The sequence below is a fragment of the Triturus cristatus genome, chromosome 4_2, assembly GCF_964204655.1.
Source record: "Triturus cristatus chromosome 4_2, aTriCri1.1, whole genome shotgun sequence".
In the NCBI taxonomy this organism is placed as follows: domain Eukaryota; kingdom Metazoa; phylum Chordata; class Amphibia; order Caudata; family Salamandridae; genus Triturus; species Triturus cristatus.
Window position 1 is genome coordinate 844,294,145 of NC_140586.1, and position 72,089 is coordinate 844,366,233.

At 47.5% G+C, this 72,089-nt stretch overlaps 1 long non-coding RNA gene across 2 annotated transcripts; it reads right to left on the bottom strand.

Moving 5' to 3' along the window:
• Positions 1–11,258: 11,258 nt before the first annotated feature.
• LOC146835231 (uncharacterized) lies at positions 11,259–42,083 on the bottom strand. 2 transcript variants are annotated; one of them, XR_014960694.1, is made up of 6 exons: positions 41,962–42,083; positions 41,579–41,654; positions 41,427–41,486; positions 41,257–41,318; positions 41,076–41,165; positions 11,259–13,007 (listed from the first exon to the last, which is right to left on the bottom strand). It is a non-coding gene; the product is annotated as an uncharacterized LOC146835231 (long non-coding RNA). The 2 variants fall into 2 exon arrangements; XR_014960693.1 differs by lacking the exon at positions 11,259–13,007 and having other exon boundaries at positions 40,757–41,165.
• Positions 42,084–72,089: the final 30,006 nt, after the last annotated feature.

Here is a 72,089-nt window from a genome sequence, read left to right on the forward strand (position 1 = left end):
AGATACAGCATGGCCCCCATATTCAAGCCCTTCTGGAAGCGATACATTTACTAACAGCCATAGCTATCCTAAAATGTAAAGCACATACTAGAGCCACAGATCCCATTTCCCAAGGCAATGATCTGGCAGACCGAACTGCTAAACAGACAGCTCAGACCCCACTAGACATGACAAAGTTACAGATACTATCACTGTCCAAAGCCATGACAGTTAGGGATCCTTCCAGGGATGTACAAGACATTCAGACACATGCTACTATGGACGAATTAAAGAAATGGTCGGAACAAGGAGGGGTGCTGACTGATCAGGGTTGGATGAATAAGGGCAAATCCACATAGTTTCTTCCTGATTCGATGGTACAAGTGATTATAAATACCGCACATAGTCCTGCACACTTAGGAGAGAAAGCAATGATAGATAGCTTACAGAATATATGGTTCAACAAGCACCTGCGTGCAGCAGCGAAACAAAAGGTCAGAACATGTATGATCTGTTGCCAATTCAATCCAGGTAAAGGCATTCCGATGGAACAAGGTGGATTCCATCCACCTGACCACCCTTTTGAAGTGCTCCAAATGGATTATATCCAAATAAACAGATGTAGAGGTTACAAATTTGTCCTGGTACTAATGAAGCAGGTGTCCCTTGTGTTAGGTTATACCTGGAAATTCCATTGTGTGCGACATCCTGAAGCAGCAGGCCTTGTAGAAAGACATAATCGGACATTAAAAATTTGCGCAGACAAAGGTGTAGATTGGATGGTAGCCCTGCCGGTTGCCCTCTTTTACATGCGAATGGTAGCCCATTCTAGAACAGGCTTATCTCCCTATGAAGTGGTCTTTGGTAGACCACCAAATATGTGGGGCACTCCAATGCCTAAAAGATTACTGATGTTAATAGTAACATGCTGACAGATTACCTGGCTTCCTTGATGTCTGCACTACTCTCTTGTTGTTCGCAGGTTGCTGCCGCCTTCCCTGACAACACCCAGGTCAAAGAATACTCCATCGCTCCTGGATGGAAGGCGCCAAAGTCAGTGCTCTGGACCACGGGGACGGCCGTTAAAGTCAAAGGGCGGAAAAGATGGTTGCACCTTCACCACTCTTTTACAAAGGAAAGACTCTAAACACCATTTTCTAGAGGAGACTCCCCAGAAGTTTCCACAAAGCTAAACTTTGATCTAAAAAGTCAGAACCCGTTTGATCAATTAAGTCCACTAGGTGGTGAAGCGGTTGAACATGTATTCTGGCTCGCATAAGATCTTGGACAATAACATAAAGCAAAAATAAGAGAGTAAGATAAGAAGCAAATAGATGTATAGTGACTGTAATTTTTCTATCTCTTCTGTGCATCACGATAATATGTATCAGCTTAATACTACATGCTATTTTTTCTCCTATTGCCTCACTCTTATACTCCTCCACTAATGATACCATAAAGCACACATTTAGTGATCTGCCATCCCATGAGCTATCATATCGACTTGCCCTACGCAACAATACCTTTATTCAGATGCTGCACCATTCACATCAGACTAGCAATGCTACAGACTGCTGGGTCTGTGGCCGATTTCCCCCGTATCAGAAGGTAAAGGGAGTCTTGCCTCTTTTTCCTTTTCCGTTCTCCCATAATGGTTCTTGCGGAGCATGGTTTGCCTTAATGACATCCATCAACGGTGATGCCAAAGAATGTCAAGACAAGGAGTGTAGGGGCGAGTGGGTATGGGGTAACTTGAATAAAGTCATGAACAAAGCATGTTTCCCAGATGAAGAGGGACTTCCCCAAATGAAAGGTACAGATCTAGAAAATGAAGAGTATCTGCAAGGAAATGCGACCCTCGATTTCATAGTGTTGAACGTAAAGCCCCAACACATGTTAGGTCCGCCTTCAATTACTGTTCTGCCAGTAAAAGGGAACTTGTGTGTCAGAAAAGAAGGCTCAGTACATTTGGGGCACAGTGAGTGTGATACTATAATAGTATTCAAAGACAAAGGAAAGTCCTATTTCAGAGCATCACGACACACCTACTTTATTTATGGCCAGACAGCCTATGTGCAACTGCCCTTAGACTGGGGTGGGACGTGCTACATATCATTTCTTTCATTCCTAATAACGCACCGTCTGTATACAAAGCAATAACAAGGCTCCACAAGATTACCCAAAGCATACATCAAGACCCAGGCACGTGGACATGGTCCGGTTGGCTCTGGGGATTAATATCGGCTTGGGGATGGAAAGTGTTGACCGTCTGTGGGTTGATACTATTAATAATATTCAGTTGCTGCCTGTGTCTACAATGTGGGCCAGCGATTTGTGGTCTGTGTGCCACATCGTGTATTCCACATTCAAGTTTTCATTCAAAATCCCGGAAGAAGAAAGAAGAGCAAATGATGTTACATGAACAGATCAATGGATTAATGAAGATTGATATCTCCTAAGGGCCAAGTAGGGGACAAGGAGGGAATGTGGAAATGTGGATTTCTCTGATCAGTTATGTCCCCTATCTTAGACCCCAACGGTTCCATGTATATGTTACAAATACATGTATGTTCCTTCCAGTTCCAGTTATGAAGACGCAAATACATGTGCGCCCACCGTTAACATGTCCTCTTTCAGATCCGCCATGGATGGGTCGGATATTCCGTTCCTAAGTATGAAAGGCCACCGACTTTATGTGGTTCACTTTCCCCATTTTACAGTTCAGGCGAGTAGGCCCTGAATTCTGCCATCAAGCCTTTTCCTGCCTTCTACCTCTGACAGCTCCAGTCTGAGCTCACATCTGTATCCATGAACTTTGTCCTACTCCCTGCACGGCTAACGGTGCCTGACTCGGCCTGTCTGCTTGCCTGCCAAAAACTGTATTTCACCTTCAAGTTATCTGCTCCGCCCCTCGAGAAATACATTCTTGCCTGGTGAAGGAGGAATGAACGCGACCCATCTGCAAGGAGGGAGCCCAGCCTTACTGTCTCTCTTTGTGAGATTGCAAAGCTCACGTCAGTAAAAAGCCCATAGCCCCCATGTAAGGCCTCTGCAGTAAATGAAGTAAATGAAGAAATAGATGCCATATCGGCTCTTGGTGATAAGCAACCTATGTCACACATCAGTCCCTGCTCCAGACATCGGATATCAGATAATACAAGATGTGCTGGTCGTCCTGACACTGAAGGCCTCACTTCCAGACTTGTCAGGTTGCATAGCAACCCTCCCCACGTCAGTTACACGTCATGCTCGAGTTGAGCACAAGTAAGGCAAAGTTCCAGTACAATTCCAGCAGATCACGCAACCCCCTCCAGGTATCCACCCACACATGACAAATTACCTATTATCATCAAGTGGACGCCCACATGGACGCCCACCTTCACGCCTACTTACACGCCCACATGCTCTTATCTCATTCTCTCTTGCTCTTTTGCTTACGTACAATTGAGAAATGTATATATACTGTACTCTGTGAATAATGTTTTGAGAATATTGAGAATACTTTTCAGCCCCGTCCAGATCCTTTTTTGGTGATGGTAATATTCTCCCTTTGACTCGAGTTATTGGAATAAAGCCCTTTATGAACCTGATACCACAGACTCAGCCTCTTGCTTTATGCATGATCTTATTTATGTACTAAAAATTCTGAGAGCGTAATATTTTATTTACCACATACCACATACCACACAAGGGCTTTATTCCAATAACTCGAGTCAAAGGGAGAATATTGAGAATACTTTTCAGTCCCGTCCAGATCCTTTTTTGGTGATGGAAATATTCTCCCTTTGACTCGAGTTATTGGAATAAAGCCCTTTTAGAACCTGATACCACAGACTCAGCCTCTTGCTTTATGCATGATCCTATTGATATTCTGAAAAATTCTGAGAGCGTAATATTTTATTTACCACAGTCCGGCAATGTTTGACTCTTTCCGCCTCTGGCGTAAGGAAGCCAAACAGAAAGAAATTAAGCAGGCAAAACGAGATAAGAAAGCACAAGGTATGACGATTATACAGGCTGCCCAGCAGTTTAAAGATAGCGAGATTGATCATGCAATGGAAATTTCAGAAAGACAGCATCGTATGGCGATAGATAGATGCTATCTGGTGTTGCCTACTTCCCCTCCTGATAAAAGTAAGGATCTGGAGGAAGACCCTTTGATGTCTCACCTATTGAGATTGCCTCCGCCCTATGTACATGGTGCTAATGCACCCCCATTGTTATAACCTGCTCAGTTTCCTGTTGTGCCCCCACCTGTTCCGGTTCTTCCACATTTGCCCCTTCCGGTATTGCCACTCCCACCTCCTTTGCCACCGATTCCTTTGCCTCCATCTCCTGAACCACAATCTCCTTTGCCTTCGGCTCCCCTTATAACTGTTAGTTCTTCTCCTGTATCGCCTAATACCTTGTCCCCTGTCCTTATGTCCAATTCTCCTACTGTGCGCAAGCGACTCACAGATACTGTCTCTGGGTTTTTGTCCCCTTTCTTTGGGACTCTGAGCATGTCTCCAGCTTTTTGTCGAAGACAGCCTCGTAGTTTCTGATGAACGGGTAGTGTTGGACTCTCTCGCTCGCAAATGGATCGAGAAGGGTCCTCAGTATGGTGTGTATGATATCATGACCAACTTTCATCAGTGGGATGCGCCAACGCAGAGATTTGTTATTAATGTTATGTGTGACACTCTTGTTAAAGGATGGGAGGATATGGATTTGGGTTTAGTTCCCCAGGGTCTGTTGGATGTTCAGGCCAATTTCGATAAAGGATTCATTGTGGGTTCTAAGGTTGAGGACGCGATAAGGACACTTGTTACTTTTAGATCCTTATTTTCTTCACTGACTTTTCTTGATTCTGATCCTGCTGTTCGGCAGACATTGAAACATTACCCAATGAGAGGGAAGAGGAACTCTTCAACATCGTTAAAGAGCTCTCCAAACCCAACGCCGGAAACAACGACATCACCCCATCACAAGACCTCTGCAACTCACTCGCCTCGTAATTCCACAACAAGATCGCAGACATACACAACAGCTTCAGCACACAGCCGACGCACCCTACGTCCGCACCAGCGCCCCCCACCACCACCCTCCGCGCCTGGACCCCGATCAACACCGAAGAGACCATTCGCACGATGAACTCCATCCCCACCGGATCTCCCACCGACCCCTGCCCTCATCACGTCTTCAACAAGGCCGACTCCGTCATCGCACCCCATCTCCGGGACATCATCAACGCCTCCTTTGACACCGCAACCTTCCCGGAGAGCTGGAAGCATGCCGAACTCAGCGCCCTCCTGAAAAAACCTTCAGCCGACCCAACCGACCCTAAAAACTACAGCCCCATCTCGCTCCTCCCGTGTCCTGCCAAAAACATCGAGAAGACCGTCAACAGACAGCTGGCCGCCTTCCTCGAGACGAATGGGTCCCTCGACCGCTTGCAGTCCGGCTTCCGGGCCAACCACAGTACCGAGACCGCGCTCATCGCAGCCACTGACGACATCCGAGCCCTGCTCGACGACAGTGAAACAGCGGCCCTCATCCTCCTGGACCTCTCCGCAGCGTTCGACACTGTCTGCCACCGCACCCTAGTGCAGCGCCTCAGCAACGTCGGAATCCAAGAGAAGGCCCTGGAATGGATCATCTCCTTCCTCGCCGGAAGGACACAGAGAGTCCGCCTCCCCCGTTCAGATCAGAAGCCACCGTAGTCATCTGCGGAATACCACAAGGATCATCACTCAGCCCCACGCTGTTCAACATCTACATGAGCCCCCTTGCGGCCATCGCACGCCAACACAACCTCAACATCATCTCCTACGCCGACGACACCCAGCTGATCCTCTCTCTCACCAACGACCCCGCCACCGCCAGGACCAACCTACACGAAGGGATGAAGGACGTAGCCGAGTTGATGATGAACAGCCGCCTGAAACTGAACTCAGACACGACGGAAGTCCTCATCCTGGGATCGTCGCCATCTGCCTGGGACGACTCCTGGTGGCCCCCTGCCCTGGGCAGCGCACCCAAACCAACGGACCACGCACGCAACCTGGGCTTCATCCTGGACTCCTCCCTCTCCATGACCAGACAAGTCAACGCCGTCTCCTCGTCATGCTTCAACATCCTACGCATGCTACGGAAGATCTTCCGGTGGATCCCCACCGAAACCAGGAAGACGGTCACCCAGGCCCTCGTCACCAGCTGACTGGACTACGGCAACTCCCTCTACGCCGGAACCACTGCAAAACTCCAGAAAAGACTCCAGCGGATTCAGAACGCCTCAGCACAACTCATCCTGGACATCCCCCGACACAGCCACATCTCCGCACACCTAAGAAACCTGCACTGGCTCCCCGTCAACAAAAGAATCACGTTCCGACTCCTCACCCACGCACACAAAGCTCTCCACAACCAAGGCCCACGATACCTCAACGACCGCCTCAACTTCTACACTCCCACCCGCCAACTTCGATCGACCAGCCACGCCCTCGCCGCCGTCCCCCGCATCCGAAGAGCCACAACAGGAGGAAGATCCTTCTCCTACCTGACGGCCAAGACGTGGAACTCCCTCCCCACCCACCTCCGCCTGACCCAAGACCACCTCGCCTTCAGGAAGCAACTCAAGACCTGGCTGTTCGAACAGTAACGGACCCCCCCTCCCCAAGCGCCTTGAGACCCTCTGGGTGAGTAGCGCGCTATACAAATGCTTTGATTGATTGATTGAAGAGGTTGCACAAGCAGGTAATAATCCAGCTATTCCCGCTCACTTCCAGCGTATATGGGTACATGTCCCCTGGAAGACATCTGATGTTTTGGCTGTTAAACAGTCTCTACCGGATCCCCATAAAAACCCTGCTGGTTACTATAAAGAGTTGTCCCAGACTGTTGATGCCTGTATTATGAATTTAGCCGATATTGACATGTTGATGGGAAATGTAGTCCCACAAGCGTTATGGGCACGGATTCGAAAAGAGGACCACAACCAAGCATTGGGTGGTGAATGGGCTGCTATAACCACCGCGGATAGAGCCCAAGTGGGTGGTGCTAAGCCTGATTCTTTGATTTCAGAACTCCCTGGTAGGATTATTACTTTAATGAAAACGATGATGCTCGCCTTACGAGTTAATTGGGATAAACTAGCTGCGTGTAAACAGAAGAAAGATGAGTGTCTCCGATTTCTTCACTCGTTTTGAGGAGACGTTTATTGATCACAGTGGTCAGGATATGACTACGGAGGGTGGACAGCGATTATTTGTAGATAAATTCGTATTTAATTTGCTTCCCGAGTTGTCACATAAATTGAAAGACTCCGAAAGTTCATGGGCTGTTTCTTCTTCTGCTCAGATATTGGCTACTGCTCAATATTACGAGAACAAGGACAAAGAGGAAAAAGATAAGCAAGAGAAAAAGACTAAAGAATTGAAAACGAAGGTTCTTCTGCAACAGGCTTATCCTCCTTGCTCTGCTCAGCGCCAGTTTCAACAGCCTCCCCAGTTTCAGAGGTTGTTTCAAAAGCCTGAGCCCTTTATTCTGCGACCTTTGTTAGGTCCTAACCAATGTACCTATTGTAGGGAGGAAGGTCATTTTAAGAATAGTTGCCCGGTTTTATTACAGCGTAATGGAGGACTATCTGCTCCACGAGGTCGCGGTGGTTTCCAGTTGGTGCCCAGGGGTAAAGGTCGAGGTGTGTTGCCTCAAACACAGCGTTCCCTTCCACCTCCAAATTCTATGAACTACTTTGATCAGCAAAATACTCAGTCTACACAGTATTACAATGATGACTATCATGTTAAAGGTGAGAACGAAGGTTTTCACGCTAACTAGGACAGCCATAGACAAAGTGAGGGAGTTGTATCGATTCCAGTAGATCAGAATGGGCCTTATGTTAATGTCACTACAATGGGTGTTTCAGAGCCATTTCTTTTAGATACTGGTGCGATGAGAAGTTCTATCATTCACTCCAAACTCCCTGGGGCACCTTTGTCTGGCTTAACGAATGTATCCGTAGGATTTTCTGGCGTACCAGTTCGTAACCCGGTCTCTTGCCCTCTGCCTATTTCAATTGGTCCTTATGATTTGGAGGCTCCGCTTCTTTTAACGACTGGTTGCGGCGAGAATCTGTTGGGTTTGGATTTATTGAAAAGATTGCATGCAACGATATATTGTTCTCCTTCTGGTGTACATTTTGCTTTGGGACAGAAACTGACGTCTTCAATGTATTTGTCTAAAGATCAATTTCCACCTGAATTGCTCTCTCTCCCTGCAACACTTTGGGCCACGGGTCCAAACGATGTTGGTTGTCTTGAGATCCCACCCTATGTTGTTACCCTCAAGCCCAATGCTAAATTGCCACGCATTCCTCAATACAAAATTTCCAATAATGGTGAAAGAGCGCTTTTGGCTATTATTTATGATTTGGTTCAGAAGGGTGTGGTTGAGGAGACGAGAGGAAATGTCAGCTTGATGCTTTTCCTTTGCCGCCAGGTGCTACCCTTATTCAGTATGTGGATGATTTATTGTTTGCTGCTGATTCAGAGGACATTTCCAAGAATGTGACTGTTGCACTGTTGCGTCACTTGTCTGATCTTCATCATAAGGTTTCACCTTCTAAGCTACAATATGCCCGCCAAGAGGTTACCTATTTAGGTCATCTCTTGTCGAAGGAGGGAAGGCGATTGACCCCAGAACGTATCCAAGCAATTGCACAAATGTCTGTGCCATCCACACAAAGAGAGGTGCGTGCCTTTCTGGGCATTACCTCTTATTGTAGACAGATTCCAAATTTTTCTTTGTTTGCCAAACCTTTGTTGGCACTCACTTTGAAAGACACGCCCCAACCCCTTCCTTGTACTGACGAATGTCAGAAGAGTTTTACTGATTTACATGCTGCTCTGTGCTCTGCTCCTGTGTTGGGTACTCCGGATTACAGTAAGCCCTTCACGCTCTATGTGCATGTAAGAGAGGGTTGTGCGTTGTCAGTCTTAACACAACGATTTGGAGACAAACAGCGGCCATGTGCCTAGTTTTCGGCTACGTTAGACCCAGTAGCCAAGGCATTGCCTAGTTGTCTTAAAGCTACAGCAGCAGCAGCAATTTCTATTCATCAATCTGCTGGAGTGGTGTTAGATAACCCTCTTGTTGTTATGATACCACATGCAGTGGATACCTTGCTAAATAGGACAAAAACTCAGCATCTCACAAGTGCTCGCTTGTCTGGATATGAGCTGACGCTCTTGGCTAGTCATGTGCACATCAAACGATGTAACACTTTAAATCCAGCTACATTGTTACCTCTTCCAGAGGAGAAAGGTATTCAGGAACAACATGATTGCTTTCTCCGTACTGAGGAGGAGACAAAAGGTAGGATTGATTTGAAAGATACACCACTAGTGGACCCAGATGGGATCCTATGGGTGGATGGTTCTTCTTTTAAACTCCCTAATGGTGAGACAACTTCAGCTTATGCTGTTACCACCTTGCATACAATCGTGGAGACAGCACGCATCAGACATAATTCAGCTCAGGCAGCTGAACTGATAGCTTTGACCAGAGCGTGTGTGTTATCTAAGGGAAAGAGAGTGAATGTGTATACCGACAGCCAGTATGCGTTCGGTGTGGCACATAGTTTTGGTCGTTTGTGGAAGGAAAGAGGATTCTTTACCTCCCACGAAACTAAGATACAGCATGGTCAGTTGGTAACTGACCTTCTTGAGTCACTTGCTTTGCCTACCCAGATAGCAATTGTAAAGTGTAGTGCGCATAAGAGGATTACTGATGATGTTGGTCGCGGAAATGCTTTTGCGGATGAGGTAGCGAAAGCAACAGCCAGAGATGCTACAAGTCGCATGTATGTTGCGGGCCCTGCAAATTGGGTCAGGGAAAGAGGAATGTGTGAGGACACAATAGAAAGTGTGAGATCGATTCAAGGAGAGGCTACAGAGAAAGAGTTAAGTAAGTGGAAAGAGAGTACAGGAATGCTAGACGCGATGGGATGTTGGATAGAATTGTCAGAACATCAGCGTTGGCTGTTACTAGACGCCTATGTACTGCCTGTAGTTGCTATGGCGCATGGTCCAGCCCACATCAGTGCGAAAGGAATATGTAAGCTTCTGGCTCCAGTGTGGCTGAACGAAGGGATTCCAAAATGTGCAGATAATTTGGTGAAGCATTGTATCGTTTGCTTGATGCATAATCCAGGAAAGGGAACCCCAACTCCAGCAGGTCATTTTGCTCCCCCAACATATCCTTTTGAGGTGTTGCAAATTTACTATATTCACATGGAGCGATACAACAATCTCAAATATGTTCTGGTGGTGGTGTGTGCCTTTTCCAGATGGATAGAGGCCTACCCCCTAAAAGATAACACTGCTTTGTCCACTGCCAAAGTTCTTTTGAAAGAGTTCTTCCCTAGGTTTGGTTTGCCGCACATTGTCTGGAGTGACAATGGAAGTGAATTTGTGGGCCAAATCATGCAAAAGGTGTGTGCAGGTCTTAGTATTAGGCAGAAATTCCATGCGGCGAACCATCCTCAGTCAGCGGGTTTGGTAGAGTGCTATAATGGCACTCTCAAACTTAAGCTTGCAAAGGTACGGGCCAGCACGGGTCTTGCCTGGCCCGATGCTTTACCTTTGGCTCTCCTATCCACTAGAACAGCTAAAAAGTAGTCTGACATACAGTATCCAATGCTGATTGACTACTTACATGACCTCACCACTAAATTGCGTGTTCTCCACCAACAGGTTCAAAACGCTTTACCAGAGGCCTCCACAGACCCAGGTCATTCTATCCAACCTGGAGACTGGGTCTGTGTGAAAATTTTTCAGAGGACAAGGAATTTGGAACCTCGTTGGAAGGCGCCTCGACAAGTTCTTCTGGTGACACGTACAGCAGTGAAAGTCGAAGGGAAAAAGAACTTGCCCTTGCCCTTGCCTTTTGACCAGTGGATCCGTAAGGGTGTAGGTGATTTTGAAGGCGAAAGGGTCCCCCGGTTTGTACCTTTCAGTAGTGCACGCCTGGATGGAACTCGGTCAGAGAAGAAGATGACGACGTTTTACAAGAAGCCGTACCGCCACATCTCCGATTGAACACTACAGATCCACAGACACTATTTCAGGACCAAACTGTACTAAACAGAACTCGATATAATTTAAGGCCTAGACTGGTCAAAGACACCTGAGATTTTCATCTCTTTTGTGACATGTACCATCTGTCCAGGTTGCAGGGTCATGGTAATGTAGAAGCTGAAATGGAAATAATAAGGAATAATACAAATAACACAAGTCTCTGTCAGAACAACTGTTAGCAAGATTTATTTGGGAACAACAAATAATGCAAAAGTACGTGCAGCACGGAGGCAGACAATAAAGATACTGAATGCCCAAAGATGTGACATTGGTGACAGCTTTTATGAGCCATAACCACAAAGGATACGGCATCATCACATACGTAGCACAAATTAAGCCCTATCCATTTGACCAATTAGCAAAGGCCTAGATTGTGCTATACCTTTTAAGGTCCGAAATATGCTGTTGCTAACCACGTGTCCCAAGTGGGCAGCTATGGGGACTTTCCACTGTAATGTAATCTATCAACGTTGGTACCTTCCCAGTTAATTATTGCAACATAATAGAAAGGACCTGACATATTGCAAAATGTGCTATGCTGAAATGTCTGTGTCTACGTGAGCATCTTCCCTGTCACGTATTATTCTTGATAGAACCTTGTGTTACAAAAGCTGTGTCTCTGAAGCGAATGGAAAAGTACAAGCATTTTGTGCACTGCTTTTCATGTCAACCTAGCAGGGTCTAAAAGCTTACAGCATTTGGTATCATACAAGAAAGATGGCTTCTACATTGCCCCATCTGATACCAAATCACTATCTTCTAACCCCTCACCTCCCTGCTGGCCATTGATGAACATTATTTCAATGTCTTTTGCAAATAATATTATCAGCGCAGTCACTATTATCCCTGGGACTGGTGTCAATATGGCTCCTAACACTGATGGCCATGTTCTATCCGTTCTTCTTGTACTTGGCATTGTTCCTTTCTTTCACTTGTTTAGTTAATGTCTCTGATAAGACCAGATCAGATCTCTTCTATTGCATAAATCACGCAATCCAAAATGTCAAGTCAAATGTCTCTCTTCTTGTGCTGTTGTTTGATGTCCAAAAAGTGGGGAACGAGATGTCTTGCAAGATCAGGTCTCCTAACCCACTCAATAGCGTAGAATTTGGCACAGTTAGTTCCAGCACACTATTTAATTTTATTCCAGGACACAATAACCTCATATGAATTATTAGTTGTTACTCTTCTACCCTCACTTGTATAGATCTAAGCCTTCCAGATCTTGTTGCTGGCATTTGTCGTAATTGGGGTGTACTTAGGTAGTTACATACCCTTAACCAAGTGTTCAATTCAGTTCTTTGATGTTCCAAAGCCATGTCTTTGATATCTAACTAGCGGGTGATGCACCTCCTAGGGGTCTATTGGTGCAGACACCAGTCAACCATTTAGAAGAAAAGGTTGGTGCCTTGATGGTGTACTGTCAGAGGTTACTAGCACATGACAGTTGGCACTCCCTTGGAAAGTAACTGGTACAGACGTCTTTGGAGTCATTATACCCAGAGGCCTGGGCTTGTTGTGCGCCGTATGTTACTGCCTCTGGTGTCTTCTGTTTTCTGTTGGAGTCCTAGCCTGCCCCGAGCAAGTGTCTGCCTCTTATTTCCCATTGGTCTTGTCTTGCGTGCTTGATCGAATGTTGTACCGGCGAGGTGCCTCAGATCTCGCTTGTGGTGCTGGTAGAGCTCATTCTCTGCTGTCTGGTGCGTCTGCTTTCTTGGTGTGGGAGCTGTGGATCCAGGATGTCAGCCCTTGGCACGTCACTGCTGTTGCTATGCTGAGGATGATCTGGTGAGGTCCCTTCCACCTTGGCTGGAAGCAGTGCCGTCGGGTGTGGGCCTTTACCCAGATCCAGTCACCAGTCTGCAGGTCATGTGGCGGTGGAGATGTTGCCTCTGGAAGCACCTGCAGTACCTGGTGGTGAAGATAACGTAAGGTCTCGGTTAATTTCTTGCACTAACATAAAAGCAGGTAGTCTGTTATTGATAGTGGGGCTGTGGACATGTGGCCTGCAATGTTCATGGGGTGGCCAAATACTATTTCTTGGGCTGGGCTTTGTTACCCTATCTGGCGTGCTCCTCATCGCCAGCAGGGTTAGTGGTAGTGCATCTACCTATGAAAGTTCAGTTGATGCACACATTTTTCCAATCTTATTCTTCAACACCCCATTCTTCCTCTCCACCGCGCCCGCTGCGGGGGGTTGATAGGTGTAGTGTAGTTTCTGTGTGACCCCAAGTCCCTTACATATTCCCCCTATGACATGGGAAATGAATGCTGGCCCATTGTCGGAGCTCAGAAGGGCTGGTATTCCAAAGCGTGGGATAAGTTCCTGTAGGAGGCATTTGGCAACTGTATGTGCAGTTCTTTGTTGGGTATGCTTCGGTCCACTTACTGAACATGCACACAATTACCAACACATGTTTGTACTTGTGGGTGGGGGGCATGTCTATGAAGTCCATCTGGAGGCTTTCAATTGGTCCGTGGGGAGGAGGGAAATGACTAGGCCTGGGCGTAGTTCGCGAAGTAGCACTTCGCGAAGCTACGCAAAGTGAAGTTCGCACTACGCGAGCTACACGTAGCACTTCGCGAACTGCGTAGTACCTTGTTCGCACTGTGCCAGATGTCGTTTTCAATGATTGCACAGTGCGGACAAGCAACCGGCACTGTGCAATCATTGAAAACGGCATCTTGCACAGTGCGAGCTGTAGTTTTCTGCTGCTCGAGTAGATTTTTACTCGAGCTTCAGCTTTCTCAACGCGAACTGGTAGTTTCTCATCGCGAGCGGTCGCGAGCATACGCGACCACTCGCAATGAGAAACCTGACCTCCTCGCGTTGGGAATCTCGCCGGGAGGTTTATTTTCCATGCTCGCGATCGCCAACTTGAAGTTGCTGATCGCGAACAAGGAAAAAGTCTCGCCGGGATGTCATTTTGCTTGCTCGCGGTCGCCAACTTGATGTTGAGGACCGCGAGCAAGCAAAAAATTACCGCAGCACTACGCAACACTACGCTACGCGTGTTCGCACTGTGCTACGTGCAGTTCGCGTAGTGCGAAGTAGCGCGAACTTCGCAAACTACGCGAGCGTAGCGTAGTGCTTTGCCCAGGCTTAGAAATGACCAGGTGCAGTTGGTGTGCCCTTTCCAGTATTATATTGTGCGCAAACAGTGCATTGCCTGCAAAGTCTTTCTGCTATTTGGCGGAACTCGGAGTTGTACCAACATTGGGAAAACAGTCTGATCATGCCATCTCGGCCAACATGTGAGAGATCGTGAAAAAGGCATGTGATGGAAGGAAGCATTGCTGAAGGCAGGCATATCTTCCCATTGGGCCCTGTCCATAACCCCTCCTTTGTTTGCACACATCCTCCTTTGACCCATTCCTCTTTTTCATCCACCTTCCTTTTAATATAAATTGGGTCATAGTATAATGCGTCACTGTTATCTTTAGTGTTCTTCTCACTGCTTGTTATTTGTACCATTACTAACTGGCAGCCTATCAGTGCTATTCTCCTTTCTTCCCCATCAATAAATGCTATGCCCTTTAATACATATTCGTTTGATGATGTGTGCGCTGCACATTGTATTATAGCCACTTTGGTTGGTCTTAGTAATGCTTGGAGGAGGCCACTGATCAACTGTGCATGTTATATTTGTTGGCCTGTGGGTGTGAGGAATCCCCTCATGGAGAGAAAGGGAAAGAGACAACCTTTTAATAAACACAGAAGGTCACTGTTAATGCCAGACCTAATTAGGGGCCGAGTTATGAAATAAAGTGCACCCACGTCCTCTCATTAAGTGCAGATATACAACTGTTGTTAATTAACAAGACTTTACAGAAGCAGGACAAGAAATAGTACTCCTAGAAAATATTTGTGAACTGCATTTAAGCATGAGCAAATATGCAGGTGTAGATCTACTCATGCGAAAATCTGAGTGTTTGCAAGCTCACTTTTCCTCCATCCACTTTTAGCCAACCTTGGAAGAAGTATTATGTCTGCTATTTTCAGGAGTAAAAATCCAACCTGTCTCAGCATTCTTACCATTACCTTCATCCCCTGTATGTAGATCTGTTGAACGTGTGAAATATCAAATGAGAGTGGATCACTGGTCCTGAAAGAACCAAAGTAAGCATCAACAGTTAATAAACTGTTAAGAAACCCTCAAGCACGTTTTCTGCAAGGTGGTGTTATAGCGGTATGTTCGATTATCCGCTTTGCTTAACAACGTGACAGCATCATCATTGGGTTACTGTGTGCTTCCTCCACCCGGAGGTTCTTGCCTCTGGTTTTTTCAGTAGTGATCATAAAAGGTGTGTGATAAAGGCATCCCAGTGAGTGTAGGTTAAAAAACTCGTAAACCCAGTCAAAATTTTTTTTAATAGGACTGGGTTCGGGTTTGGTTAAAAAATATGATTTATGTGCAAAGTTAGACACTTTAGGGTCTGTTGCACTTGGTGAAAGTATTCAAAAAAATGTGGTCAACATGTTTCAGCCCTATCTAGCGCCCCTAAGGGTCAGGTGGGCTTTCTTCAGGACCAAATGTGATAGTGGAGGAATCTAAATATTCATAGGACTCCTTAGGGAGGGTGGAGTGAATAGTCCAACCAGCACGAAAAAGTTCGTTTTGAACCTGTTAGGAAGTGGTGGAAAGAAAAGGTAAAAAGACTGATTTCAGTCACAATCCATGCTGTTACTAAGTTCAAAATCTAGAGCATCAGCCGTTGTTTTGCAACTTAAAAATGACAATACTTCTACTGAAATATAATGTCAATGGATAGAAAGACAAAAATTGACATTTGTTAATGGCAAAGAATGGCCCTCTTTTTGTATTTCAAAAAAGTGGGGGTATGCAGGTAAGAAGAACCAAAACATTAAAAACTGAAACACAAACACATAGACTCATCGCCATTCTTCAGTAGTGAGAAAACATATCCCGTTGAACTAGGGAGCGTGGTACATGATGATTGGGTTATCGAGTACAAAGCATCAATGTCATACATGGTATAGAAACAAGTAGCTCAAAAGTAACAGAGAAAAAAAATCATACGCATCCTTTCTATCAGGACAAAAAAGTCCCACTGAAAGGTTTTTCTAAAATCGCCATGGCTGAGAATTTAGGCCTGAGCTACTCAACAGACGAAATCAATGCCATTTTGTCCCTCCCCTCACTATTGCAGGATAAAGACCTAACACAAACTTTAGCACAAACTACAGATTGGGAAGAACTGTCAGAGCTGAAAAAAGAACAAGTACGCACTGCTATTCATGGGGTCATCATGACCGAATACCTTCGCGCTAATGCGGCACCAAGAGGACTCTGGGTGAACAACGCTCCACGAATTTTCCTACATGACTTGGTCTTCCGAAAAGATTGGTCCTCGATCTCATGGAAGTGTACAAGAGATTACCTTGTCCTGATCATAAAAACAGCTACCAGGTTGACTGAAGAACTCACCATTAAGATCCAGGTGACCGAAACAAAACTTAAGAACATGGTACATCTAACAGTATACAAAAAAAGACTTGAAGAGATCAACAAGGAGATGAACGAGACTAGGGAATATATCACACAAAATAAAATCCAAAAACTTGGAAAAGACCTAAAGAAGTTCTCAAATGAAAGAATGCACCCTTATAGTGCCGATGACTATAAAGTCCCGGAAGAGAACTATGACCACAACTCAAGTAACTCGAGCATGGGTTCCTCCTCCAACGGATCGGACTGGAGTGGTGATGAGACCTACACACCAAGGAGAAATAGGGGACAATACAGACGCCAGAATAGGAGAAGGCCTCATAACTGGTACAACCCCTTTTTCAACGTTCAACGTTCCGCAACATCCAGCCCCCTTCCAACCATATAATCCGAACTTTCAAGGCTGGAATACCCCCTTCTACCCAGGCCCCCCACAGATGGGAATTCCACCACCACCAAATATGAGTCAAGACTATACACACAGACCTCCTTTTTTAGGGAGAGGCCAGACCAACAACAGGGCAAGAAGAAAGGGAGTAACCTGGGAAGACCAACAGCGCCAAGTACATACCAGGAGTATGACAAATGCAAAACCGGGGACAAGCGCAACAACCTCGTCTTCAACTTAACTGATATTTCCCTAACAACTGAACAGGAAAACATTTTAAATAAAGGCCTGAGCTTTGTTCCAACCCCTCCTGTTGACATTTTCAAACTCCAATGCGAGATGGCAGAATTTTGTCGCAAAATTAAGCTTAAAGCTTACTTTAAAGAACAGGATGAACAAGAGAGAGAAGGCGATACCACCTTATGCCGCAAATCCAGGTTCTGTCCCCTGAACCATCAGGTTCCAGTGGAGATTATGGCTTTTGAACAAGCCATCATGAGAGAAGTGGAAGGTCTCAAAGATCAAACTAGGAAACCATTTGTGAATGTATCCAGGGCCGAACAATTAGCTTTGGACACTTTGCGGAAAAATTGCAATCTTGTGATAAAACCTGCCGACAAAGGCGGAGGAATTGTATTGCTGAGTAAAGAAGGGTATGAGCAACAGTGTATGGACCTTCTATCAGACAGAAAGTTCTATGAGATCATCACAGTAGACCCTACAGAACGTCTCCAAAGAACCATCACCCTGATGGTTGACGAAGCTGAAATGAACAGTTGGATCTCTAAAAGTGAAGCAGAGTTCCTGGTTGCCCGGACACCGAGGATGCCGTACTTCTACTCGCTTCCCAAGATTCATAAAGACCGCAGACCACCACCGGGAAGGCCAATTGTCTCCGGGATCGAATCTATCCTCGAACCTTGGTCACAATTTGTGGATCACTACCTTAAACCACTAGTGCAAAGGACACCTACCTATCTTAAGGACACCAAAGAACTGCTTAACCTTCTAAAAAACCAACGCTTCGCAGAAGGAAGAATGTTGCTAGTTGGTTTAGACGTCGAAAGTCTTTACACCAGCCTCCCACAGGAGAAAACGCTGGAGACCCTTGAAGAACTACTGTTCAAACAGCAGTGGAACCACAAAACGCCAAGACACTTCATTTTGGAGTGTTGTAGGCTAGCACTCACTGAGAACCACTTCGAATTTAACAACATCATGTACAGACAACGCCACGGTACTTCCATGGGGAGTACCTTCGCACCGAGCGTGGCTGGACTGTACGTGAGCGATTTCGAAGCTAATTTCGTACAGAGTCCTACCAACCCCTTTCTAGACCAGATCATCTTCTGGAAAAGGTATATTGATGATGTCCTGCTAATCTGGGAAGGCGACACAACAACACTAACTGAATTCCATCAATGGCTGAACACCAGAGACGAATGGCTGAAATTTACATACACATCAAGCTCAAACGAGCTTGACTTCCTAGATGTCACCATCTTCATTGACCATAATACCATCCAGACTAAGACCTTTTTAAGGCCACTGCAAAGAACAGTTTACTCTCCTTCAATAGTTTCCACCCGCGCCCAATGAGAGAGAACCTTCCGTACGGTCAGTTCCTCCGACTCAGACGCAACTGTAGTACCATTCAAGATTATAAAGAACAAGCGCAGGATCTGAGCGAGAAGCTGAAGAACAGAGATTACCCCCCACGAACCATCAAAAAATGTCAAAAGAGGGCGAGAAACCAACCGAGAGAGGCCCTCTTAGAAACAACTGTAAAAGAGCCTATGACAGACCTAGTCACCTGTGTCAGCACTTACAGCCCAGTGTCCAATGACGTAAAGAAAATTATCAACAAAAATTGGAAGATTCTCACGTCAGGAGCCTTGAAATGGCCAAAACCGAGGTTCTCAAACAAGCGGACACGTAATCTAAAGGATATTTTGGTACATACAAGACCTCCACCTAAACCAACTCTGGAAACAACCCTAAGCCTTTGGAGTAATATACCAGTAACTGGCCATTATCCATGTGGCACGTGTTCCGTCTGTCACCTCACTACGGCAACAAAAACCCTGCAACTCTTACCAGACTTAAAATGGACAATCCGAGCACATACCAACTGCAATACTACCCATGTGATCTACATGATCACATGTCCTTGTCAATTACGCTACATCGGAATGACCTGTCGAAAAGCAAAATAACGACTCTGCGAACATAGGAGCAATGTGAAATGCAAAAAGAGCACCACAAAAATGAGTAGCCACTATCTGGAAAAAGGCCACACAGTTAACCATCTCCAGTGGGTCATCCTAGAAGCTCTAACTGTTAAAAATCACAACGCAGAAAAAATTCTTTTTGAAAAAGAACAAAGATGGGTCCACCGGCTTCGCACCCATATACAGGGACTTAATGATAATATACCTTGGTTAAGCATCAACAAATGACAACCACTATGCACCAATTGAATATTGATTATATCAAAGCAGAAGAATGAACGCCTCAACCAAGATGAGATAGATCGGAACTATTCTCTCAATTATGACCAAAAACACACCATATAATACTACTTGAGAGCGAACTCACATTATGACACCATCATTTCAATAACGATTACGAATACATCCCCGAAAGAACAGCAGCACCACTCTCTTTTATGAATTTGACTATATCTTTATTGAGAAATTGAGCGTGCAGCATGATAAAATCTCTACAAGGTTCGAAGCGTGCGCTGCTGTAATTATAACTTTATTGAGACAGCAGATGAACAATAAGCAGATGCAGACTCGAACAATCGCCCGATGTATCATATTTTTCCTCTTCTGTTAAGCAACATACTTTTCTTGCATAGAAGTGTATATCTTATAACAACTCCAAACAAGTTTTAACGATAAAACCAGAATCAGGCTCCAAATTTTCTCCTCGGTTTCTTTTTTGAACATGTGACGACCCTGCCCCTTTAAAAAAGCTGACCCGGTACTATCAGCAGACATACCGGGGAAAGAGAGGCAGCGGCAGAACAAGTCGACAACACCTATGCGCAAGGTAGCGGCAGAGGCGGACTCGAGCAGACCTTCGAAGGAACGTAATGTATTCAATTCACCTTAAATTACTTTCCTTTCCCTTTTTTTCCCAAGAGCGAGGTTTAGCCTCCTACCCCCGAAGGTTTTCCTCAACTAGAGAAAACAAGGTACATAGTTATTTATTTCTTCATTGTTGCACATTACGGTGACCTACTAAACTAACACGCCTCGAATATTCTGCGCGTACTCGCGACCTCAAGCAAATCAGCATATATTTATTTAAAGGCGTTTAACATCGTTTTTTGTGAATAATTATTCTGATTATCATACGAAATCCTTGTCAAATCCTCACCCTTTTTACACTGTTTCTTTTGTTAGCTCTTGCACAAATTTGAAGTTCGTATACTGATTATTGATAAGCTTCACATAACACGCCTTTTTAACGATCTGTGATAGATACAGGACAGTTTGGCCCATTCTGCTCCTAGTTTTTTTCTCTGTTACTTTTGAGCTACTTGTTTCTATACCATGTATGACATTGATGCTTTGTACTCGATAACCCAATCATCGTGTACCACGCTCCCTAGTTCAACGGGATATGTTTTCTCACTACTGAAGAATGGCGATGAGTCTATGTGTTTGTGTTTCAGTTTTTAATGTTTTGGTTCTTCTTACCTGCATACCCCCACTTTTTTGAAATACAAAAAGAGGGCCATTCTTTGCCATTAACAAATGTCAATTTTTGTCTTTCTATCCATTGACATTATATTTCAGTAGAAGTATTGTCATTTTTAAGTTGCAAAACAACGGCTGATGCTCTAGATTTTGAACTTAGTAACAGCATGGATTGTGACTGAAATCAGTCTTTTTACCTTTTCTTTCCACCACTTCCTAACAGGTTCAAAACGAACTTTTTCGTGCTGGTTGGACTATTCACTCCACCCTCCCTAAGGAGTCCTATGAATATTTAGATTCCTCCACTATCACATTTGGTCCTGAAGAAAGCCCACCTGACCCTTAGGGGCGCTAGATAGGGCTGAAACATGCCGACCACATTTTTTTGAATACTTTCACCAAGTGCAACAGACCCTAAAGTGTCTAACTTTGCACATAAATCATATTTTTTAACCAAACCCGAACCCAGTCCTATTAAAAAAAATTTTGACTGGTTTTACGAGTTTTTTAACCTACACTCACTGGGATGCCTTTATCACACACCTTTTATGATCACTACTGAAAAAACCAGAGGCAAGAACCTCCGGGTGGAGGAAGCACACAGTAACCCAATGATGATGCTGTCACGTTGTTAAGCAAAGCGGATAATCGAACATACCGCTATAACACCACCTTGCAGAAAACGTGCTTGAGGGTTTCTTAACAGTTTATTAACTGTTGATGCTTACTTTGGTTCTTTCAGGACCAGTGATCAACTCTCATTTGATATTTCAGATATTTGTTAAAGAAGCTGAGTGGGTCGCAACTCCTTCTTTCTCCCTCCCCCTGATTTATATACGATCTGTTGAACGTAGCAGCATAAGGTAATAGTTAGTATTCAAACCCTACTATGGAAGGAGCCCTGGCATAATCAGAAATGCTATTTTAGAGACCTTATATAATGATATTGCTGCCATAATTTGTCGCCGCATTGCATGGCACAAAAGGGACAAGTGGTTTTTGTCACAGGACACCTATTCACTAACACCCCTAAAGACTACACCTGTACATTAAAAGACATAATAAATCTGTACACATTGTATCCTTAAAACATCATAATACGAAGCACAGTTAAGTTATTCAATGCACACTATCCTTCTGCATTGGCATATACTCATTACTAAAGATCAATAAATAAACAGAATTTTACTACTCTTTGTCCAGTCCTTTGTAGCCCCTGGCGAATGCACTGCTTTAGAAAAGCATTTTAGCACATTCCCCTTACATTATAAATTGTTATATATCCTGCAACTCTGAAGAACCTAGAAATGGAAAACATTAATATACATACACAATATTTCTTTTAGATGCATACATAACATAGTACTTCTCCTTGCTCAATTCAATTAGGCAAAACCCTTTAAGAGCGCAATATACCTAGTGCTATTCTATATGTGCTTGTGAGGATGGTGACGTTATATGTTAGGCTGCCGTCTGTGGAGTGAGAAATGGGGAAAACAAGCCAGCTACCTAACATGACCTAATTGTGTTATCCTGGGCGTTTCATTTTCATCTTTGCAACTTACATCTTTCTTAATAATGGGAACCCAGGCCACCCAGATCTTTTAGCTCAATAGCTAATATGTTCAAATGCACACTTTGAAAAACCAGCACTTGAAACAGGGACAATACCTATAAATGCACGGAAATAACCTGATAACTGGCAGGAGGGTCCTCTATTCCCCCTGCTTTTTAATTAGGTAGCCTTTGTGCAATGTAATGGAATCTTTTGTTCTTTAAAATAGCAAATGTCTCCTGTTGTAAATCACTCTGGGAGATGGGGTGGGGGACCTGTGGATAACATCACTCTGGCCCTCACAATGTCAATTGACAAGACACCAAACAGACACGTACGACACACATCTTTTCTCTGACGTTCTTGCATCTGAAAATGTTGCACCAAAACTTATTAAAGTGCATATACACAAAATACCATTTCCCTTCATCAATCTTTAAATGAACTTTAAACAACTATAAATTGTAACAGTTATTCAATCCTATTTTGTTAATATACATTTAAGCATTTGCATTCCCTTCCATTCTCCGCTGCGAAGAATACATTTCTTTTTTTAAGTAGTTCTGTTCATACCCACAGAAAGCTGTTGTAGTGTGTGGTTTAGTCTTGGCGCAATGCCCAGAATCTGTGGCCAGCCCACGATCGTTATTTCAAAGCCAGTCCAAAAGACTTTTCTTTAACCCTTTAATGTATCATATAATCAAAGGCCGTGCTGGCCATTTCTCAGTAACTATTGCTTTCACTCTTTCTACTCTATAAAATTATCAGGTGTTCCCTTCCACCTATTTGTCTCCCTTCCTGTCTCATTAGTTCTATGTACCCTCTTCTTTGTTCTACACGTAATTTCAGAAGGTCGTTGGTAAAGGACATGAGATCTGCTCTGGACCATGAGACATGTACAAATGCCACTTTATTTTCCTTTTCCCCAGGTGGAGGGGACACATTTCACAGGGGCATTATCAATGTGGTGCGTTGTTGGCACTTGGAAAGAAAGCAGGGAACGTAAAGTTGACAACATCGCAACTATAATATGGAGAGAGGGGGGCTGTTCCCGTATTTTGTGTTTGTCTTAGGGCCATCGCTTGCTGCTTATACCAGTGAATACATATGTTTCCGGCACTGTAAGGGGAAACACACTTCAGCGCACCGCCCACTTCCTCACAGAGGAGAAGCGTGCTCACTCATGTACATTCATCTAACTGAAGGGATGTCTATCAACCCCTTACTGATGATAGAGTGGGCCTGCCCAAAATTTGTTGTGCAAGCTCAGGGTCCAAGAGCTCTGTTGCTAGAGTATTACAAAACAAACCCATAGTTAATCAAAGACAGTATATAAAAAAATAAAAGCACTTCAAATAAATCCATACAGTACAATAACAGCGCTTCAAATGAATGCATATAATGCAATACCAACACCAACACCCTCCTTGTTGTGAGTAGGCGGACACCTATTCACATCTGGAGACCACCCTTGGTATCCAGCAGGAGGCAGTGCACCAGCGCCAACTTATCTCTGGCCACAACTTCCCAAAAACTAGTCCCACACCGTAATCTTCCATTCCCTTCCTTCCAGGAGAATAATCACAGTCACAAGAAAGACATTGCAATCTAAACGAAACACAATATGCAGTCCTATGTCATAATTGTATTCCCCATTTTCAATAGATGGAAACAGCAATGCAGTTGTGTTACCTGAAAGGAACCCGTACCCCAATAATTGCTCTTTGTAAGTGTATGTGGGAAGGAGTAATCTGTCCCTCTTGCAGTAGACAAACTTACAGGCACACGTCGGTACAGTGACTCAGAAGGTAGTCAGCAGACTATGTCTGGCTGCTCATTCCTGAGGTGTGGGGATATGGATAACAGATAATACAAATTGATAACAGATACTAATCAGTCAGCGATCAAACAGCCAGCTGCGCATTGTTAAAATGAAGCAGAGCAAGCGCCCATTATCAGACAACGTGACATGAAATGACATTTGCTACAAGTTCACAGAAAATATTCATGGATAGGAAGAAAAGAGACAGAGGTAGAGTAAGATATTTCGTCCCCTTCCTTTCTCTCTGGGCCACGCAGACCCACAGAGGTGCTGCTGAACGAAATTTTTAGAATCACATAAAAGGTGAGACAAAAATAGGTGAACTCTGCACTTACACAGGCAGTGGGGATCTACACAAGCACCTGTTACCTAATCCCAAAATAGTGTTAGTGTAATGAGTGTAATCATAAGGAGAGCTGAAACCTGACATATCATAAGTAGCAGTGCACAGACTTAGGGTAATGTGCAATATAAAAACAAATTATGAAAGTGTCTATTTGAGCAGTCTAGAAATATTATTGTATGAAAATGGCAACAGAAATCTTCCTCGTGTCAAAGTCAGATCAGTCAAAAATGTAGATGTACAGTCAAATTTCGATAACTGACGAACATAGGTCTTGAAAACAAAAATCATAAAGCTCAAGAAACTTATTATTAATGCAAATCAAGGAAACAATAAATCACGTATTCCTTCATTGTTTGAAACCAGGCGTTCACCCCCCTTCCTTTTCTCAGCATCCGACACCCTCCACCCCTGGAGCCAGTGAGTGTCGCAGGCAAGACAGGGAACTGCAGAATTTCACCCTCCATGAAACATCAGTAGTCTTGTGCTTCCTATTTTCAGGGAGTTACTGCGTGGTCAAGGAAAAAAGGCGAATATTTGCCCTCACCGAACCCCAGTGGTGAAGGTGACAGTGCAGCAAGTATACTCCCAGTACAAAGCACATCATCAAGTAGTGAGGTGAACCCTGAATCATAGACAGCGATAGAATACCAGGGGAGCATCTGCAGTTGCAACCCCTCACGACGCTGGGTGTGCTCAAACCGAGACAGCACCCATGGGCCCACTTCCGAGAATTCCCACCGAATCCTCCTGACCCTGCTCCCACTGAGCAGGGTCCCTGGACCTATTAGTCTGGTTGGAGCGCTACTGGCTGCCTAGAAACAGAAAAGTAACCCTAATCTAAATACTGAATGAAATCCGGAGGGGATGCTAATCACCAACCCTCCACCAGTCCCTCCAACCAAGGTCCCAAAGGAGCTCGTCAGCTCAATCTTGAATGAACTACGCGTAGCCGCTGCACCTAAACCGCGTGCAGCCACAGGGGTGCTTTCACCGCAACCACCTGCCATGGGGAGCGAAACTGCCACAACTCTAAAACGAGGGGCTACCTGCTACAACCCAACCAGGAGGATATAAACCCTCAATATGTACTCACCTAGTGATCACTGGTCTGTCAAAGCGTACCAACCTCAGTTGTCACCAGGGGACCAGGGGCCAATTGTCCTCCACCCCCATAGACCGGAGACTCTCTGCAGGCAAGACAAAGGGGTTGCAGAAGTACGCCCTCCGTGGTCCACGTTACAGCCAAGCGCTGCGTAGCACCAGGGAGTTACTGCGTGCATGGACTCGAGCAGAAGGACACCATCGCCGGTCTGGAGGGGTGGAGATGAGGACCAGGAACTACAAAGGAGATCAAAATGCACATTAAAAGACAGCTGATAGTCGGCAGCAGTGTCAGATGTCAAAACGCAGAAAGAGCTTCGAAGCAGAAACAGAGTCAGTGGCGCCGAGCAAACGTTAAGAGGAAGCAAAGGAAATGTCACAAGCATAATGGCGACACAGCGGAAATTATCCGTGATAGAAAAAGGAGAACAAAGAAAGTAATGAGGACTGCCAGTATGACAGCCAAGAAGTACTGCGGTAAACAACCAATGGAGCCATCCCCGAGACAGGCACACCGGCCAAAGAAACACTGGCAATGGCATGAGAAGAGTACCAAGAGAAAAGGAGACAGGAGGAGAGCGCTTAGAATCCAGTAAAAATAGTGCTATACAAATGTGCTGAGAGAGAAAGAGCAGGAGCCAAAGAAATGACACAAGCAACTAACGGTTAAGCACTGGTGTCGTCCTCCAACAGCCAGAGAGCGGAGATAGAGAAGACAAATTGAAATGTCACCACCTCAGGTCTCCGAGCTCCCGAGGAGTTGGAGTCCAGCAGCCGGTGGCCGTTGAAGCCGGTCAGATGTTTTGGGGCTGCATTCTCCACCAAATGTAGAAGCTGAAATGGAAATAATAAGGAATAATACAAATAACACAAGTCTCTGTCAGCACAACTGTTAGCAAGATTTATTTGGGAACAACAAATAATGCAAAAGTACGTGCAGCACGGAGGCAGACAATAAAGATACTGAATGCCCAAAGATGTGACATTGGTGACAGCTTTTATAAGCCAAAACCACGAAGGATACGGCATCATCACATACGTAGCACAAATTAAGCCCTATCCATTTGACCAATTAGCAAAGGCCTAGATTGTGCTATACCTTTTAAGGTCCGAAATATGCTGTTGCTAACCACGTGTCCCAAATGGGCAGCTATGGGGACTTTCCACTGTAATGTAATCTATCAACGTTGGTACCTTCCCAGTTAATTATTGCAACATAATAGAAAGGACCAGACATATTGCAAAATGTGCTATGCTGAAATGTCTGTGTCTACGTGAGCATCTTCCCTGTCACGTATTATTCTTGATCGAACCTTGTGTTACAAAAGCTGTGTCCCTGAAGCGAATGGAAAAGTACAAGCATTTTGTGCACTGCTTTTCATGTCAACCTAGCAGGGCCTAAAAGCTTACAGCATTTGGTATCATACAAGAAAGATTGCTTTTACAGTAGGAGCCTTGGTTTGTGACCTGTATAGTGGCTAGGACCCCAGGACTTGCAGTGTCATAGGACGGCTAATAATCACAGCCAAGTGAGTAAGGAAGATTGCCGTGAGCAACAATTTTAGAGGATGGATGTCCAATTGGGAAAGAAGGATAAGAGGGAAGAGATGAGAAAGAAATATTGTAAATTATTGTACAATAGATGTGGCATAACATTGTGTGTTTTTATGTTTTTGTGTATCTTATTGGCTTGTGTAGGTTGGGTTGTTCATGCTATGCAGCAAAAATCTGTCCCTACTTCTATTTCCTTGCCTCTTCGTTCTACTATCTCACCACATCAATTACGTACACTTCCCCAACATGAACTAATCAGGAGAACAGAATATTTTAATAATTCATTTGTCCAGTTGTTGCACCAGTATCAATTGGCAGTCAATACAACTGACTGTTGGGTGTGTGGACATATGCCGCATACCACAGATAAAGGGATGCCATATTTAGTCCTTCCGTTTTCTTATGAAGGTTCCGCTTGGGCCTATTTGACGATGTTTTCAAATGCATATCAGAACCGACTTAGACATCCTGTTGGTTCATATGGTAATGGACCAGATTTTATTCATAGTTCTCTGATAAAGGGAATAGTGGCTATGGCTAGAATTGTGGAGAATAGTAAGGTTCCTGTTGATGAGAAACGGACATATGATGGTTGGAATGTGACTCGTTACGTCACTAGCCTTACGGATAAAGTTAAACAGGGAAAATCTCCACCAATTTGGACTGTATCTCATCAAGGTAATTTCTGTTTACAAATGAATGGCCAGACTACTGACACTGGACAGGGAAAGAGCTCTTGCTCCCATACATACATTTACACATTTCGGAATTCGCCACCGTTGGTGCCATCTCAGGGCACGTATTTTGTCTGCCACGATAGAGCCTACACGTGGCTACCGGCTGATTTTTCAGGAACGTGCTATATAGCTTTCCTTCTCCCTCCTACATACACTGCTCCTTCAGGTTATCACAGAAGCAGATATGGCAGAGGGATTACTGATTCTAAAGACAGGGCAGGACAAGAGGGAGGTGATTTCCTCAAAGGATTTCTTCCTTGTTGGGGCCCAATGGCCAACAGTAGAAACATGAGACAGTTGGTTCATGTTGTTGAGACTACCATAGATGTTACTGTGGGAGCCTTGAGTAATCTCACAGCTGAACTTCAGGCAGATCGTCTCATTGCAGAACCGGATTGCCCTAGATGTTATTGTTGCGGATCGTGGTGGAGTTTGTAAATTGATCGGCTCTAGCTGTTGCATTTATATACCTGACGATGCCCCTACGGTATGCCATCTCCAAATTACAAGTGATCTACGAGTCGATTCATCAGGACGAAGGAGATTGGTCTTTATTGGGATGGTTTTGGGGATTACTGTCCAAATGGGGATGGAAGGTATTAACCTTCCTTGGAGAGGTTTTGACCATAATTTTTTCTTGTTATCTCTGTATGCAGTGTGGCCCCGCCATTTGCGGTCTTTGTGCCACTATGTGTGTCCCAAGGCCTGTGTCACAGAAAACGGAGAACATTAAAATGATGTTGCAGCAACAGCTTGATGACCTCAATTCAGTTTCCGATTTTGTTCATATTCAGCCACCATTTTGTGTCCCGCTGCCATTTTGTGTTGCCCTCACTCAGGCAGCACGGCGAACAAAGTGCTTTTGCTCTTCCTACGTGTCAAATAACCTCCTGCCTCTGTTTACGAAATTGGTGTCAGGGTCTGGCCGAGACCGCTAATCCTTGTCTGGTTTGACTGATCCCTGTTTCGACTATCTGTTGGTTCGCACCATTCTTTCCTGACTTTATCTTATCTTCTGGCCTTCGCTATTCTCTACTTGTATTCTCTCGTTTCACAGTTGTCCTTCGAGGCATACCAATGTGTCCTGCCACCTGCAAGACGAATTGTAAACACTACCATTGATTAACTTGTGGGGAAGGGTGACAAACAGAGTTGAAAGAGAGACTTATTTGGGTTACTTAATATCTTGTTTTCAAATTCTTCTCATTGGTTAACCATGTATACATTGGGAGTGTTCCTTGTGAATCTGTGTGTTATAAAAGATTATGCGCCACGGAGTTAAGCAGCAGTCTCCTAAGAACATACTGAGGGTACTTCTGGGACAACTGTGATTAGCTGCAGCTAATAAACCTGGTCTTCTACGCCTAACGGAGTGTCCTGTGTCTCTGTTCGACAAAGCAGGTGAACTCGGAGATTAAGGCGTGCCCTGCGCCGCCAGGCCCATGAGGCCCTGGTTTTTCAACCCTAACAGCGATACTGGCAAAGACCGAAGATTTGGAGGCGAGGTCGCACCGCAACAACCTGTGCTTCATGAGCATTACAGAGACAACAAACACAGGCAGCATGGAACTCTAAATTGAATCTCTCCTAATCACGCTACTGGGCAGAGAAACCTTCTCGGACGTCTTTATTGTGGAGCGGGCACACAGATCGTTGGCACCTCCGCCGCCATCGGGGGTGAGACAGCGCCTCCTAGTAGCCAAAATCCTCAACTACAGGGATCGTGATGTGGCGCTCCGTAAGGCTCGCGATCTAGGCACTTTGAATCATGAGGGTATGACTATCTCTATCTATCCAGATTTCACTACACAGGTCCAAGAAGCCTGGAAAAAATTCTTAGACGTAAAAAGGAAACTACGAGAAATGAACATTCCTTATGCAATGATCTACCCGGCGCGATTGAGAATTACAGATGACGGTAAAAGTAGAGTCTACAACACACCTACAGAAGTACTTAAATACTTGAAAATGAAATCAGCACAGCAGCCACGTCGGAGATCCCCTACAGGCGCACAAGATGAATCAGGGACTACATCAGATGTTGAATAATGTAGTATACACTAACTAAGATCGCCTTGGACTCTTCAAAAGTGGAACCCACCGGCGGCCTCCTATACCGATATACTGTGGACTCAGACAAGTAACAGTTATATTTGATTGGGCTGTGCAATATCCTACTCAAAGTAGTGCGTAGGGTTGATATTGTCTAATGTGTCACGCCTGGACTATATATGTCACTGCCTCCTGTGGATCTCATTAGGTTTATTTCTATTTACCGACATTGAGTTGTGTAGAAACATAACACTTAACAATTGGTAACATGACCCCCCTGTATGACTTGTTCATCGGGGATTAGGGCTGACTAGTCCCACCACCGTTGTGTACACCACAACCTTGTATTTTCGTTTTAGTAAGTAAAGTTCAAGCGGAATGAGTATATTCATCAGTTTATGGGGTTTGTCTCTGCCTAAATTGGGATGGTGACGGGGGAGGGAAGGGCAGAAAAACTAAAAAAACTGGTCAGCACAGAGACATCTGTTACTGTATATCTTATGATATGCAGATCTAGACGAGGATATCCTGTTCATGTAATTACCGTAGGCAGAAATGAATAGCAGGTTGATCACCACGAGGAAACTAACACTTATGACGTGGAATATAAGAGGCCTACACAATCCACAGAAAACACGAAAGGTCTTTGCATAGTTAGATCGTCCCAAAGTAGATGTCGCCTGTCTTGAAGAGATGCACCTTACTAACACAACGGAGTACAGAGTAGGGGCTTGATGGGCCTCATACAGGTTTGCATCATCCTATTCCACTTATGCTAGAGGAGTCTTACTACTTATTAAAAAAAATGTTCCCTTTACTCTGCTCCAATCAATTCAAGATGAGCATGGGAGATTTGTTATTGTACAAGGTCATTTTGGAGGAACTGTCATGACTATAGTTAATGTATATGGACCGCATGTGGATGACCCCCTTTCTTCACGGGCATATGGGCCAAACTACACACGCTTCGGCCATCTGCAATATTATGGGTCGGAGATTTTAATACGTGCATTGACCCCACTATGGACAGGTCCACCTGTAATGATCGATATGATAAACAATCCACCAAGGTACTCAAAGAAGGTATGGAAGATTACGCCATGTTAGATATATGGAGGATGCGCCACCCTTCTCGTAGAGAGGGCACTTGCATATCCACTACACATATCCACTACACATAACACCTGGTCGCGAATTGACTTCTGGTTAGCCACAGCCGATATAAACTCTTGGACGACTGCACTCACACATATGCCCAAAACTCTTTCAGATCACACGCCGGTTAGATTAGAGCTAACCATCCCCACCCACACCAATATACATGGCGCCTAAATCCTAGCGCACTACAAGACCAAGTATTTAGAGTAGAACTGCGGCAGGCTATTACTGAATACTTTACACATAACGTAGATTCAGTGGATAGTGCTAAAGTACTCTTAGAGGCTTCTGTATTGGTAAACATGCTGGTATACTCAAAGACATCCAAAGACAATTGTCCAAAATTGAAGAAGAAATCACGAACCTAGAAACTACATGTATGACCACATCAGATCCTAAGCTATTGGCTGAAATTCGAAGACAAATACATAGGTATCACCACTCACGAGTTTGCAGCTGACGAAATTAAATACCTTTCCCGCAAGTACACAGCCAGAGCCTATGGAGAAGGTGGTATGCCGGGTGGATCACTCTCCAGTAAATTATGGCCCGCCCTCACTGCGTCCTACATAACTCAAATTATAGATAGTCAAGAACATTTGAATATGACACCCCCTCTATCACACATTGCTCTGCGGACCACTACACTCACCTGTACACTGCCAGGACGAATGCAACTACGATATTGCCCTGGCGTGGCTCTCTGATGCTCATCGGGAATACTTTAGTCACCACATAACGGAAGATGAGATGAGGGAAGCTATAAATTCACTGCCAACTAACAAGGCACCAGGCATAGATGGCTTACCTGGAGAGTTCTACAAAGAATATAAAGATATATTACTCCTTCACCTAGCAGCAATGTATGAGGAAGCTTATGAAGAGGGTGTAAGAAAGTGGGTTTCTGTTGCAGTAACCCCCCCTTTTTTGCCTAATAGCTGATGCCCTTTTCCTTGTTGTGCCCTGGGCTCCTGCCAATCAGGTACCCAGGGCCCGTGTTCCTTCCCTAAAAAACTGCCTAACAGCCAAAACCCAAATTGGCAAACCCTGGCCACATGTCAGCCCCTGGTAAATGGTACCCTAGGTACCCAGGGCCTTGTGACCAGGGAAGGCCTCTAAGGGCTGCAGCACTCATTGTGCCACCCTTAGAGGCCCTGTACCCTAACACCCACACACTGCCCTGGCAGGCTGAGTGTCTGGGTACAAGACAAAACAGAGTCGACATGGCACACATCCCTGTGTGCCATGCCCACAAACTACACTGCCCTGGCATACATCAGCCACCCCTCTAGCTGGGTGCCCTATGCCAGTGGTGTGGGCACAGAGGCAGGAGCCCTGTGCCCCTACAGTACCCAGGTCCATTCCTGGGCCCTGTAAGTGCAGTGCTGCCATTTAAGAGTACATGGTGCTGGGAGCTTGTCAAATACGAACTCCACAGCACCATAATGGCAGCACTGAAGCCTGAGAAGTTAGGTATCAAACTGCTCAGCACATTGAAGCCACACTGATGCCAGTGTGGGATTTAATATACCAAGCACCACAGAGGGCATCTTAGAGAGGCCCCCTCAAACCTAACCTACAAATCCACGTCTGCTCTGAAGCTGCCTAGGCTGCCACACAGCAGACATGTTGCTGGACCCCTGGGTGGGAGAGCTCCTGCTCTCCTGGGCCTGCAACAATGCACATCCTGGGCGAGGTGATAAATCTCCTCCCCCAGGATGAGCAGGGGGAAGCTTCAAAGGCATGCCGCCTCTGTGAGCTTCCCCAGGCCACTGCAACCCCCCACTCTGGCGGGAAGCTTGGCCGGAAACCCCAAATAAGGACAGGGGAAGTGCCAGCCTGCCCACCTCACCTCTCAGGTGGGGGAGGCGAGGTGAAACACATCTCCGGGCTCTCGCCATCTTGAAGATGGGAAGCCCTACCCTATCAGGACTAGGCTACTGCCTCCCTCTCACAGGAGAGAGGCAGGATAGGGGTTGTATCCACCCCAGGTCAGGGACCCATTGGTCCCTGGCCTTCACCTACCTGTAACGCCCCTAAATCTAGTATTTAGGGGCACCATGAATCTTCCTTCCCCAGATTCCAGATTCCGAAATACAAAGAAGAGCAAGAAGAAAGAAGCAATTAAAAGCTGGCCAGGGAGTGTCATACAGCATGTGTAGAAATGATGAAACCCTAGGCAGCATGTGTTTCTTCCCCTAGGTTTACATCAGGAGCGTTCACAACCAATGGGTTGTAGCCATCACACAGTCCTACTTGTCAGCCCTGAAACTTTGAGAGGGTACCTATATTTTAAATTTGGATACCAGGTGCACTTCACTCTAATTGTTGTTCTGGTCCTGAAGAAACGCCATTGACCTGTATGGCAATAAAGGCGTGAAACATGTCGACCTAGTAGACCCTTTACATGAGGACATACTATGCCCTTTAGGACAATATTCCTTTTTATGCTGCCTAGGGTTTCATCATTTCTACACATGCTGTATGACACTCCCTGGCCAGCTTTTAATTATCTTGCACGTTACTATGCACCTTATATAGAGCACCCACTTTCCTCGCACACCCACATGCACCATCCGGCAGTCCTTAAAAGATCTCCGACAAAGCGACCCTTCGGGGGACCCGTTGGGAATTGCAGCGCCGGCCCAACGAGGAGCACCTGCCCGATGATGAAGCATGACATCCTTCGGGGTGTGTGAGGGCAACAAGTAAAAGGACATGTTCTTCCCACTTCTCTAGTAGGTTCACGCACTATACCTGGGGTCTTACCTTTTTCTGGGTCTTTCTTCTTCTTTTTCTTTTATTTGATAGGCCTGGGTGACTATTTGCACCCGACCATAGGAACAGTGTTCTTTTGTTGTAATTGCTAGGCATGAGGAGCGTGAACACTGGACCATAATCAGCTCCTGGGTCCCCATCTTTTGTTTGGACAAGAAGAAAGAAGACCTGCCCTGCAGCTGCTAAGAAGAGGAAGACACCAACTGCTTTGGCCCCAGCCCTACCGGCCTGTCGACCCGCGAACCTGCTCCTGCTCCAACCCGGCATCTCTTGTGGCCAGCAACCTCAAAAACCCCGGAGGACCTGGCTACCCTTTGGCTCTAAGCCCCTGGTACTACCATGAGTAGAGGCTCTACTCAAAACCTATTTCTCATCCCTGGCAGCAGCCCGGAACCGCGAACCCAGCCCACTCTGCACCAGCCAAGCCTGGCCAGTGCCGGAGTGAATAAAGCCCACAAGGACGACCTCACGGCGACTGTGACCCCGAGTCCGGCACCCAAGGACCTCCCTCGACACTCCTGAAGAAGCCTGCAGCCTCAGAGCAAGGTGCCCCCCCAACCGCGATCAACAGAGGGTAAGATTTCCCGATACCAAAAGGCACACCTGCACGCGGCGCCCCGCGGCCCCCTGTGCCCAATCCCGGGGTTCCTACCTATCCTCCAACTACCCAACTTACCTCTCGAAGTGGTGGTGGCACCTGAAGAATCCGCGTCCCCGAGCTTGCAGTCTTTTTCTAAACCAGAGATTTCCCATTGAAATCAATTGAGCGCCGGAAGGCTCAAAAGTACCCTGCACCCAGCCGCCCGAGTGGCCCTGGCAGTGCAACCTCTACACTGATCTACTTCCCCACTTGCTCTGAGTAAGTGACCAGGAGCCCAGCTCCCACAGCCTTGTGGCCTGCTAGTCAGCAGCCACCAACCCAGGCCCCCTATCCCTCGTAGGATAACATTGGGCCTAACTCTCTCTGCACCCGGCCGCCCTGGTGCTGCTGGGGGTAAGCTAACTGTACCTATCTGACCCTGGGGGACCCCTGAGTCTATGCCCAGAACCTCAACTATGCCAGTCGAGTACTTACCTGAAAACCGCTAACTCTATTTTCCTCATAGGGTAACATTGACTGGCTTTTTCCTGAAATTTCTTCTAAGTGTGGACTTTTCAAATCTTAATATTCACCAAAAATCAGCCGAGTAACAAAAACGCAAATACTCACCTGCTCTTAGGTGAGCTCCCAGTGCTGGATCTTGGTGCCCAGCACTGACTCTAAAAAATACTTACAACTGTACTTACCAGTAACCCAATTTTCTTCCGTAGGAAATCATTGACTGTTTTTCTGTGAAATTTCTTCTAAGTGTCAATTTCTGCAATCTTTAAATATTCTTTAAAAATCGTATAATATCTGCAAACGTAATTACTTACCTGTTTTGGATAAAGGTCCCCGTACTGAGTCTAGGCACCCAGTACTGGATTAGAAAAGTAACGAGAACCTACTTTACCTAGCTAAATATTGTTTAAAAATCATCACAGTAATTAAGTCGACTTTTATCACTTGATTCCAAGTACTGACCCACGGCTGAATCTACGATCCAGTCCTGGAATTCCAAAAGTAATCCTAAAAGTAATCTGTGAAAAATAATATGAAAATTCCATTGAGCTCAATGCATTGTTGTGTTTAAAATAGTCTTGCCTATTGCAACCACTTGTAACTGTTTACAAAAGTCAATTGCATATTGCAAAAGTATTTATATCAAGCATCTCATTCTGAGAAAGTATATTTTAATTCCAATTGTTGGTTCTAAAAATAAAACAAGCATATATTTTTTATATATAAACTATTGGCCTAGAGTTCAGTTATTGAGTGTGTGAGACCATTTGCTGACTGAGTGTGTACAACAAATGCTTTACACTGTCCTCTGATACTGCCTTAATGCTCGACCAAGCTACCACTTTAGAGAGTAAGGTTATATCTAACTTTAGCCTCTGTCAGCCTCTGGGGGACTGTGGACTCTGTACACCCTGTACCTATTGGGGAACAGTATATACAGAGCCACTTTCTCACATTAGAGGGCATATTACCACCCTCGCTACGCGAGGCACTCCTAATCACACTCCTCAAACCTGACAAAGATCCGGCTAGATGCGACTCCTACCGCCCACTATCATTAATCAACACAGATGCTAAAATACTGGCAAAAATCATTGCCATTTGACTCCAGCCACTGATGCAAAACCTAGTCTTTCCAGATCAAGCTGGATTTATTCCAACACGCTCAACCATACAAAATATACAGGCTATATTTGCCATGTTCCATCACTTACACCCGGAACTGCCGGCCTCTGCGACTCTACTTGATACCGCTAAGGCATTTGATTCTGTGGAATGGCCTTTTATGTTTCAGGTTTTGAGACAAATGGATTCCCAGAACCATTTCTGAAATCGATAGCCCTACTGTATACACAACCCAGCGCTCGAATACGTATAAATAGTAGTATGTCTGATCCTATTAATATATTTTGCGGCACACGTCAGGGCTGCCCATTATCCCCACTTTTATTCACACTGGCGCTAGAGCCCCTCGTGTGTAAGATTCATCAAAAACCTGCCGATACAGCCCTGCAATTTCACTTACGACCCATAACAATATCACTGTATGCAGATGACATGGTCCTATATACAAGACACCCGGTCATAAATTTAAACAAACTCATCCGAGAATATATTGGATTGAATACTTTTCCGGCCTCAGTATAAACTGGACAATTCAGTGGTGATCCAGCTTACCTCGTGACAACCAAACCAACAATTGACTATCCGTTCCAATGGCAAACAGAACCAATTAAATACTTAGGGGTCTGGATACACTGAGATCCAGACTTGGTTTTGAGAGAGAATTATGGGAAAGCAATAACTAGACTAGAAGAACAGGTTGACAGATGGATCCACCTCCCCCTATCATTCGCCAATAGAATAGCCATACAAAAAATGGTGGTGCTACCACGGTTTCTTTATTTATTCATGAATATACCTATATGGATTCCACAAGTGCTCTTTGCTAGACTCCGTACAGCTCTAGTTAGATTGACATGGGCTAGAAAGCACGCATGAGTAGGCTGGAAGGAACTTACTAGACCATACATGCAAGGAGGTTTCGGGGCCCCAGACCTCCAACTCTGCTATTACTGTGCACAGGCACAATGTGCCCAATACTGGCTACACCCACATGGACATATACCACATATATCTGTAGAACATGAAAATATGCTTCCCACGCCACTAATTGCACTTATCTCATCTCCCCAACAAAATACTCCGTCTACGGGGATATACCCAGCGACTTGCACTTCTAAAGCATGGCATACATTAGAAAAACGAGCGCACAAACTCCCAACGTATACACGCTCGTGTTGACTCACCATCCACAACTCACGGTGACGCAAGAAACCAAAATGCTACATTTACTAAATGAGATGGGGTTTCATAAAATGGGGGATGCTTCCCCACATGGGACTTTTTTTGATTATCAACTTTATTGCATTTTTATAACAAAGATAAAAATTCATCGGCAGCAAATCAAACACATTATTGGGACAAAAGACACTCAAATTAAGACGACCATGACTCATAAGGCACCTTTGAAATGGGCATGACACATACTTAACGAAATATGCGTAGCCAACACACACAGACCCCTCAGGCGGGTCTTAAGTGGAACCACTTGCCCCATATTTTACCAAAAAGTTCGGGGCATCCCCGGGCTTCGAAAAGGGGCTACTCTTGGATTCCACACCAGTCTACTCCTCGCCTCCACCTCCTCACAGTGGGCGGTTTAGCCTGCGACCAGAGTGCCGCTATGTCCCGCTTCGCCACCGCTACCACTGTACCTAGGAAGCGCTTGTCTGCCCGGGATCCATCAAGGCCATCAAACACCCCCAAGACCAGGCGCAGCGGGTCGTGGGGGACCTCCCAACCCAGGGCCCGCGTAAGCTCAAGTTCCGCCCCCCCAGAATGGCTCGAGACTGGGACACTGCCACACCATGTGGTAAAAATCTGCTGGGGTGTGGCTGCAGTGCGCGCTGGCTGGAGAGGACCGCATATGAGCGCTTTACAGGTGTGCTGGAGTAAGGTATGCCGCATGAAGATAATAGAGTTGAACAAGGCGCAGTTTGGAGGAGGTTGTCAGGGTCTTGGGGGCCATAAGAGCGTCTCTCCAGTCCGCCTCTTCCAGGGGGCCCAACCACCCCTCCCAGCGGGCCCGGAGCCGGTCTAGGGACGCGGGACCATTATTTACCAGGGAACGGTAAATCCGAGATACCCCACCGCTGCCAAGGTTCCCCATCATTACCTGGGCTTTCAAGGGATTAAATTCCGGAAATGCAGTTGGAGATGGAATGTGTGAGTGGAGGGCGTGTCTGAGCTGTAAATACTTGTAAAATTGTCAAGGAAGGAGGGAATGGCATTGTTGGAGGTCAGCAAAGGATCTGATATGATCACCCACCCAGACATCTCCCAATAGCGAGATTCCGACAAGATCCCAGTGACGGAAGTTTGACGGAAGTCCTGGAGAGACGATACCTCCCTCAACCATGCTCCGCTCCACAGGGGCGTCCGTCTGGGGAGTGTCTGATCCCACTTTACGTGGCGTAGTGCGGTGTGCCAGGCCATTAGTACCGTCCTAGTGACGGGGGAAGAGAGACTGTGACACTGGGCTTCCATACAGATAAGCTTGAACCTGCGTAAGGTCCATTGACCTGAGTTCCACCCGATACGCCAGGTCGGACCAGCCACCTGCGAACCAGTCGTGGATCACAATGAGCCTCGTGGCCAAGTAGTAGAGGTGCAGATTAGTGACCCCCATGTCCCCGTCATAGGGAGGGATGCGGCAGTGTGCCAGGGATAATCGCGGCCTCCCGCCACCCCATAAAAACCGAGTGAAGACGCCGTCCATCTCCCGGAACCAACTGCTCGGGAGTTGGGCGTTAATATTCTGTAGGATGTACAGGAAGCGGAGGAGGACCATAATTTTGAAAAGGGCACTCCTGCCCAGGGGGTTGAGGGGGAGGGACTGCCACTTCCTGAGGTCGGCTTTGGCCCTGGCGACCAAGGGCCTGATGTTCAGGGCCCATTCAAGCTCTGGGAGGAGGGCAACCCACACCCCCAAGTACTTGAACGATTGCCTGCGTAATGGGAAATTCATTTACCAGTCAAAGCATGCCCGGGATGGATGAAGGGAGACCAGCGTGGATTTCGCCGGGTTGAGCCTGAGGCCGGAGACCCGTTCAAAGGCTGAGAGGGCGTCCAAACAGCGCGGGCCAGAGTTCTCTGTGTCCGCCAAGAACAGGAGGATGTCATCGGCATGCAGGGCTATCTTGTCAGTGTGGCTCGGATCCCAGGCCCAGCCTCGGATGAAGGAGTCTTGACAGATGAGAGAGGCCAGAGGCTCCATCGCCAAAGCGAATAGAAGCGGCGAGAGCGGGCAACCCTGTCGGGTGCCCCTCCGGATGGGGAATGTCTCAGATAACACGCCATTAATAAGGACCCGTGCCCTGGGTCTAGAGTAGAGGACCCGGATAAAGCGCCGGAAAGGGAGGCCGAAACCCATCCTCTCCAACACCCCATCAAGGTAACTCCAGTCCACCATATCGAAAGTTTTCGAAATCTATAAAAAGCAACGCCAGGTACGGGGGAGCTGATGGCGATGTGCAAGGGCGAGGTGTAGGCGGCGTATGCAATGCCGGGTACCCCGGGCAGGCATAAAACCGCATTGATCCGGATGGACCAGGTCCTGCAGGTGGGGACGGAGCCGTTGGGCTATCACAGTGGCGAAGATTTTGACTTCTGTATTAATGAGGGAAATAGGGCAGTAATCCGCACAGTCAAGGGAGGGCGGCTATGTCTTTGGGATGACTTCAATGGTGGCCACATCCGTCTCTGGTGGGAACGACTCCTCATCTACCACGTGTTCGAATAGAGCTGTTAAGTGTGGGACCAATATGTCGCGATAGGCCGCATAGTATTCTTGGGGGTATCCGTCGGGCCCAGGCGTCTTGCCGGAGTGCAGCAGTGAGATAGCCCCATGGATCTCTTCCGGGGTGAAGGGGAGGTCCAAAGCTTCCGAGGCCGTCCGGGAAAGGCATGGCAGGTGAGTATCAGTCCGAGCCAACCAATCCACCAAGGAGCTCCGAGGAGGGCAGGCCGCATAGAGGGCCGCATAATATCCGGCGAAGGTTCGGGCGATGGCTAGGGATGTGACGTGATGGGCTCCAGTCTCAGCCCGAATCTCGGGAATAATGCGGTTGGCTTTGGGATAGGACACTAAATTGTGAAGTAGTTTGCCGTGTTTGTCACCCCAGCCATACACACGCGCCACCGAGGAGCGCCACAGCATCTTAGCAGACTCTAGCAAGATCTGACAGATCTCTTCGCGGAGCAGCGCAAGTTGCAGAGTGGAGTTGTCGCTGTCGCTGGCAGCCTGGACCTCCTCCAACTGCGCCGCCTGGGCCTCCAGCTGCTCGAGTCGTGCGGTCTGTTCCTTACGCCTCGCGTGAACCAGGCCTCTAGCCACCCCACGTAGGACAGCCTTGCCGGCCTTCCACAATGTTCCCGGCGAGGAGACAGAGCCCGTATTGGATGAGAAATAAAGCCTCAGCTCCCGCCCGAGGGCCGTGACAAATTCGGCATCCTGCAGGAACCAGGCATTCATCCGCCATGACGTACGGGTGTCTGCAAAGGAGGTACCAAGGCGGAGGGAGACGAAGGAGTGATCAGAGATACCCCTGGGCAAAACAGTGACCCCGGAGAGCAGCTGACAATCCGTGGCAAGAAACCAATAAAGGGTTTGGCTACTAAGCAGCAAGGCCAAGCCAACTATAATCACAAAACAATGAAAATGCCAATACTGCTAGTACATCAAAATTCTTTCAAACGTGCATTGAAGAAAAACTATGACACAGCAACTGCCTATTCCGTTGGATTTAATCCCAATATTTTTTCATTAATACATAAAAAAGATTTGAACACCGCAAAACATCTTCAATTTTTAGTAAAACATATCTCTCAACACACCCTTTTAATCCTTACAAATAACGACAGCACATATTTATTAACATTCAAACCACAATTAAACAAACTCTCATTTTCCCATATATCCTGACTGATTCAAAACTTCATTCATTCTATCAATAAACACACCTGTCATACCAACATATAACAATACCTCACAAATTTACAACAAAAATGCCAAGCAACAACTTTTTGCAATAAACTGCAAGGCCATCAACACAAAAGATTTCTCTAAATCAAAAATATATACAATTTTGGTCTTGGATTGGCCTTAACAACAACGGTCTATGCGTTTCGAATCCCTCCAAGTTTTTGGGAATTCTCATCAGGACCAGAATAGCTGGAAAACAAGAAGGAGAAATATCCTTGTCTTAGTAATTGACCTTAAGGACCCCTATCTCTGCAGCCCTCATCTGTTCAAAAACCCTTACCTTTTCAGATGCTCAATGATCAGCCGACCAAAGAACGTTTCAGTTTCTCCAAACTGTCGCACCTAAAAAACAATCATTCTGTCACAGTCTCATTCATTCAGTTGTTAAGTCTGTGTACAAACCACACTTATATAGACAAAATATAAAAGTTATAAGTATTTAGCTCTTACTTGTAGCAGATCGATAGTGGCAGAAAGCCAGTTGCAGATGGATATGATGATTTAACATATCTGTTTGGAAGACATATATATACCTCGTATTTAGAAGGGCCAAAACTTTGATGTAGTTCACAATATTCTATTTGTTCAAAAATGACCAGTACCTTATTTAATGTCCGTTTCTCCGCTGAAAAAACGAGTGTGCTGGCACCCGCGGTGAAGGGGCGTGGCAGCTTAGTACTAAGAAGAAAAAGGGCTACGTTACAAATGTAGCGATTAAACGTTGCTCCTAATATTATTATTAAACACAACTAAATCTGGCCGTTCGCCGAGCGTGTTTATCCATAATTTAAGCTACTTTATATTCTGCCTGTCGTCCGCTTGAAAATAATTGCGAAAATGCCAGTGGCGTTCGGCGACTTTCTGGAGAAGAACAGACGATACAATTCAATTAGCGCTTGTTGTTTAAAAGACGTGGCAGTTATACAAGCTGCTTGCACCGAACTCTTTCACGCAGTTGAAGAATTAAAACTATCGCTGCTCTTACCTCAAATTACAGTATCAAGTTTGCAAACGGGTTGAAATGTTTGGCAGTTCGCCGTAGAATCGAATCACTAGCGTTGTGAGGGCGGGAACTATTTTGAACACGAGCGTGATTACATCACCGTCCCAGGAATTCTGATAATAGTAGTTAGGATTGGCCCCATACAAAGGTTCTTCGAATGCTTTGCATGATTTGTTAATCCTAACGTTTCATGCAGCAACTGCCTGGCTCTGGACTGTTATAATATGTATATATAAATGAATATCGACTGTGCAGTTAACTCCTCGCAGTAATAAACTCTGCACTGTTTACAAGTCATAAAACATGTGGGCGACTCAATATTACTTACAGTTTGCACATTTCTGAAAGTTCATTTAGCCCATTGATAGCTATATTGAATCTGATAATTAGCATTGCTTCGCGTTTTGTTAATTTCACATCCAGATTTCCACCTCTAAAATCCTGTTCGACCTTTGAGATAACAGTCCATTTTAAATCTTTTTCTGTATTTGTGTTTGTCTGCCAGTGATTCACTAATGGGGCCGTTTGCACATTCTTTCGAATTCTAGGTTTGTGCTGTGAGATTCTGTGACGTACTTCCTGATTGATCTTCCCTATGTATAATTTCATACATGGGCACATAATCCCATACACTACATTCTTGCACTTGCAATTAGAAAACGTCTTGTGTTTCCAATGAATTGCATTATGGGTGAACAAGTCAGCTTCCAACGTTGATTCACAACAAATGCAAGTTCCACATTTGTGGTGACCTTTCACTGGGGAGAGGCCCACATAATCGCGAAGGGTGGCTGTTTTTGGTTTTGGAAGTGCTGCTCGCACTATCTGATTGGCGATGCTTTTATCCTTCTTAAAAGCAAAAAGTGGTGCATCCATTAGCGTCTTATCAAGGTTTTATTTCAGGTGCCAATTTTGATTGATGACCTTTTTTAACCAATTAAATTAAAACAAATCAAATGATCACGGACTCAAAGGCATTGTTAGACAAAGTGGAAAAAGAGATTCTTGATTTTAAGGATTATACAATAAATCAAAAAGGCACGAAATTTGAAAAAGACAAGAAGAACTTTTCCTTGGACAAAGTTTATCCTTATCTCCAAACAGATTTCTACTCAAGAGTAGAGGCACGAAGATTTTTCCCAGAATATCAGGGGAGATCGAAAAATAATTTCATCACATTTTCGGAAACATCCTCCTCTTCCAGTGGTAACGAAACGGAAAATAGTAGCAGCCATCTAGGGTTTAATAGACGGGCAATCTCCAACAGAATTTTCAACATCAACAACAACAACAGCAGCCTTCTTTTTTAGGAAGAGGCCAGCAAAAGACACGAGGCAGGATAGGATTCAACAACCAACCATGGGAAATGTCAACAAGGTGACAGAATTACAAAAACTAAATAGATCGTCTATCTATAATTTTTCGAACAAAGTTTTGACAGATGCAGAATTAAGCATTTTAGAGAAAGGACTAACCTTTGTTCCGACACGGAATACCAATTTTGTGCAACTAAAGGCAGAAGTTATAGAATTCTGCAGAAAAATCTGTTTATAAACCTTTTTTGCAGAGCACCCTTCATCAAGCTCTGTTGAAACAACAGGATTTAAGAAGAAATCCACTTTCTGTCCGCCATCTGGTAAGATCCCCAAAGAGGTAATTACTTTTGAAAAAACTGTACTATCGGCAATTGCTGAATTTGGGAAAAATAAAAAAAGATTTGTGAAACCTAATATTTCCAAAATCCAAAAGGAGGCTCTTCTCAATCTGAAGAATGATTTAACAATAACAATAAAACAGGCCAATAAATGCGGTTCGATTGTGGTCTGGGGTATTCCCCAGTATACAGCCGAAGTAAATAAACAGCTTTGTGATAGAGAATGCTACAAGAAGATCTCAAAAGATCCCACATGGGAATTACAAGGACAACTTTTCAATATCTTAAAAGTTGGATACGATCAAGGCTTTCTAGGCAAAAAAGAATACGAGTTCCTACAAAACAAACATCCAAGAATACCAATGTTTTACCTACTTCCTAAGGTACACAAAGATGAAGCTTGCCCGCCAGGAAGACCAATAGTTTCGGGTCGCGAGTCGTTAATGGAACCCATTTCAAAATTTGTGGACTATTTTTTAAAACCTTTCATGGTGAAAGTCAAATCGTTCCTCCAGGATACCACAGATTTTATTAACAAACTTGAAACAATGAATTTTGAAGAAAATAAACATCTTTTAGTGACCTTAGATGTGGTATCTTTATCTACCCAAATACCACAAGATGAAGGACTGGCGGTGTTATCCTCTTTTTTAGATAGCAGAAACAAACCAATGAAAATACCAACTGAATTTATAATGGAATTGGCAAGTTTCGCTCTAAAAAAGAACTACTTCAATTTTAATGATGAATTCTACTACCAAACGAAGGGAGTAGCCATGGGGTGTCCATTCGCCCCAGAGCTAAAAGTACTTTTTATGTCCAGATATTAAGACAAATTTGTCTACAATTACAACACTTTTTCACAATATATTGGAAGTTGGGTTTGATTCATCGATGACATTTTTATGGAATGGACAGGAAATGAAGAAGAGCTACACTCCTTCCATGGCTGGTTAAACAACAGGACAACAGATATTCAATTCAGTATGAATCATTTAACTCATAAAATGCCAATTCTGGACGTAGAAGTATATGCAACAGAAGGACGTCTGGTCACGACTTTATTCAAGAAAAAAGCTGACAGAAACAAAGCCCTTCATTTCACAAGCAATCACCCACGGAGTCTGAAAGAAAATTTGCCCTACGGGCAATTTTTGCGCATCAGGCGCAATTGTTCCTTTAAAGATGAATATACATTCCATGCCAATAATCTAAGGGGAAAACTTGTAGACCAGGTGTAGGAGAGTAGGGTCTGCTATCCTATGGTCACCCCAAATTTTTGCTTTTTGCTTCACTGGTTTTTGACATATTGAGGCTGTGGGCCTGCCAATCAGACCCCCAGCCTGCTGTTCTCTCTACTAAATTAAAACTATGCACCTTAGGTGCATAACCAATTGGAAGTGGATCACCCTGTCAGCCCCTGTACCAGTGTACACTAGGTACCCAGGGCATTGGTGTACCCAAGGCCTGCCCGGGGCTGAAGCATGTATTATGCCACCCCAGGCTTGGCCTAACAAATCTGACACAACTGTCGGATCACTCAGCTGGGGTAAGTTGGTGTAACCACCTCTTACTTAGGTGTAGTATACCTATACCTAACCGTAAATGGGACACCTGGTAACCTATAAGTCACTCCTATGGCAGGCCTTAACAATCCTGAAGGCAGAGTGCTTGGTTCCATGTGAGATAGTGCTCTGGCATGAGCTGAGCCTGTCTGCAGTGGTCGGAACAACTTCCTTCTACTGTTTCCAGATATCGTCATACCATATACTCTTAAGTGCATTATGAACCTCGCGGTTAAATGCTAACTCTGGTTTGGCTTTATCAAAACATGTCGAGTAAGGTGTCATACGAATTGGAATACTAACCCCTCGCCAATTCTGGCGACGGGGTTAGCATTCCACCCTTCTAGAGGGACACGACATGTACAGTACCTGAAACCCGGGTAAAATCAGACATAGCCTCAGCTCCACAAAATGGATGCTGCCACCACAGACACAAGTCTGCCCTCCTGCTGCTGGGAGTCCTTCCAGCTTGGGAGGTGTGGACAAAGGGTTTCCTGCCAGGGGAGGTGCGTGCACCACCCCAGACAGGATTTTGTGTATTGGTCAGGTAGGGCTTGAAAGAAACCAGACATGCCTGTGGCTCACAAGGAGCCTCGGGGCATATGCCAGTTCAAACCGGTCCTGGGGCACACCAGTCCCGGGCCTGGGGCGAGCTGGACAAAGGATTGGGGGTGTAACCACCCCCCTTCCTGGTCCCACCCTTAGGGAGGGACCTAGCAGGTAGTCCGGCCCCTAGAATCCGCTTAAAGGTAGGAGCTGTGTCCTAAGACTTCAGACATCCTGGAATCAACTTAAAACTAAGAAGAAGACGGGAACTTCGACGCTCTGCCGCACAGAGGACTGAAGCCAATCTCCCCTGTGGTCAGGGAGTGACCACCTTGCTAACGCAAGCACCATCCAGCGAATCGACGTCTGCTTTGCCACCGCCTCCCGCCGGAGCCCGAGCCCAGAGACTGACAAGACCTGGACCTCCAGACCTCTCACCGCCCGATCCACAGTCCCTGAAAAGAGGAGACCCGTGGAGGCACCGAGACACGTGGAGCCAGCCATCTTGGAACGACTACGACAAGCTGACCAGTGCAACAACCGAGGCTCCCTCCAAGTTGTGCTTTGGGATCTGAAAAGCCCAACCCTCGAGCAGCATCTGCACCAAAGGTGAGCCCTCCAGCATCTCCACGATCTGCGTGGGGCCCTTCTGCATTTTGCCACTCGACGCGCCTCACCGGTTGCTGGCCCGCTGGCTAGTGGCCATCTTGGCGACGAAATCTACGAAAAACACTGCTGGTCTGGTTGCTCCAGACTGGCCCTTGCTCCCCTCCAAAGGAGCAGTTCCTCTGACCTTGCTGGTCAGAGCCATCAGCTTATCTCCTTTCCCACAATAATTGCTTTTGCCAAGGCTTGTTTGCTTCGATCAAGTCGCCGACACCGCCGACAGCGAGAGCCTGTGTGGGACAGCTCATGACTCGACTCCTGGACGTCGTCGACCTTCAGGGACCACGTGGCTGCAGAGACAAGCTACACCTTTCTTCCTGTTTGCACCCGACATCGCCTGGTACCCACCTGGTGCCACGCTGGTCACTGGCTAGTGACTGTGAACACTGTCCCCTCTGCTTACAGGTCTTCAACATCTCCGATCCACTCTTGGATCCACTGCATCTCCTCCGGGCCGGCCGCCTGCAGCATCTTTGTCTTCAGGCCCCACGGAACAGATAGAAGAAACCCGACGCACTTCGAGGCCTATGCACCCGCTTCCTGTGGGTGAGGTAAAGCTGGCACTCCTGTGCCCAAGTGTAGTATTACATCTCTAGTGCCTGTGTTCCAAATCTTGAGTTCCTAGCCCACCCGGAAGATCCTCGTTGCAGTAACTTTGTACTTTTTACGCACCCATTGAAACCTATGGGAGCACGCGTGTGACTATTTGCTCTGCACACGCAACCCGTGGACCTCCTGGTCACTAACTGAAGTTAGCTCCGTGTAGGCCCAGCGATTCTAGAGGCCCTAGGCCTTTTCCCTTTTCTGTTCGTGGTACTTATACCACTATTTTAGTATATGGTTCGAGTGGCCACCAGGGCCTATCCATATAAAGTGCAACTTCTGTGTATTCTGTGATAATCTTGTTTGACGATTTGTGCTCCTGTGCTCATAAAGAGACTAGGGGTTACTTTGAGAAATAAATACATATATATTTTGAATATATATCTGTGTGGTGTCCTTTCATTGGTATAAAAGGGGGTTACTATTGGTAAAACAGCTTGCTTAACACGCATCACGAGTTTAGCCTCAAAGACTGCTTAGCCTACGCTACCACTAGGGCAGCTAGTCCGAAAAGGTTGACTTACAACCACACCATAAGGGTTGCTTGGCATGGTACAAGGTGGTCACTAGAACTAGTGAACAGCATATACCAGGCCAACTTCTCACATTGGTGAGCAGCGGTTGGATTTGAGCTTGCTGTGTTTTACCATTGTAATCTCTTGGTTACCAATTGAAAGATCACATAGGTACCTGTAGGTACATATAAAACAAGATTAGATATACTTAAGTTCTACTGAACTTAGTTGTTGTAGAGCAAAGGGAGTAGCACACCCTGACTACAACTACTAGATAGGTTTAGTAGGTAAACCCAAGTGTAGGTAGATTGCAACACATCCACCCACACTTAAGAGCAATGGCTGGGGCAGAGGGGTCCACTGTACCCATCTCTGTTGAGAGTGACCCCCAGAGGGCACCATCCATATTTGCTACCCTTAATCAAAATGAGCTCAGGCAGTTGGCAAATATCAGGGGCCTTAAACAGCCCAAGAATCCTACTTCTGCTGAACTCAGGGAGCTTTTACAGGCTGATGAAGATCAGAAAGCTCTCAGGAAAGCCTCCCAGTTAGCCCCCTTAGGGACAGGGACAGGAGGCCCCCCTTCTGAAGATGCCACTGAGGTACCCCTTTCCAATAGCCATCCCTTAGATGAACACCATACTACAGAGGAGGAAAGTGATGGGGATACAGATGAGAGTGGGAATGAAGGGAGAACTAGCCCAGTGCCAAGTGTTATACTTGGCCCAGCTAAACCAAGGCTATTGGGGACTGACAGTGGGTTTACCCCATTGGATCTCCCCAGTGGACTTAACCCAGGGCTTGGGAGGAGAAGGAATCGCTCAGGTGACTCCAATGCTTCCCATGGCTCTAGAGGCTCTCAAGGTCACTCCAGGAGAAGGATGACCACCCCTCAGAGGAGGGAACATGAGGCCAAGATGCAAGAAGCCCAGCTGAGGATCAGGAAGCAGGAGCTAGAAGTAGCCCTGATGGAAGAGAAACTGAGCAGGGCTAGGCAGCATAAAGAGAGTGGGTCTATACCCACTGGTGGCAGCATTGTCCCTAAGGACAAAGATAGGGTATTCGATAATAGAAACCTGTCTAAGGTTGTGCCCCCCTACAAAAGTGGGGATGACATCCACAAGTGGATAACTGCTCTTGAGAGAGCCTGCAAAGTACAGCAGGTTCCTGAAGACCAGTGGGCAGCAATCCTCTGGCTCTCCTTTGAGGGAAGAGGCAGAGACAGACTCCTCACTGTTAGAGAAGAGGATGTCAGAAACTACAGAGTCCTGAAGAGTGTCCTAGTTGATGGGTTAGGCTTAACCACTGAACAGTACAGGTTAATGTTCAGAGACACCCAAAAGACACAGACTCAGGACTGGTCTGAATACATTGAATGTGCCACTAAGGCTTTGGAGGGTTGGTTGCTGGGAAGTAAGGTATCTGATTTTACAGGATTGTATAATTTGATGATGAGAGAACAGATTTTAAATAACTGTCAAAACCAGCAACTGCATCAACACTTGGTTGACTCTGATCTGACCTCTCCCCAAGAATTGGGAAAGAAGGCAGACAAATGGGTCAGAACCAGGGTTAAGCAAAAGAACCAGAACCAGGGCCAAGGGGGTGATCAGAAGAAAACAGACCAAAAGGGTGGAGATCAGAAACCTAAAGACCAGAAGTCTTCAACAGGGCCCCAAACTACTGCTAAGGAGGGTGGGTCCCAACAGTCCAAAAAGAAGAAAGAAGGTCAAAAGAAACCCTGGTGCAATCATTGTAAAAATACAACTCACTGGACTAGTGATTGCAAAAAGGGTGGAGCCCCCAACACTGTTGCCCCTAAGGCACCTGCTCCCAGTACTACTGTTAGCAGTGTTGGTCCCCAGACAAAGGGTGTAGTGGGAATCACTATGGGAACTGAAGGAGATTCTGACTTAGACAGAACCCTGACACAGGCAGTCCTGATCTGTGATGGGGACATTGATTTGTCCCTGACTGTGAGCCCCAGTAACCTGGGCAAGTACAGACAGACTCCTTTAATAAACGAAAAAGTGGCTCAAGCCTACAGGGACACTTGTGCCAGTGTCACTATGGTGACACCAGGCTTTGTGGACCCTGGACAGTACATACCAGGTGAGAACTACCTGGTGACCAATGCCAGCAATGCCACTACTTCACATAGTGTGGCAGTTGTTAACTTCTCATGGGGAGGGGTAACTGGCCTCAAAAGGGTTGTGGTTAGTGCAGACCTCCCAGTAGAATGTTTGTTGGGCAATGACCTAGAGAGTTCTCTATGGTCAGAAGTGGAGTACAGGACTCATGCAGAGATGTTAGGTATATCATCACATGTCCTTGCTGTGACCAGGTCACAGGCCAAAAAGTGCCTCACTGAACCACAGGTCTTGGATCCTGGAACAATGGACCAAGCACCTACCAAGAAGAAGAACAGGAGGGTCAAGGCGGTGCCTTCCCCCCTGCCTCAGAGTGATGATCAGCCTTCCCAGGAAGCTGATCTAGAGGACCCTGAAGGAACTGTCCCTGAAGAGCTTGAACCTGACCAGGTTGAGTTTCTGGGGACAGGGGGACCTTCAAGGGCTGACTTGAGGCAGGCTCAGTTATCCTGTCCCTCTCTTGAACCCCTCAGACAGCTGGCTGCTGCTGAGGCTGCTGGGAATGCTCAAGGTACCCATAAAGTGTATTGGGATGAAGGGCTCCTTTATTCAGAGGCTAGAGACCCCAAGCCTGGTGCAACCAGGAGGTTGGTTATACCTCTGCAATTTAGGGGCTTCCTTCTTACCTTGGCCCATGATATTCCCCTAGCAGGGCACCTAGGCCAGAATAAGACCTGGGACAGACTTGTCCCTCACTTTCACTGGCCTCATATGAATGAAGATACAAAGGAGTTTTGTCGCTCCTGTGTTACCTGCCAAGCCAGTGGCAAATCAGGTGGCACAACAAAGGCCCCCCTGATACCACTACCTGTGGTGGGGGTTCCCTTTGAAAGAGTGGGAATAGATATAGTGGGTCCCATGGATCCTCCCACTGCATCTGGACACAGATTTATACTGGTGGTAGTGGATCATGCCACCAGGTATCCAGAGGCAATTCCCCTTAGGACCACTACAGCACCTGTTGTGGCCAGGGCCCTGCTGGGAGTATTCTCCAGAGTGGGGTTTCCTAAGGAGGTAGTATCTGACAGAGGTACCAACTTTATGTCAGGATACTTGACAGCTATGTGGAAGGAATGTGGTGTCAACTACAAGTTCACCACCCCTTATCACCCACAATGCAATGGGCTTGTTGAGAGATTCAACAAGACCCTAAAGGGTATGATCAAAGGATTACCTGAAAAGCTCAGGCGAAGATGGGAAATCCTTCTACCCTGCCTTCTGTTTGCTTACAGAGAGGTCCCACAAAAGGGGGTTGGCTATAGCCCCTTTGAATTGTTGTTTGGGCACCCTGTGAGAGGCCCACTGTGTTTGGTGAAGGAAGGATGGGAGTTACCTCTCAAAAAGCCTAAGCTCGACATAGTGGACTATGTACTTGGTCTCCGCTCCAGGATGGCTGAGTATATGGAGAAGGCATCCAAAAACCTTGAGGCAAGCCAGGCCTTACAGAAAGCTTGGCATGACCAAAAGGCTGTCTTGGTTGAGTATCAGCCAGGACAGAAGGTATGGGTGTTGGAGCCAGTGGCCCCAGCAGCACTCCAAGACAAATGGTCTGGACCCCATACAATCCTGGAGAAGAAGGGAGAGGTCACCTACTTGGTGGACCTAGGAACTCCCCGGAGTCCCCACAGGGTACTCCATGTTAACAGGCTTAAAGCATATGTTGACAGGGCAGACATGGGCTTGCTCATGGCTACAGATGAGGGACAGGAGGAAGAGAGTGACCCTCTCCCAGACCTGTTGTCTCAGAACCCGGAAGATGGCTCAGTTGAAGGAGTGACCCTTGGAGGCAACCTCACTGCCCATCAGCAGACTGAATGTAGACAGGTTCTACAATCATTTTCACATATGTTTTCCTTGATACCTAGTCAAACTGACTGCTGTACCCATGTTGTGGACACTGGTGACAGTCTGCCTGTAAAGAACAAACTTTACAGACAACCTGACCACGTCAGGGACTGTATAAAGGCTGAGGTACATAAAATGCTGGAATTAGGTGTCATTGAACCCTCAGAGAGCCCCTGGGCTAGCCCAGTGGTTCTGGTCCCCAAACCTCACACCAAAGATGGCAAGAGAGAGATGAGGTTCTGTGTGGATTACAGAGGACTCAATGCTGTCACCAGGACAGATGCACACCCTATTCCAAGGGCAGATGAGCTCATAGACAAACTAGCTTCTGCAAAGTTTTTGAGCACATTTGACTTAACAGCTGGCTATTGGCAAATCAGATTAGCTGAGGAGTCTAAGGCCAAAACAGCATTCTCAACCCCAGGTGGGCATTATCAGTTTGTGGTGATGCCCTTTGGTCTGAAGAATGCACCTGCCACCTTCCAAAGGCTGGTGAACCAAGTCCTTACTGGGTTGGATGACTTTTGCGCAGCATATCTTGATGACATTGCTGTCTTTAGTTCCACCTGGGAGGATCACCTGATCCACCTGAAGAAGGCTCTGGAGGCTCTGCAAAGGGCAGGCCTCACTATCAAGGCTACTAAGTGCCAGATAGGGCAGAGTAAGGTTGTGTATTTGGGCCACCTTGTAGGTGGAGGCCAAGTTCAACCACTGGAGAGTAAGATCCAATCCATCAAGGACTGGTCCCCTCCAACCACCCAGACTCAAGTTCGAGCTTTCTTGGGCTTGACTGGGTACTACAGGAAGTTTGTTAAGAACTATGGGTCCCTAGTGACTCCTCTTAATGATCTGACATCCAAGAAGATGCCCAAAAAGGTTCAGTGGACAGTAAGCTGTCAAAAGGCATTTGATGACCTGAAGGAGGCCATGTGCTCTGCACCTATCCTGAAAAGTCCTGACTACTCCAAAGAGTTTATTGTCCAAACAGATGCTTCTGAGTTGGGTGTGGGAGCTGTGCTGTCACAACTTAATGTAGATGGTCAAGACCAACCCATTGCTTTTATTAGCAGAAGGTTGACCCCCAGAGAGAAGAATTGGTCAGCTATTGAGAGGGAGGCCTTTGCTGTGGTGTGGGCCCTGAAGAAGCTGAGGCCATACTTGTTTGGCACTCACTTCAAGATTCAGACCGACCATAAGCCCCTCTTGTGGCTAAATCAGATGAAGGGTGAAAATCCCAAACTGCTTAGGTGGTCCATCTCCCTACAGGGTATGGACTTTACAGTGGAGCACCGGCCAGGTACTGACCATGGGAATGCAGATGGTCTCTCCAGGTACTTCCACTTAGGACATGAAGACGAGACTGGTCAAGGCTAGTTTAATGTCCCAGCGTTTGGGGGGGGGTTGTGTAGGAGAGTAGGGTCTGCTATCCTATGGTCACCCCAAATTTTTGCTTTTTGCTTCACTGGTTTTTGACATATTGAGGCTGTGGGCCTGCCAATCAGACCCCCAGCCTGCTGTTCTCTCTACTAAATTAAAACTATGCACCTTAGGTGCATAACCAATTGGAAGTGGATCACCCTGTCAGCCCCTGTACCAGTGTACACTAGGTACCCAGGGCATTGGTGTACCCAAGGCCTGCCCGGGGCTGAAGCATGTATTATGCCACCCCAGGCTTGGCCTAACAAATCTGACACAACTGGCTGATCACTCAGCTGGGGTAAGTTGGTGTAACCACCTCTTACTTAGGTGTAGTATACCTATACCTAACCGTAAATGGGACACCTGGTAACCTATAAGTCACTCCTATGGCAGGCCTTAACAATCCTGAAGGCAGAGTGCTTGGTTCCACGTGAGATAGTGCTCTGGCATGAGCTGAGCCTGTCTGCAGTGGTCGGAACAACTTCCTTCTACTGTTTCCAGATATCGTCATACCATGTACTCTTAAGTGCATTATGAACCTCGTGGTTAAATGCTAACTCTGGTTTGGCTTTATCAAAACATGTCGAGTAAGGTGTCATACGAATTGGAATACTAACCCCTCGCCAATTCTGGCGACGGGGTTAGCATTCCACCCTTCTAGAGGGACACGACATGTACAGTACCTGAAACCCGGGTAAAATCAGACATAGCCTCAGCTCCACAAAATGGATGCTGCCACCACAGACACAAGTCTGCCCTCCTGCTGCTGGGAGTCCTTCCAGCTTGGGAGGTGTGGACAAAGGGTTTCCTGCCAGGGGAGGTGCGTGCACCACCCCAGACAGGATTTTGTGTATTGGTCAGGTAGGGCTTGAAAGAAACCAGACATGCCTGTGGCTCACAAGGAGCCTCGGGGCATATGCCAGTTCAAACCGGTCCTGGGGCACACCAGTCCCGGGCCTGGGGCGAGCTGGACAAAGGATTGGGGGTGTAACCACCCCCCTTCCTGGTCCCACCCTTAGGGAGGGACCTAGCAGGTAGTCCGGCCCCTAGAATCCGCTTAAAGGTAGGAGCTGTGTCCTAAGACTTCAGACATCCTGGAATCAACTTAAAACTAAGAAGAAGACGGGAACTTCGACGCTCTGCCGCACAGAGGACTGAAGCCAATCTCCCCTGTGGTCAGGGAGTGACCACCTTGCTAACGCAAGCACCATCCATCGAGCCCGAGCCCAGAGACTGACAAGACCTGGACCTCCAGACCTCTCACCGCCCGATCCACAGTCCCTGAAAAGAGGAGACCCGTGGAGGCACCGAGACACGTGGAGCCAGCCATCTTGGAACGACTACGACAAGCTGACCAGTGCAACAACCGAGGCTCCCTCCAAGTTGTGCTTTGGGATCTGAAAAGCCCAACCCTCGAGCAGCATCTGCACCAAAGGTGAGCCCTCCAGCATCTCCACGATCTGCGTGGGGCCCTTCTGCATTTTGCCACTCGACGCGCCTCACCGGTTGCTGGCCCGCTGGCTAGTGGCCATCTTGGCGACGAAATCTACGAAAAACACTGCTGGTCTGGTTGCTCCAGACTGGCCCTTGCTCCCCTCCAAAGGAGCAGTTCCTCTGACCTTGCTGGTCAGAGCCATCAGCTTATCTCCTTTCCTACAACAATTGCTTTTGCCAAGGCTTGTTTGCTTCGATCAAGTCGCCGACACCGCCGACAGCGAGAGCCTGCGTGGGACAGCTCGTGACTTGACTCCTGGACGTCGTCGACCTTCAGGGACCACGTGGCTGCAGAGACAAGCTACACCTTTCTTCCTGTTTGCACCCGACATCGCCTGGTACCCACCTGGTGCCACGCTGGTCACTGGCTAGTGACTGTGAACACTGTCCCCTCTGCTTACAGGTCTTCAACATCTCCGATCCACTCTTGGATCCACTGCATCTCCTCCGGGCCGGCCGCCTGCAGCATCTTTGTCTTCAGGCCCCACGGAACAGATAGATGAAACCCGACGCACTTCGAGGCCTATGCACCCGCTTCCTGTGGGTGAGGTAAAGCTGGCACTCCTGTGCCCAAGTGTAGTATTACATCTCTAGTGCCTGTGTTCCAAATCTTGAGTTCCATAGCCCACCCGGAAGATCCTCGTTGCAGTAACTTTGTACTTTTTACGCACCCATTGAAACCTATGGGAGCACGCGTGTGACTATTTGCTCTGCACACGCAACCCGTGGACCTCCTGGTCACTAACTGAAGTTAGCTCCGTGTAGGCCCAGCGATTCTAGAGGCCCTAGGCCTTTTCCCTTTTCTGTTCGTGGTACTTATACCACTATTTTAGTATATGATTCGAGTGGCCACCAGGGCCTATCCATATAAAGTGCAACTTCTGTGTATTCTGTGATAATCTTGTTTGACGATTTGTGCTCCTGTGCTCATAAAGAGACTAGGGGTTACTTTGAGAAATAAATACATATATATTTTGAATATATATCTGTGTGGTGTCCTTTCATTGGTATAAAAGGGGGTTACTATTGGTAAAACAGCTTGCTTAACACGCATCACGAGTTTAGCCTCAAAGACTGCTTAGCCTACGCTACCACTAGGGCAGCTAGTCCGAAAAGGTTGACTTACAACCACACCATAAGGGTTGCTTGGCATGGTACAAGGTGGTCACTAGAACTAGTGAACAGCATATACCAGGCCAACTTCTCACACCAGGGTTATCCCAAAAAGCTTCTAAAAAACCAGTGAAGAGAGCGTGGTGCACCTCACGGGAAACTTTGCTTGAGCGAAATGTAAGAACAAGCACAGAAAGGATTGTGTGTATTTCAACTTACTGTCCGACGTCCAATTGGTTAAAAAAGGTCATCAATCAAAATTGGCACCTGGTAAAAAACCTTGATAAGACGCTAAAGGAAGCACCACTTTTTGCTTTTAAGAATGATAAAAGCATCGCCAATCAGATAGTGCGAGCAGCACTTCCAAAATCAAAAACAGCCACCCTTCGCGATTATGTGGGCCTCCCCAGTGAAAGGTCACCACAAATGTGGAACTTGCATATGTTGTGAATCAACGTTGGAAGGTGACTTGTCCACCCATAATGCAATTCATTGGAAACACGAGACGTTTTCTAATTGCGAGTCCAAGAATGTAGTGTATGGGATTATGTGCCCGTGTATGAAATTATACATAGGGAAGACCAATCAAGAAGTACGTCACAGAATCTCACAGCACAAATCTAGAATTCGAAAGAATGTGCAAACGGCTCCATTAGTGAATCACTGGCAGACAAACACACATACAGAAAAAGATTTAAAATGGACTATTATCTCAAAGGTCGAACAGGATTTTAGAGGTGGAGATCAAGGATGTGAAATTAACAAAACGCGAAACAATGCTAATTATCAGATTCAATACAGCTAACAATGGGCTAAATGAACTTTCAGAAATGTACAAACTGTAAGTAATATTGAGTCGCCCACATGTTTTATGACTTGTAAACAGTGCAGAGTTTATTATTGCGAGGAGTTAACTGCGCAGTCGATATTTCTTTATATATACATGTTATAACAGTCCAGAGCCAGGCAGTTGCTGCATGAAACGTTAGGATTAACAAATCATGCAAAGCATTCGAAGAACCTTTGTATGGGGCCAATCTAACTACAATTACCAGGATCACCCTCGTGTTCAAAATAGTTCTCGCCCTCACAACGCTAGTGATTCGATTCTACGGCGAACTGCCAAACAAACCAACCCGTTTGCAAACTTGATACTGTAATTTGAGGTAAGAGCAGCGATAGTTTTAATTCTTCAACTGCGTGAAAGAGTTTGGTGCAAGCAGCTTGTATAACTGCCACGTCTTTTAAACAACAAGCGCTAATTGAATTGTATCGTCTGTTCTTCTCCAGAAAGACGCCGAACGCCACTGGCATTTCCGCAATTATTTTCAAGCGGAGGACAGACAGAATATAAAGTAGCTTAAATTATGGATAAACACGCTCGGCGAACGGCCAGATTTAGTTGTGTTTAATAATAATATTAGGAGCAACGTTTAATCGCTACATTTGTAACGTAGCCCTTTTTCTTCTTAGTACTAAGCTGCCACGCCCCTTCACCGCGGGTGCCAGCATACTCGTTTTTTCAGCGGGGAAACGGACATTAAATAAGGTACTTGTCATTTTTGAACAAATAGAATATTGTGAACTACATCAATGTTTTGGCCCTACTAAATACGAGGTATATATATGTCTTCCAAATGGATATGTTAAATCATCATATCCATCTGCAACTGGCTTTCTGCCACTATCGATCGGCTACAAGTAAGAGCTAAATACTTATAACTTTTATATTTTTGTCTATATAAGTGTGGTTTCACACAGACTTAACAACTAAATGAATGAGACTGTGACAGAATGATTGTTTTTTAGGTGCGACAGTTTGGAGAAACTGAAACGTTCTTTGGTCGGCTGATCATTGAGCATCTGAAAAGGTAAGGGTTTTTGAACAGATGAGGGCTGCAGAGATAGGGGTCCTTAAGGTCAATTACTAAGTTAAGGATATTTCTCCTTCTTGTTTTCCAGCTATTCTGGTCCTGATGAGAATCCCCAAATACTTGGAGGTATTCGAAACGCATAGACCGTTGTTGTTAAGGCCAATCCAAGACCAAAATTGTATATATTTTTGATTTAGAGAAATCTTTTGTGTTGATGGCCTTGCAGTTTATTGCATAAAGTTGTTGCTTGGCATTTTTGTTGTAAATTTGTGAGGTATTGTTATATGTTGGTATGACAGGTGTGTGTATTGATAGAATGAATGAAGTTTTGAATCAATCAGGATATATGGGGAAGTGAGAGTTTGTTTAATTGTGGTTTGAATGTCAATAAATATGTGCTGTCGTTGTTTGTCAGGATTAAAAGGGTGTGTTGAGAGATATGTTTTACTAAAAATTGAAAGATGTTTTGTGGTGTTCAAATCTTTTTTATGCATTAATAAAAAAATATTGGGATTAAATCCAATGGAATAGGCAGTTGCTGTGTCATTGTTTTCTTCAATGCACGTTTAAAAGAATTTTGATGTGCTAGCAGTATTGGCATTTTCATTGTTTTGTGACAATCCATGGCAGGCAGTAGGAACAGGTCGATACGGGAGTGGGTGTGGTGGGCCACCGAAGTGTGGGTATACTGTTCCTTACGGGGGTTCCATACCCTCCAGGCATCGCAGAGACCCAAGGCAGAGGACCCATCAGATAGACGTTGTGCAGAGCCCAGGAGGGAGGCCTATGGAGTACCTGTAGCGTCGCGCATGGGTTGGAGTACCATGTTAAAGTCGCCCCCTACAACAGTCAGGCCTGGAGGGAAGGATGGAAGTATCGGCGTGAGGCGACGGAGGGTTGAGGCCATGGTGGCGGGGGTGTATGTACACAAGAGATTAAGGGGTTGGCCCTCGATCGTACCCGATAGGGCCACATAGCAGCCGTTCGTGTCCGTCTCAGCACGTTTTAGGGTAAAGGGAAGCCCTCGCCGAAGTAGTATAGCTACCCCCCTGGAACCTCGTGTTAAACCAGAGTGCCAGACCCTGTCAAACCTGTATCTGGCAAGGAAGTTGCATTGAGAGCCCAGGAGGTGGGTTTCTTGCAGAAACAGGACATCTGGTGCGTGTCGGTGGGGGCTACGAAGGGCAGCAGCCCGCTTGATACGGTCAAGTAGGCCGTTGACATTCCAGGAGAGGATGTGGAGGGCCCTACTGAAAATGGATGCCATCAAGGTGAGCGGTGCATGGATGGGTGGATGCAAACGCGAAGAGGCCCGGATCCCCTGGGAAACGACGTTGTAGGGCCTGGGGTGGTGGATGGAAGGTGTGTGATACGATGAATCTCGTGTCAGCGTCAAAGGCGGATCAGTGAATGTAGCTACAGAATAAAACTGAGAACAGCGGCCCGTAGGCAGCTAAAAACAACAAACTATTGGGAGACAACGGTCTTCCCCCTTCCCTCGCCCCCCAACTCCCCCCACCCTATACTTCAGAAAAGGAAGCATCTGTCGCCCTGAAAAGAGAAAGTAAGTCAAACCAACAACCCCACAGGGAGGCTAAATGCTAAGCTAAAACGGTTAGCGAAACAGGAGCATGGCAGAGATGGACCCCCCTCCATGTATCCGGATAAAAGAGTCGTCAACAGCTGTCATTACAGTCAGTACAACGGTGTTATCAGAACTATAAGCAAAACCTGAACTTGTGGTGGAAAGTAAGTCACCAGACTCGAGGCAGCATGAAGCAGAACAGCCCCGTTGCGGGTAACTCTGGGACAATCTTGTTGTAGAAGCTATCTGGAGGCGAGATACAGAGTTCCAGAGTTCCAGCTGCGTGGCCCCGCTCAAGTGTTCTCATCTTTGCCGGAGCTACGGATCTCGGGGCACCAGGACAGGTCTGAGTCCGACATGACATATCGCAGGATTTTAGAGGAGCCAGGGAGACAGCTCAAGTCAGTCAGTGCGATAGCCGGGCTGGGGGAGGCAGACCTCTGAGCCGGAGCCTAGGGGGGAGGGGCCGAAGAGGACGCGCCCAGCGATCGAGAGTCCGCCCTCCGACGGTCATTTTTCTTGCAAGACCTGGTCCGGCGTCTCTGAGGTCTAGGCAGGGCTGGATGTGGCTGCAAGGGGGCCTGCCGGGCGGGAGCCGGGCTCGTCTGGAGGGGCCGCTCCTCCGTGAGCCAGGTCCAGGCAGCCTGGGGACTGTCGAAGAAGAAAGTCTTGTCTCGGAAGATAACCTTGAGCCGGGCCGGGAAGAGAAGACCATAGCGGAGACCCATGGCGTGGAGCTTCTGTTTGACTTCGTCATAGGATCGGCGCTTGGTCTGTACCCCCCTGGAGTAGTCTTGGAAGACCATGATTTTAGTATTTTGAAACTGCAGTGGACCATGTGCCCTGGCCGGCCTGAGGATAGTGTCTCTGTCCCGGAAGTTAAAGACCCTCACGATTATGGGACGGGCGGGGGCTCCAGGTGGCGGCTTGGGGGTCAAGGAGCGATGGGCCCGCTCAACAGCAAACCAGGGCAAGAGGCATCCAGGAGCGCACCCAAGTCTCCACGAACGTGTCGGCATGGCCCTGTTCCACCCCCTCGGGAAATCCCAGAAGGCGCAGGTTGTTCCTCCGTGATCTGTTATCGGCGTCTTCTGCCCATCGGTGGAGCTCCGAGGTCTGGAGGCGGGCCACCTAGACCTTAAGTTGGTTAATGTCGTCTTCTGTAGTGGAAATACGGGATTCCGCCTCCGTGATGCGTGCTGTAGCGTTGCGCAGGTCTTGACGGATAAAAGCCACATTCACCCTCACTTCGCCAATCTTGCTCTCCACGGATGCCTGCGACGTGCTTATCGCCTGAAGGGTGGTGGAGAGATCTCCCCCGGCAGGTCCCGGCGCGGCCAGTGCTCCCCCACCAAGATCCCGATCTGCCATGGTGAACTGATCCATCTTAGTTTGAGTGGCGGGGACAGGGTTCTGTGGGGCGTGAGGTCTGCCCATCACCTCCAAGGTATAGATCAATCTGGTATAGGCAGAGATAAGCTACGGGTCCGCCGGGGGAGAGGGGAAGGAGGGGCTCGGCCAACACCCAGGCCGTCAATGCTCCGGTCCGGGGCATCTGTGACCACAGGGAGGGTAACCAGGCCGGTGCAGGTGGTCGTTACAACAGCAGGCTCCCAGCGCGGACCCCAACCAGGAAGGAAGAGGGGGGTGGAGGCACCGACGCTGCACCACCGCGCTGCCACTCGACGCAGTGGCCGATCCCCACCCCGAGACCCCACTCACCGGAGCAGACACCGCTGGTGTGGAAGGAGCCACACACGGCCTCAGGTCCATGTGTTTCGATGCAGGCAGGTGGGCCGCCGCAACCTGCAGGAGTAGGCCCAGGACAAACCGGGCAACTGCGGCAGGGAGGGCGCCACTCGGGGCTCAAAGCAGCCTAAGAGGCAGGCCCAGGACCACCAGGGGAGGGAAAATAGTGGGGGATTAACGGAGAGGGGGGCGGGGCACTAGGTCGCTCCACGTCCGCCACCCGATGTGATGGCCGAACTCCCCCCTCGGGCCCCTTCGTCAGCGATGGTGGGAACAAGGGGGCACCTCCACCAGGAAGCCCCCAGCAGGAGGCTCACCTCCCAACACAGACAGGCCCCAGTTAGGCCCCGGGCCCACTCCGGTCCCCAATCCAGCGGCCAGGGTCATCAGACTCTCCGCCAAAGGGAGCGAGGCCGTGTCAGAGAAGAAGCCCCTCGCCCCCACACACCAGGTCCAGCCAGCCCCAAGGCCGCTCGTACCCCTCTGAGCAGCCGATGGGGGTCGGGCATCACAGGTCGACGTCTGTGGGGACAGGGAGGCCCAGCCGGAGCCAGCAAGAGACTCGCCCAGCAACACGATTCCTCACCAGGGAGCAGGGGTATCCATGCTGCGGCAGATCAGAGGCCCAGCGGGGGCCCAGGGAGCCTCTGAGCCCGCCCCCCTTTGATGCGCCGCCGCCCGATCCTGGTGGCCGAGTCAGTCGGTTATGGGTGAAACAGGACCCGTCCGGTAGTTAGCACGGGACTAGGTGGCAGCAGCGCCCAAGGCCATCAGGAAGGAGCAGGCCGTGGACAGAGCGACGGGCCGCCCTCAGCCCTCCGCTCCTCCCGCCGTCAGTATTGGTGACATTATTGTGCCCCCGCTATGGTAAATATACCTCCGGCCGCCGCAACTCACCGCAGTACAGGGCAGCGGGTCCATTCCCCCTCCGGAGAGCAGTGTCCGGCTCCAGCGGCTGGGAAAGAAGTTCTTCCCAGATGATCCGCAGCTTCTGTGACGGGTCCCGTCTCGCGGCCCCGGATCCGCCGCTACACTTCGCCCCTCTCCATGTTCGGCAGCACCGGCTCGCAGGAGGACACCACCACTCCCAACGCCTGCACAGGAGCTTCAAAGGGAAGATCACCGGCCCCCAAGACCCGCAGCCCTGGTCTGGGCCGCCGACGGGTCCACCATTTTGTGCGCGCGGCCACGGCAGGGGAGTGGAAATAGGCCAGCCAAGACGTCAAATAATCCAGAAAATGGCCCAAAGTGTAGGAGAGGTGCCAGCAGGTCGGTATCCGTAAGAGTTGCAGGTGGATGGCGGCTGTTGGCGACAGGTGTAAGGCGGATGACGGAGGGGGTCCAGAGCACTCTTAGAGTGCGACCGCCATCTTGACGCCCAAGCTCTGCCTCCCACATGGGACATTTATATCGCAAAACAATGTCACCCTGTGCACACATCATACCCCACTGAAAAGGTTTGCATATATGAGACTGCGCGCAGCACTCAAAGCTTTATATTCCACATTCCCAGATGAACCGCTGACATATAATATGCTGTAAACCCTGCTGGTGTCTCCGACGCGGCAGGGCCTTGTTACGAAATTATATAATACTGCCCAACGGGAACAATTCCATGCTCAGAATGGACCCAAAACAAGATGGGAAAACACATCAGGGGAAAGCATCACCGCAGAACACTGGGGGCCCGATTCACAGAACAAACTTAAGACTAAATCCTAAACTTAGTACCAATCTGGTATTCACAGAATGCACCTAGTACTTCTGGTATTCACAGAATGAACTTACTACTTTTGTGATTCACAAAATGAACTTAGGACTTTTGCTATTCACAGAATCCATTTACGACCACTAAACTTACGTCCGCACTCGGGCCGGAATTTCCGCCCCCGGAGCGGAATTTCCGGGTCCGGAGCGGGAAGTCCGCACGCGGGCCGGAAAGTCCGCTCCGGGGGCGGAATATCCGTTCCCAGGCCGGAAACTCCGGCCTCGGGCCGGAAATCCCGCTTTCGGGCCGGAACATCAGAATTGGGACCAGACTACATTAATTGTTGCCATTGATCATTTGAGCCAAGGGGAAACACCTGTTCAAGTCCCTACCATCCCCCACCATGCATCAGCTGACACACTCCAGCCAATCCTAGCTCGGCAGCACGTATAACTGCAGAGCAGACACACACAAACCCTTTCAACATGTCACTGAATGTGTTTGTTGCACTGCCACTTGCCATGCAGCAAAACCACTTGAGGAGGAGGAGGAGGAGCAGAGCCAGAGCAGAGAGGATCTTCAGACAGAGGATCAACTTATTTGGAATGTCCAGTCAAGATATAAGGGCCAGGTACCGTTTCCCTCCAGAAATCATCTTGGATATGGTATGTGAGTGGGAGCAGGAACTTGACTCCGTGACCTGCTGCTCACATGCAATACCAGCATACCTCAAGATCCTATCAGCGCTCCATTTCTTCGCCACTGGCTCATTCCAAAGGGTCTCCAGTGACCATGTGGGCATATCCCAGGCGAGCCAGTCGCGGTGCCTGCATCAGGTACTGCGATGCATCACTGCAAGATCCCACCACCACATACATATGCCACCGACACTGGCCCTGAGACAAAGGGCAGCACGAGATTTCTTTCGCATTGCACAATTTCCACGTGTGCTGGGTGCAATTGACTGTACCCATGTGGCCCTTCAGCCACCCCGCCACATTGCACACATCTTCTGCAATAGACACCGATGGCATTCCATCAACGTGCAACCTGTCTGTGATGCCAGAGGGAGGTTCATTGATGTGCATGCGGTGTTCCCCGGCAGTACCCATGACAGCTTCATATTCCGCATGTCACCTCTTGCCCGGCGGATAGCTGCGGAAGAATTTGGCAACATGTGGCTATTGGGTAAGTACCAAGCGTTAGAAAGGAGGAATATGTGTTTTTGAAATGTCTGAATGCCCCCCAAAATTAACCATTGTACTTTAAGAATCATAAAGCTAGATACAGGGCCCACCTGACAATGCATGTAATACAGTATAGATCATGTCCTGTGCAAGTAAAAGAGGGAAATCTAACCAACTGCCCTTTCCCCTCTACTCAGGTGACGCTGGGTATGCACTCACCCCACATCTCCTCACCCCTTACAGGTGTGCAGACACTGTACCACAGCGCAGGTACAATAGGGCACACATACGGACTCGAGCCATCATAGAGCGCACTTTTGGTCTGTTGAAGTCGCGATTCAGATGTCTCGACCGTACAGGGGGGGTGCTGCAGTACTCCCCAGAAGTAGTGTGCAAGATCGTTTTAGCCTGTTGTGTCTTGTACAACATTGCCTTAACGCATGGCTTACAGATACCGCTGGAACCTCGGCTACCTATGAATCTGGGAAACCGGGCCATGGCACATAACCGAGGTCAGGGCATGCAAGTCCGTGAGCAGCTTGTTGCCACGTTCTTCACATGAGCAACCTGTAGTGGAATGGACCAAATGTGGATTGCTGTCTGTTGCCAATGATGAAACTTGGATATACACGACTGTGTCAATAAATTCCTTCCTGAGGCAACTTTGCAAGCCACACTAACTGCATGTTAATCACAGCTCTTGACAGTAGTCAAAACGTTGAGCCTGCATCAGCACATGTGCCCATGTCAGCGATCAGTGTAGTGGATGTCCCGAAAGAATCTATAGCCACAGATGCAAGATGATACATGTACTGAGAGACACAGCCGGACCTCATGAGGATGGGTCTCTTAATCAGAAAAGGCCATAACCATAGCATTGTCGGCCCTGTGCCATCAACAGATGTGACTCCCCCACAAATGATGCGCCCACGACGTGAGTGATGCAATGGGTCAATCAGACACCATGGGGCAGATTAATGTGGGACTTGCGGCCCTTTCACGCTGCCGTTGCGTCACTTTTGTGATGCTGCGGTGGTGCAAAGCCAGCCCCATGCTGCGGGGTATGTACTATATGACGCATCTGGGAGATGCGTCACGTTGTAAAGGCCTGCGCCACATGTAGGTGTTCTGGTGCAGGGGGGGGCCTTCCGGGCGCAGAAACGCCTCCTAAAAATCTACAATATTTCACTCAGACACTTTTAAGGCCATGCTGCGTCAAAACCCTGCGCCTGCTTGAAGCAGGCGTAAGGATTGACGCAGCATCATAGGGATAGGGCACCCCCGAGCCTTGCTGGAGCTGCGTTGTGCATGCGACGCAACTCCAGCAATGCGCCGCCATTCCAATGGGGGATGCGTCACGCATCTGCACATCCGAGCAGCACGGTGCACCGAAATGTCAATGCGGCGCATCTGTGTTGGCGCACGGGTGGGCAGATGCATCGCAACTCTTCTGACGCATCTCTGCTGATTTGCAGAGATGCGCCAGAAGCCGTAACTCTGCCCCCCTGTGTCTGTGATATATCCACACTTCTCAAACACAATGTTCCGGAACACATCACACAACTCTGCAAATGAGCACCTAATATGGACTACATGTACCATAATGCAAAGCATGAGAAACTGAAACAGAAACTGCAGAAATGTCTTGAAATGGTCACTTCACCCTCTTGTCACATTTAAATAATTCTCACATGTACTGTCTTTTCTTTTTTATCCACAACAGAACAGCAGGATGGCAGTAGATGTGATTCCAGATTGTGGATGGATCTGGATGACTACAAAATGGCAGGCAACTACTTCCTGTGATGTTTTTGCTGCCTCCCACTCCCTGTCAAACATTTCCTGTATGGAATTATATGTTCCGGGTCATTTTCGGAATTTGCGGCCAAAAAGCGGAAGCTCCGATTACGGAGCGTACCGCCCGTGTGCGGGAGCGCCGATTACGGAGCGTACGACCCGTGTGCGGACCTCCCGCTCCGGAACCGGAAACTGCGCTTACGGGCCGTAAACTCCGAAAATGACCCGGAACACATAATTTCATTCAGGAAATGTTTTACAGGAAGTTGGAGGCAGGAAATACATCACAGGAAATAGTTTGCAGCCATTTTGTGTTCATTCTGAGTCATCCTCTATCACAGACAGATCCTCTGACATCCTGCTGCTCTCATCCTTCTTATTATCCCCATAATGGCTGAGGGTTACGAAGAGAAGGCACCCCCTTTCACTGAAAGTGAGTTGGACATCTTGGCTGAGGGGGTGCTGGCCAAATTTTCTCAGCTATATGGGGATCCTGAACACCAGCTGAGCAATGCAGCCCGGGCCAGGCTGTGGGCCAACATCGCCGAGCGCTGCAGTGCAGTGGGAGTCCACACCAGGAGTGCGAGGGCATGCCGCAAGCGCTGGGAGGACCTAAAACGGTGGGCCCGGCGCAAGGCTGAGGAGCTGGTGGGCCAGTCTTCCCAGCACCATGTGCATCGTCCTCGCCTATCCCCACTGTACAGGAGGGTCCTGCGATCAGCTTGGCCGACCCTCCATGCTCAGCTGGAGGAGCATGAGCAGCAGGGACATGGTAAGTGCATCATATGCTAAATGTGTCTGGGAGTATGATGTGAGTGAAACAGTGCTGTACCATTGTGTGTCCGATGCCTCCATTCACAGATTCCGTGTCCATGCAGCAGTAACCAAGCTTAAAAAGGCACACTGTGCCATATGGACTGTACAGGGCAGAGTGCATTTTGGGAGTTGGAGTCTCGCCATGACAACTGGCTAAATGAGCCATATTTGGGCATTTGTACTGAAATCAGCTCTTCTCGCACCACTACAATTGGCACTAGGAAATCATGTGTGCATTGGATGAGCAATGGTACAGACACTGTCCTGTGTGCGCATGGCAGGCCAAAGGGTATTGGATGCTATGACTTGCATTGCATTTTTAGAGTTTGGGTTCCAATTGTGACAAAACATCATGTGCCATGGAGTCAAGACAGACTTTGACATCCTTGCATCACTCTTAAGTGCTTCTAAATTTACAAGGGGTGTCCACTGACAGACGTCTCAGCCTCAGTGGCCTGTTTCACATTTCACATGTACAGGTAGCTGTCACAAAATTCCCCCAGTGTTCAGCGGTGTACTGCATTACCATATCAGTCACCAAAGCCAATATGTGCCACTGGATTGTCAGTACATGTGTGGGGACAGCCAAAGGCTAGACTCACAATTTAGCTACAGAAATAGGCCAGAGCCTCAGTGCATGTGTGACCCACATTCGCCACTTGTCGTGTCCCATACAATGCTACAAAGCAGATGACACTTGTCCAGACCTTCAACAGCTGCGACTCCCTATGAATGGCCATAATCTGAGATTCGGGACTTCATGTTCTCCATTGGTGGACTGCTTTTGGAACCTGCACATGTAGCTGTGGCAGGACACACAGATCCCCAGAATGCCAGGTTGAGGGTTGGCCAATACAGTCGTGTAAGCCACACACATCCACGTGAGATGGCCATGTCAGACTCAATCCAGGAACTGACGGTGAACATACACGTAATGTCAGCTCATAGACACTGACAACTATTGAGTGTGATCAGAGGAAAATAAGTCTGACCTTGGCTCCTATGAATGTGTCTCGTCCTGCATGACACAAACATAACAATCGGCTTACAATGCTTACATTTCAGCAGGCACAGCTGGCGAAACAGAAGGGCAGCAGGACCTGTTCCGGAGCAAGAGGCCACCAGTGCGGCGGCGGCTACACCCACTTTCCACCAGCGAGGAAGAGGAGGATGAGGAGGGACCCTCAACATCAAGAGGCAAGGGGATTGCGCCCACCCGGACTGACAAGGGACACCCTGATGCTGGTGCCACATCCCGGGTGGAGGCTGCAGACATTGAATCGGGGGGGGGGGGTGAACACGACACCTCGGACCATGAGGTGTTGGAGAGCTACTCTCCTCAGGAATCTTCACCTGTGGTCCCTGAAAAGGTGTCCTCGGGGCAGGCCAACAAACATTCTGGGCCTGCCATCGGCCCCTCCCTACCTCTAGAGTTCCCCATTCCATCGGGGGACCCAGCTGCATCCCCTGCAACCAGTCCCCCTCATCGTAGCCGCCAGCTGCCCAACATCATTGGCTCCGAACCTCAGGCACCACATCCCTCCTTTTCCACCCATGGCCCTCCCGGTGTTGTTCCTCCTGTGGCTGTGCCAGTGGACTTGATGTGGATGTGTGAGGGTCAGCCAGACATGTCCGCTCGCATCCAGCTACAAGTGTGTATGGAGGTACGCATGATGCGAGAGGACATGCTCCGAACAATGGCCACCCTCACCACATGCATCAATTCACTGTCCGCAGCCATCTCGTCTGTTGTCTCCCCAATCCCTTCCCATACCACTGTCAATGTCTCCCCCTGTCCGTTGCCCCACACTGTTTCCCCCCGTACTCCTCGTGTGGCACGAACCCAAGTGGTGCCTGTTCCTGCACCCGCCAGACGTGTGCCTGCATCGGACTCTGAGGATCTGGACATTGTGGTCCTAGAGGATGACCAGAAGGACACTTGACTTTTGACGTGAACAATTATTTCATTTTCCCCTTGTAAATAGACTGTTTTCCCTGACGCTCCCTGACCTGTTATATTTTTTTTGCCCCACCCCAATCCAGGTTCCCATCTCCCTCTGCATTAAGATCATCATTTGTTTTCCTTTCTCCCTTCCAAACGGACGGTTGTTCTTTTGTACCTTCTTAAAATACAATTCGGAATACTAATAACTTCCACTTGTTTTACTTCATTCTGAATGTCTGGTTCTGAATATGGACACATATTTGGTGAGTCATCTGCTATGCACATAATGGCTGGTTGCAACGATGGGTTACACTTGTAACTGTGTCACACACACACATACCTTCTCACATCTCCAGGCCACCTGCAACGTTACACAGGACATGATACACAACAGATTATTATTTTTGGTAGGTGTTTATTTGGTGCACACACAAACACGTGATCACATTGTCCCGGGTTCCTGTCACTGGTGAGTGCGACGCCGCAATTTGGGGGGGTATGACCGCTCCGAGTGCTCAGGTCTGGCTCGCCGCCTACGTGGAGGTGGGTACTGTCCAAGGGACTGTCCAGGGTCATCCACATGTGCTGGGGCAGATGGTGTATGCACACTTGATGGCTGTACAGGTGGTGGTGGTGGTTGTGCAGGTGGCGGGAGTGACTGTACAGGTGGTGGTGGTGGTTGTGCAGGTGGCGGGAGTGACTGTACAGGTGGTGGTAGTTGTGCAGGTGGCGGGAGTGACTGTATAGGTGGTGGTGGTTGTGCAGGTGGCGGGAGTGACTGTACAGGTGGTGGTGGTTGTGCAGGTGGCGGGAGTGACTGTACAGGTGGTGGTGGTTGTGCAGGTGGCGGGAGTGACTGTACAGGTGGTGGTGGTTGTGCAGGTGGCGGGAGTGACTGTACAGGTGGTGGTGGTTGTGCAAGTGGCGGGAGTGACTGTACAGGGGGTGGTGGTTGTGCAGGTGGCGGGAGTGACTGTACAGGTGGTGGTGGTTGTGCAGGTGGCAGGAGTGACTGTACAGGGGGTGGTGTTGGGAGTGCCAGTTCAGCCCGCTGGTGTGGATGTCTCCCTTTGCTGTGTTGGTGTGCAGTTGGTACAGGTGTGGGGATGTGCTGTCCTGTGGGCAGATATGATGGCTCCCCTCCCTGCGTTGACCGTGAAGGGAAAGGTTGGCTCACTCTCAATATGCCCTCCATCATCTTCATGGCCAAGGCATGGTGTCTTGCACTCTCTTCCCTCTGGATGGATAGCATGTCTCGCATATTTCTGGACATGTCCTGCCAAGTCCTATCCATCCTATCCAACACTTGGCTCAGCCTCTCCACCGCCTGAGGGAAGTGGACCATGTCCTGCAGGGAGTCCGACATGGTGGACAGGGTAGCCCCTATGGCACTAATGTCCTGCCTCACATCGCTCTGCTGTTGGAAGAAGTCCTGCTCCCACTGGCCATCACAGCCAGGTGCAGGCCCTCTCTGCAGCTGTCTGCCATGGATGGGATGTGCAGGTCCTACGGCAGGGGGTGGGGTGGGAGGTGGGAGCCTGTGGGCAGGTGAATGGTGCCCAGGGGATTCCAGCAGCACAACAGGGCTGGTACTACCCCCAGATGGTGGAGAGGATGGCAGGGATACACTGTCTAGGGAAGAGTGGGTAGGGGAACCACCATGTTGGTGCTGGACGTGAGGACTGTGAGGGAGTGATGTCTGTGTTGTGATGCGTGTGTGCTGTGGCTGGTTTGCTCGAGTCTGGGGACAGGCCATGGTAGGCCTTGGAGGAGGCGGAGGGACGTTGGTTGGCAGAGGAGTTGATGCCCTGACCGATTTAGCCAGTCTGGCACGATATCGCGCATTGGCATCTTCATCGTCAGACATGTAGTCCTCATCATCCACCAAGCAAAGATCCTCAGGATATTCTTCCTCCTCCTCCTGAGCAGTGCTTGCAGCCGACATCACAGCTTGGAGGATCAGGGGATTCTCCCCTCTGATTCCCCGTCGGCCCGCACTGGTCATAGGCCTGTCATCCTCGTCATCAGCATCCCCTGGAACAGATGTTGCAACCGTATTAGGGATTGACCTGGTATGACATGTGGTGCAACACAAGGGTTTGTATCAACTGTACTTTGCTTCAACAGATGAGGATCATGTGACCTGTGTAGGGTACCACCACAAATGACAGCTCACACCATAGCACTGAGGTGTTACACAGATACAGGCAAACTCACCAGCTCCAGCCACAACTCTCTGTCCCTTGGTGTTCCCCCCTAGTGTCACCTGCTGGACCTGTCTCCTCACGGGCCTAGCTGTCCCTGAACCATCAGCTGTAGAGGGAAGTGACAACATTCTCAATTATCTGCATCACCAATTGTCAGACAGGCACATGACACTCCTGATTTGTATTTCACTTTGTACACAACAACTGCTGATTACATGCAGAGGGGAATCAGGATCTCTGACATGGCCTTGGAGTCGAAGCCAGTGACACACCTCATGCTAGAATTACCTGAAGGACGGCTGCGCGAGGGTTGGATGTCATTCAGTCCCCGGGATGGTGCATGCTGCTGGGGTGTAATCCGGTCAGCAGCTGTGATAAGACATACAGGTCTATATTTTGCAACAAGAGATGGTAGCTCTGAGCCAACATGTCATTCTCAATGACCATTTGTGGGTCATCCAGAACTATGTGCAGCATGTTTAGCTCCTGAACTTTACATTTGGGCACCTGCTCACATGCAGCAGTTGCCAGCCGTTCCCTCCACACAGCAGTGACATCAATCAGATGACACATCAACAGACACACATGTATGAGAAGATTACTGATAGGAAGGGATAAATGACCCGGATTCCTCCCCATTACACTGCTATCACCTTTGCCATTCAGACTTACATATTTCCAGAGTCTCATGTTGTTTGTTGTCAAGTCAGAAAGGGTTTCATGTGTGAGATTTACAATAGTCAGGGACATGATGTTGCTCATTTGTGCTTCCCCACGAATGAAGTCACACATATTTGTATGAGAGAACACAGATGTCTTACGTCCGTCCTTTGAGTGTCCTCTCTTTGCGTACTCTATTTCCCAGATCATGGTACTACTTAGCTGACGACGATTGGTGTCTTGTACAGCAGACATCCAAACCTCTTTTGTCAAACACTAACCTATACATGTGAATACAGTAGGAGAGGAGGCAAGCAGAATGTAACATTGCGGATAGGCTGAAAGGCTTTGATGCCTTCTGCCTGCACTGGATTAGCGTGTTGCTCTTCAGCCTAGTCATTTAGCAGGTGTAACTACATGAAGATTCACCTTAGCAGCCCCTACATTCATCTCAAAGGTACACTACTGGCATCAGTGTTGGCCTCAGCGATGCTATTTTCATCATGGTGTTTCCTATCATTGAATTGCAAGCCGGTTGTGTTTTGGTCACTTCATATGACTCATGGTACTATTGAATGTCCATTCTGCACTCACTTGGCGTACATTTTGTGTCATCCTTTAATTAGCCACCAGGGTCTGATCTTGCATGGGTTCAAATGCCATATGTGAGCATATTGTGATGCGGGACAACAGTGTTGTAATACACATGCAACATACGGCGGACGTGAAAGGCACATTTCTTGAGCAGTCGGCCTGATATATTCTTGGGTTCCCCTCCCTTGGCCCAGCACGGGAACAGTGTGTGGGCCCTGAACAGATGTCACAGCCAACCTTGTAGCAGAAGTCAGTGTATGTCTTTGATTCTGGGAGGACCTCGTTGTACCTACAATGATAAGTGTGTTTTGCTACTTAACATTCCGGCAGCCACATGTGATGCACTAGATTTCTGGCACAAAGGATGAGCACAAGCAGTTGTGGGCACCAGCTTTACATTAGTGTGTTATACGTAATA